This window comes from Ranitomeya imitator, chromosome 5, assembly GCF_032444005.1.
Source record: "Ranitomeya imitator isolate aRanImi1 chromosome 5, aRanImi1.pri, whole genome shotgun sequence".
Taxonomy (NCBI): Eukaryota; Metazoa; Chordata; class Amphibia; order Anura; family Dendrobatidae; genus Ranitomeya; species Ranitomeya imitator.
The window spans coordinates 71,960,450-72,032,538 of NC_091286.1; the positions used below are offsets into that span (position 1 = coordinate 71,960,450).

A 72,089-nucleotide genomic window follows, 5' to 3' on the forward strand; every position below is an offset into this window, starting at 1 on the left:
TAAGGGATCCTAACCCTAACCCTACCCCTAACCCTACCCCTAAGGGATCCTAACCCTAACCCTACCCCTAACCCTAATCCCTTTAGGTTTAGGGGTAGGGTTAGGGTTAGGATCCCTTAGGGTTAGAGGTAGGGTTAGGGTTAGGATCCCTTAGGGTTAGCGGTAGGGTTAGGATCCCTTTAGGGTTAGGGGTAGGGTTAGGGGTAGGGTTAGGGGTAGGGTTAGGATCCCTTAGGGTTAGAGGTAGGGTTAGGGTTAGGGGTAGGGTTAGGATCCCTTAGGGTTAGGGTTAGCGGTAGGGTTAGGGTTAGGATCCCTTTAGGGTTAGGGTTATGATCCCTACCCCTAACCCTAACTATTTCTGTTTATAGTGGGTTTTTACTTTACTTTGATGATTGGCAGCTGTCACACATTTCTCAGCATGCGTTTAAAAAACGCAAACGCATGAAAAAACGCATGTAAACGCGTCAAAACGCCGCGTTTTTTTCACCACATGCAAAAATGCATGCGTCAAAAAAACGCAGCGTTTACATGCGTTTTTTCACCATGCGTTTTTTTGCGTTTTTTACCGCAAAAACGCACCCAAAAAAAGCAAATGTGAAACCAGCCTTAAAGGGAATCTGTCAGTAGGATCAGCCCCCCTCTGCCGTCTATATAGACATGAAGGTTATAGGAAGCTGAATAAAATGATACCTTGATATCATAACAGCAATCTGTTGGCAAAAAAAAGTTGTGCAGACACAACTTTTTAGTCTGTTTTTAAAAACCTGATCTCTGCTGGATCCGCTTTTTTTTCATTGAAGTCTATGGACAACGGATCCGTTAGCTTCTATTTGAAACAGATTCTGTAAGCAAAAAAAGGTTCCTTCTCAAATGGAAGAACAATGGATGGCTAATTAATAGATCCGTTGTCCATAGACTTCAATGTTAAAAAAAAACGGATGCAGCAGAGATCGCATTTTTAAAAACGGACTAAAAGGTTGCGTCTGCACAACTTTTTTGCTAACGGATTTTGTTGCTGGATCCTTTGTAACGGATCATTACTGCACATGTGAACATAGCCAAATCATCTATTTAAAACTGATCCAATAAGCAGAAAACGGATCCTTTTCAAATGGGAGAAAAACGGATGGCAAATGGATCCGTTTTCCATATAACATCATGTTAAAAAATGGATCCAGTTGAAATCAGTTTTCTTCAGGAGGACAAAAAAAATGTGACTGCAAAACTTTTTTGTCAACGGATTGTTGCTGGATGAGTTCTAAAGCATGATCACTGGACATATGAACATAGCCTAAGCTGTTAACAGTAGCGGAAAAACATGAATGAGCGTTCTCAAAACCATCGTTTCACAATTATCTTGTAGTGGCAGCTAGTGCGCACTAAGCGATCTATTTTAATAAATGACCATCAATGGGTAAATCTTTACCAATCGTCGGGCGTTTAATAACCTGTTTACACAAGCAGTCTATAGTAAACTACGTGCACTGAATGTGTAACAGGTCACTGTCACATAGACTGACATTGCTGTCGATATTGAGTCACCTCTTTACAAAGGATGACGTACTGCCAAGAATGATGATTTTCGCGCGGTGCAAAAGATCATTTCCTCTGATGAATGAGCGTTTTGCTTGTTCAGTGGAAGATCGTCAGCCAGTTTACACTGAAAGAATCTCATGAAATGAGCAGTTTTAAGAACACTCGTGTATAATAATCTTCCTACGGTACCCAAGACATGTAGGTGCAGTCCTACAAGTAATGGCTGAGGGGTAGGCCATGGTAAGTGGTAGCTTCCCAAATACTCAAAGTGGCACAGAATGTGGGCAGGAATGTGGGGTCAGCCTTACAATCTGGCACGTGAATACTTATTTTAGAGACAACAGGGGGTAGCATATGTTTGCATGAGATCTAGTATGTTTGCATATAAAACCCTATTTTTACCATCAAGATCACCAGAAATATCACTGATCCCATTAAAGCTGAATACAGTTGTGGCCAAAAGTATTGACACCCCTGCAATTCTGTCAGATAATACTCAGTTTCTTCCTGAAAATGATTGCAATCACAAATTCATTGGTATTATTATCTTCATTTACTTTGTTTTAAATGAAAAAACACAAAAGAGAATGAAGCAAAAAGCAAAACATTGATCATTTCACACAAAACTCCAAAAATGGGCCGGACAAAAGTATTGGCACCCTCAGCCTAATACTTGGTTGCACAACCTCTAGCCAAAATAACTGCGACCAACCGCTTCCGGTAACCATCAATGAGTTTCTTACAATGCTCTGCTGGAATTTTAGACCATTCTTCTTTGGCAAACTGTTCCAAGTCCCTGATATTTGAAGGGTGCCTTCTCCAAACTGCCATTTTTAGATCTCTCCACAGGTCTTCTATGGGATTCAGGTCTGAACTCATTGCTGGCCACCTTAGAAGTCTCCAGTGCTTTCTCTCAAACCATTTTCTAGTGTTTTGGGTCATTGTCTTGCTGGAAGACCATGACCTCTGAGGGAGACCCAGCTTTCTCACACTGGGCCCTACATTATGCTGCAAAATTTGTTGGTAGTCTTCAGACTTCATAATGCCATGCACACGGTCAAGCAGTCCAGTGCCAGAGACAGCAAAGCAACCCCAAAACATCAGAGAACCTCCGCCATGTTTGACTGTAGGGACCGTGTTTTTTTCTTTGAATGCCTCTTTTTTTCTCCTGTAAACTCTATGTTGATGCCTTTGCCAAAAAGCTCTACTTTTGTCTCATCTGACCAGAGAACATTCTTTCAAAACATTTTAGACTTTTTCAGATAAGTTTTGGCAAACTCCAGCCTGGCTTTCTATGTCTCGGGGTAAGAAGTGGGGTCTTCCTGGGTCTCCTATCATACAGTCCCTTTTCATTCAGATGCCGACGGATAGTATGGGTTGACACTGTTGTACCCTCGGACTGCAGGGCAGCTTGAACTTGCTTGGATGTTAGTCGAGGTTCTTTATCCAACATCCACACAATCTTGTGTTGAAATCTCTTGTCAATTTTTATTTTCCGTCCACATCTAGGGAGGTTAGCCACAGTGCCATGGGCTTTAAACTTCTTGATGACACTGCGCACGGTAGACACAGGAACATTCAGGTCTTTCTAGATGGACTTGTAGCCTTGAGATTGCTCATGCTTCCTCACAATTTGGTTTCTCAAGTCCTCAGACAGTTCTTTGGTCTTTCTTTTCTCCATGCTCAATGTGGTACACACAAGGACACAAGACAGAGGTTGAGTCAACTTTAATCCATGTCAACAGGCTGCAAGTGTGATTTAGTTATTGCCAACACCTGTTAGGTGCCAAAGGTAAGTTACAGGTGCTGTTAATTACACAAATTAGAGAAGCATCACATGATTTTTCGAACAGTGCCAATACTTTTGTCCACCCCCTTTTTTATGTTTGGTGTGGAATTATATCCAATTTGGCTTTAGGACAATTCTTTTTGTGTTTTCATTTAAGACAAATTAAATGAAGATAATAATAACAAAGAATTTGTGTTTGCAATCATTTTCAGGAAGAAGCTGAGTATTATCTGACAGAATTGCTAAGGTGTCAATACTTTTGGCCACAACTGTATGTCCAATAACTCCTTAAAGACCTGTCAACATGGAGGTTATCATCCTCATTCCATGAGCCATACTATTTTACATCACACCTTTGTGGTATATCCCATTCATTGATTAACGCACCTTACATTATTTTTTAGAATGAAAGCATTGTTTTTCCATCTTTTTTTCATTGTTTACAATTAAATAAAAATAAGTTATGGAAACCAGGGCTGTGGAGTCAGTAAGCCAAACCTCCGACTCCTCAATTTCCATGACACCGACACCAAAATGGGCTCTGACTCCGACTCCACGACTCCGACTCCACAGCCTTGATGGAAACTTTAATTTAAAGATCAGTACAAACTTTAAACTGGTTTCACCAGAAGTTTAGCACCAGTAAGTACTTTAGTGATACTAATCTCATAGGTGCACTGACAGTAAAGGCCCCTTCACATTAAGCGACGCTGCAGCGATACCGACAACGATCCGGATCGCTGCAGCGTCGCTGTTTGGTCGCTGGAGAGCTGTCACAAAGACCGCTCTCCAGCGACCAACGATGCCGGTAACCAGGGTAAACATCGGGTAACTAAGCGCAGGGCCGCGCTTAGTAACCCAATGTTTACCCTGGTTACCATGCTAAAAGTAAAAAAAAACAAACACTAGATACTTACCTACCGCTGTCTGTCCTCCAGCGCTGCGCTCTGCTTCTCTGCTCTCCTCCTGTACTGGCTGTGAGCCGGAAAGCAGAGCGGTGACGTCACTGCTCTGCTTTCCGGCTGACCGACGCTCACAGCCAGTACAGGAGGAGTGCAGAGCACAGCGCTGGAGGACAGACAGCGGTAGGTAAGTATGTAGCGTTTGTTTATTTTTACTTTTAGCATGGTAACCAGGGTAAACATCGGGTTACTAAGCGCGGCCCTGCGCTTAGTTACCCGATGTTTACCCTGGTTACCAGTGAAGACATCGCTGGATCGGTGTCACACACGCCGATCCAGCGATGTCTCCAGGGAGTCCAGCGACGAAATAAAGTTCTGGACTTTATTCAGCGACCAACGATCTCCCAGCAGGGGCCTGATCGTTGGTCGCTGTCACACATAACGATTTCATTAACGATATCGTTGCTACGTCACAAAAAGCAACGATATCGTTAACAATATCGTTATGTGTGAAGGTACCTTAAGACATGCAGCCACGGTGCCTTGAACATAGTATTCGAGCACGCCGAAGATACTCACACACAAGCGTGCTCAGATAATACCTTATGTGAGCGCGCTCGCTCATCACTAGCATAACTACTGTCAAATTCATGTGAACTTGCTGCAATGAATTCCTCAAGAATTAGGCTACTTTCACACAAACGTCGGCCCGTCGCAGTGCGTCGGGCCGACATACCGACGCATCCTGTGACAACGCAGCACAATGGGGGCAGCGGATGCATTATTACAACGCATCCGCTGCCCCATTGTGAGTTGCGGGGAGCAGGGGGCGGAGTTCTGGCCGCGCGGTCGGAAATGGCGGACACGACGCACAAAAAAACGTTACATCTAACGTTTTTTTGTTCCGACGGTCCGCCACAACACGACGCAACTGTCGCACGATGGTTGCGATGTGTGGCAATGCGTCGCTAATGTTAGTCTATAGGGAAAAAACGCATCCTGCAGCCAACTTTGCAGGATGCGTTTTTTCACCAAAACGACGCATTGCGACGTGCATCGTACGACGCTAGTGTGAAAGTAGCCTTAGATGCAAAAGCAGGGTGGAATAAAGGCAGTTTTCAATCCATCATCTGACACAAATTAGATGCAAAAGTGCAAGATCTGTGCTAGAATTAACCAGAATTCTCATTTAATTATGCTAGTTCTGGGGTTTGTATGTTTTCTGTACCAACTCTAACATTTTTCTTATCGCTTTCAGGGGCTGCGTACTGTCATAAGTATTGATGCTGCTGTGACACATGTGAACGTAGTTTAAAGGGACACTGTCACCTGAATTTGGAGGGAACAATCTTCAGCCATAGAGGCGGGGTTTTTGATTCACCCTTTCCTTACCCGCTGGCTGCATGCTGGCTGCAATATTGGATTGAAGTTCATTCTCTGTCCTCCGTAGTACATGCCTGCACAAGGTGCAATCTTGCCTTGTACTATGGAGGACAGAGAATGAACTTCAATCCAATATTGCAGCCAGCATGCAGCTAGCGAGTAAGGAAAGGGTGAATCAAACACCCCAAAACCCCGCCTCCATGGCTGAAGATTGTTCCCTCCAAATTCAGGTGACAGTGTCCCTTTAAGGCTATGTTCCCATGATGACAATTTGGTGAGTTTATGATGTTCCAGATTTTCTGCACCATTTCTGCACCTATTATGTAAATTTGAAGATGAAGGTATATTTTACTCAGCAGGAAGGGGTCCAAACCACGACAGATGTATGAGGTCTCAATGGTATGCAGTGGAAATTGTGAAAATTCTAATTCATGCAATCCAAAAAACCATAAACTACATAAACGTTTAGGCCCTGATCCCGCACCCTTATCAGAACGGTGTGGATTGCTGTAGGAACTACATGTGAAAGCAAAGAGCTATGGAAAAAGTGACTGCCGTAGATATATGTAAATTTGGGCACTTATGTTATTTCATTGCTTTTTCAGTGCATTGTTTTTACATTATTTATTATATGAGTTTCTTATATCATATTCTACCGCACTTTACATACATTATCATCGCTGTCCCCATTGGGGCTCACCATCTAATTTCTCTAACAGTATGTCTTTGGCGTGTGGGCGGAAAAGGCAAAACCTGGAGGAAACCCACGCAAAATCGGGGAGAAAAACCCCATGTATCTGCAAGGAGTTTGTATATCACATTTTTATGCTGTGGTTCTTGTCTCTTTTTTATATGTTTTAATTAAAGCTGCTTTGTTTTTATACTTCCTGGTATTTGGCTTTGATTAAACGTTATTGATGCAGTCATGTGCCTGAATATATGTGGAAATGTACTAAAAAAAAAACCCAACTTTTTACCTGCAGATTTTCCGCACCTATTGGAAGTCTATGGGGAAAATCTGCACATAAAATACGTACAGGAAGAGAAATTGTTGTGGATTTCAAACCCGCACCGCAGGTTGGTTTATGCTGTGTTAAAAAAAAAAGCAAGGTGGGCGCAAGATTTCCATAAATCCCATCCACTTTGCTGGAACTGTAAAAGACGCTGCGTTTTTGGCCTAGGGACAATACACAGTGTCAAAAACTCATCTTTAGGGTACGTGCCCACGAGCGTTTTGGACACAACTCACCTGCGCTGCGTCCAAAATGGTGACTTCTACATTAGAAGCACAGTGGATGAGTTCTAGAAACCCCATGCCCACTGTGCTTCTATTTAATGCTGCGTAAACTCACCCGCGGTGCAGATTTATCAGCCTTGGCATGTCAATTATCTGCAGCATAGTCTCACCCATAGCCAATTAGTGCATGTGGTGAATGCGCAGGGTTCACTGAACACATGGGGATTTACCTGCGCGATCAGAGTCCAGTGATGATACGCTGCGTCCAAAACACGGCTATACCCTGATCGTGAGCACATAGCCTTAGGGCACGTTCACGATCTGCCGCGGTTTTGACGCTGTGTATTTATGCAGCGTCAAATACCTCAGCGGCCGGATGCTACAGCCTAGTGCAGTGTTCCTCAACTCCAGTCCTCAAGAGCCACAAACAGGTCGTGTTTTTAGGATTTCCTTAGTGTGGCCTAGGTGATGGAATTGATGCCTGTCTAGATTATGGAGTTCTCACCTGGGCATTACTAAGGAAATCCTGAAAACATGACCCGTTGGTGGCTCTTGAGGACCGAACTTGGGGAACACTGGCCTAGTGGATGGGATTTCTAGAACTGCCATGCCCACTGTGCGTCTATGTGCCCCTGCGGACACTGACTTGCGGCGCAGCATGTGGCGGATTTTCCCCATAGACCTGCATGACTGAGGAAAATCCGCGTGTAAAAAAAAATGTAAATTCGTGTCCACTAATTTACACGGAAATAGTGCGGACATTGTGCGGCGTCCAAACCGCAGCAGATCCTGAAGGTGGGAACGTCCCCTCGGGGGCCAGGAACAGGTTATGATTTTGTGGGACTTTTCTAGGGACAGTCTAGGAACTGCGCACTACAGGATGATAATACACAAGTCACCACTACTTCATCCCATTGTAGAACTTTCCACACAACTCCTGCTGTGCATCTTCCCCACATCTGTCACGAAGTGCTGCCTTCTCAGTCCATGTTCACAAGAATGATTAATTCCCTGAGGAAGAGTGTGGCTGTAGTGAGCAGTGGTGCAGAGAGTTCCCAGCAGCAGCAGCAGCCATCATCAGCCCCTCCTGCCTCACAAGTCTGCACTGGCTCCCTGCTATTTCCCGGCCTTGTTGTGACTGGCACCTGGCTTGTCTGCTGCCAGCTAATCCCAACTTCCTACCTGTCTCCCTCACCTACAGCCCGGCGGCTTCCCTAGCTACAGTGTGTGAGGAGGAGGAGGAGGAGGAGCAGGGAGTGGGGCGGAGGGGGCTGGCTGCAGCCTGTGGCCACCCAGCATCATGAATATTAACCGCTCCATCCTCCTGCTCCTCCCGCCGCCTCCCATAGAGGAGCAGTCTCTCAGGCAGCCTGCACTCGGCGCAGCTCATTGTCTCATCCGACAGAGAAAAGGAGCAGAATCAATAATATTAATAATAGAGGATCCAGTGATAAAGGAGGCTGCTGCTGCTGCTGCCGCCATTCAGGACAATAGAGGAGTGTGCTGCCCTCCACTCGTGCATGAGCACATCAGCGCGCTATATCAGAGCTGTGGAGCGGTCCCAGCCATCAGTGGCTTCAGGGCAGCACTTGCAGAACAGAGGCGATGCTGTTACGGAGGAGACCCCTGATCTCTGACACGTCCATCAGGCTCATCATTGCTGCACTATGCCTCCCCCTGAAGGTACGGAGCCCCGTGCACCCCCGCGCAGGAGGACCAGCTCATCGGCATTACTTTTTATTATTATTATTATTATTATTTTGCATGCACCTTGTTGCAAACAGTGCACTTGTACTACTTTTTTTTTGTTGCATGCATTTAAAGGGACACTACACCTCCAGTCCATCGCGACTGCTGCTGCCATGCTTGATCAAAGTGTTTCTGGAAGTGATCAAAACTGGAGATCTGTTATAAAGTAGTGATCAAGGGGGGCAGACCCTTTTTTTTTTTTTTTTTCTGGACTCATCCCATGGAAAAATCACTACATGCACAGAAGATATATGTATTTTTTTTCTTGGTGTATTGTCCCTTTAAGATGCACCTTGTTGCAATTAGTGGCTAATTGATTGCATTTTTTTTTTGTTTAGCGTGCTGTAACACTCATCATAGGTGTTTTTTTTTTTTGTTCCCCCCCCCCTTTTCTTTGTAACAGGTGTCTGTAGCGTCAGGGTACTTCGAATTGGAAATCTTATCTATGCAAAACCCCAATGGAGAATTGCAGAATAGCAATTGCTGTGATGGAACCAGGAACCCTGTTGATAGAAAGTGCACCAGGGACGAGTGTGACACTTATTTTAAAGTTTGCCTAAAGGAGTACCAGTCCCGGGTGTCTGTGGGGGGCCCTTGCAGTTTCGGCTCTGGATCTACCCCTGTTCTAGGAGGGAATTCTTTCAACCACAAATTCAGCAGGAATAGCGAGAGGAACAGGATTGTGCTCCCATTCAGTTTTGCATGGCCGGTGAGTCACTTGTGAAATAAAGTTTTAGATATATATATTTTTTTACTTTATCCGTCACATTTTCTCTTGTTTTTGCAATCGCTTTTATTCCCACTATGGTGCCACCATTGTACATTGGGACTCCAGTATTGCGTAATGGGAAGATGCTATTATCCCAAGATTAAATGCAGCGCAGAGGCTTTACAGCAGCGAGCAAGGGATCAAGACGTCAGCTGTCAGTGGGCAAGGGGTTAATTCAGCTACTCCAGCCTGAGATGCAGAAGGGGATACAACTGGAAGAGGAGGGAGGTTGGGGAGTAGGGAAGTGGACTGCGATCTCCAGGATTTGGCCCAGGAGAGAGGGAGGAGTGCCTGGGAATACATGAGCTGCTCCTAGAAACATGTGTCCTCTAGTCCCAGTATGGGAACGCTGTGTAAAGTGGCCCACGACCCCAGGCCATCATCAGATCTGATCGGTGGGTAGTAGAGGTCCCGTATAGCAATGTTGGCCGTGAACCATGGGTCCCATTGGGGCAGAGTATATGTTATTATTTATTGTTATAGCGCCATTTATTCCATGGCGCTTTACATGTGAGGAGGGGTATACATAATAAAAACGAGTACAATAATCTTAAACAATACAAGTCATAACTGGTACAGGAGGAGAGAGGACCCTGCCCGCGAAAGCTCACAATCTACAAGGGATGGGTGAGGATACAGTAGGTGAGGATAGAGCTGGTCGTGCAGCGGTTTGGTGGATCGGTGGTTACTGCAGGTTGTAGGCTTGTCAGAAGAGTTGAGTCTTCAGGCTCTTTTTGAAGGTTTCGATGGTAGGCGAGAGTCAGATATGTTGTGGTAGAGAGTTCCAGAGTAGGGGTGGTGCGCGAGAGAAATCTTGTATGTGATCGTGGGAAGAGGAGATAAGAGGGGAGTAGAGAAGGAGATCTTGTGAGGATCGGAGGTTGCGCAGTTATGCGTATTGCCACTTGGTTCGTGGGAGTTATTGTTATTCTGAACCTCAAAAAAAACATATACATAAACCTATATATTCTGTCCCGTCTACCGGTGGGTTAATACCATGACTGTGAGTGTATTAGGAGGTCAGAAGTTCGGTCTGCTGTTCAAGTGGCATTGAGGAGCTAGAAGTGGACTAATCTCCTCTAAACCGTGCTAGCAGTGTCCGGCTAGGCTAAGATTTCCAAGTCACCCCTCCCTTTTTGTGGTTTAATATGTTTGTATGTCCACAGCTGTAGTAAAGTTATTGGCAGATGTAGAGTTCTGCGATTTTTGAATGCCCACCGGGAGTATTGTTTGTTTGTTTTTGGACTGTCGGATGTGTCGCTACACCTGTCCGTCACGGTATTTCTTGCATCCAGCAATGCTATTTGCCATGTGCCTATTGAATGCTTCATTTGCGCCACTTCCCCCTGACTGACACATGGGCTTGCATGTGGTTTACATTGGTAAGCTCCAGCCAGACAGGGTGGTAATTGCACTTTGCTATCCCAGAGAGACTTGTTATTGGCGGTGTAAGCTATCAGTTTCTTCTGCATGCTTTTTAGAAGAAGGTTTGGCATGGATCCAGAAGGCACAGGACTTTATATTGTACCTATGGTATCTCCGAACGCCCTGCCTGTTCCAGTGGTTGCCCTACCCTTCCCCTCCAGCTGTGTCCTTCGATCCCAGCCAGGTGTTGCAGGGTGGGTGTGCAAACTCCACTGAATCAAGGCGTGCCATTCCTATTAATCATGGCTTTGGTGCCTTAGACTTTTTTTTTTTTTTTTTTCTTTTCGGCAAAGTGTCCATAATAACGTTGAATTTTTCAGAAAAATAAAAATTAAAACTCTCCTAGTACGTTTCTTCACTTTGTGATCAAGTTGGTGTCCGCGTTTCGCTGGCTATTCGGAGGCTAGCTCGTTATCCGAGGCCACGTGTAGAGAGCGTGATCAGGTGAAGCCTCGCTGAGGATCATATGTCTTTGCTTATCATTTGCAAACTCAACAAGGGGGAACTGTCTATTTTTCTGTTGTATTTTACTGTTGACAAATATCATCTTCTGTGTTTAGTGTTTGGAGAAACCATGTTTTAAGATTCTTTTAGGAAATATTTACTACTTTTTTTATCTTTTCTCAGGGTAACAATTTCATGTTTGTCAGCTCTAGAAGTTTACAATAATTAAAGAAAAATCCGCATCATAACTACCGATCTAACTTAGAATTTTTTTTTTCTTCTAATGACAAGCCTTGGTGGCCACATTAGCCGGCTATCACTCTTCCTGGTGTGTGGGCATCCACTTCTTAACCTTGAGGGGGGTTTAATTGGCTCAAAGGCCAGTTCTCTTTTGTCTACTGGTGGTTTTCAATCTCAGGCTTTCAACCTTGTTGTTGCCCAATGGGACCACCAGATATTTTTTGTAATGAGGCCACCCCTGTTGTAACAGACTAGTATGGAACCAATCGCATGTTCGGCTCTTTCTACATTGTCAGTCTCCCTGGACGTTTACATTCGGCAATCTGATTTACAAGTATATCGTATAACATCCATAAAAAGAATGCAGAAAGGACCTTTTTTTTTTTTTTTTTCCCTCCTAGTAGAGAGTACTGTGCCTCGTAGTCTTCAGGCTTCTTGAGCAGAGCTGGAAGTAAAGTTTGGCCAGATACTGGTACAGTACCCAGGTTCACACAAGTGGCCTCTGTTGGTGGACAAAAAGAGCCAGGTTCTTCTCGCAGTGAGATAAAACTATTATCAAAAACTACCATCAAAGGGATAAAAGGTTTTATAAAAAATCTGTGGTATTTGAAGTTCTGCCAACGCAGGTAGTGCCTCCATTGTTGTGGCATTTGACTTTCTCTCCCGTTCTTGCTTTGAAGGACGGGCTCATTCGGATGTTTGCCTACTAACCCCAGGAAATAAATTCAGGTGTTTGATCCTGAACAGCTTATTATGTTCAGTGGTATGGAGTAATGAACAGCTACTGTCCTCTCATCTGTGTGGGGGAAGACAAGTGATGTGTCCTAAAAGGAAGTTTGGATGAACCATTCATTTTGTAATATATGCATTTAGCATTTATCTAATTTTTTTTTTTTATTATTTGGGGTGGGGGGGTTGTATCCTTATGTTTGATACGGTGTATTGTGGTTCATTTTATTTAGTTTTTACGTGATTTTAGTTTTTCTGTTGTGTTGGCCACTAGGAGGCAGTGCTTCATGCAGCTGGATGCGAGAACACTATATGGCCATTTCAGCTGCTATTTATTTATTTTGTTTTTTTTTTTTTGCTTTTGGATATATATATATATATATATATATATATATATATATATATATATATATATATACACACACACACACACACACACACACACACACACACACACACACACACACACACACACACACACACACACACACACACACACACACACACACACACACACACACACACCTTCTCATGGGTTGTTTTTTTTTTTTTTTTTTCTTTCTTTCATTTCACTCAGTTTCCTGGCCTGATGTCTGTGAGATTCCTACTTGTCCCGTCGTCCTTTCTGGGTATTTGTGAACTCTTATTCATGGGATGGATAACAGACTTTTTCTCTGTTGTGAAGTCTTGAGTAATGGGCCCGGAGAATAGGGGGCTGTAAATAAACGTAAAGTTGCTAGGTTACAGGCTGACATGGGACAAAACAAGTCCACTAAACTTTCTTGCACCTGCGACTGGGAATGGCCGTCCATGCTGCAGAGTGTGCAACCTATTCGCACTGTCCCTACTTTGCCTTTTTTTTTTTTATCCTTCGTAATCACATTAGGTCACTTAGGCGGCTGTGTTATATTTGTATTGGTTTTGCGTGTAAGTGATTTTTGTTTAGGCCTATAATTAATAGCGGCCTCCAGTATTCTAATTCTGGACGTCCTGGGGCTGCAGAATCGGGAGCTTTATCAGACTGCTTTGACAAGGAGGAAGAATAGATCTATAGCTTGTTTACTAGCTCATTCATTAGGTTGCGATTAACATTTTCTCACAGCCTTTCTGACCACTGTGTTCACATCATTGTGCATCTTTCATGGTTTATTTGAGCTCTTTAAAAAAAAAAAAATAAAAAAAAAATATTTGAAATTGCAGTGTGTGGACCTCATCTTACACTTTGTTTAATTGTTTTTCTTTTTTAAATGGCTTCCTATCAAATTTACGTGTCATATTACTGCCCCATCTCCCACTAAGAGCAGGACATGCTTGGTCTGTTCTATACCTCCTATTAGGGACGTAATTAAAGAGGTTGTACGCTACTTTTTACTACTTTATCCTTGTGATAGGTCATCAATGTCTGATTATGTGGGGTTCGACACCAGGCACCCCCTGCAAATCAGCTAGTATCGGTGTCGGCTACCGGCAGGAAGTACTCACTTGCCAATCTGCTTTGGCTTCTTGTAGTGGCCACCGCAGGGCAGTACACATCCACCGCTCATCGATTTTTGCATAGGAGGTGGATTTGTAGTACCAAACTACAAGTAGATTGAGCAGCTCGGTGAGTGAGTACTTCCTGCCGGCAGCCGCCGACACCGATAACAGCTGATCGGCAGGGGTGCCAGGTGTCGGACCCTGTCCGATTAAAGCATTGATAACTTAACTTATCCTTAGGATAGGTTATCAATGTAAAAGTAGTGAGCAACCTCATTAATGAGGTTTTAATATTAGAATCAGGGTTGTGGAGTTGTATAAAATGGACAGACTTCGACAATATATAATAAATTGGGTACAGTAGGACAATGCAGGATATGCTGTTAAAAAAAAAAAAAAAAAAAAATCATAAAAATTTGGGAAAATTATAAATGTTCTGTTCCTGATCTAAGGATCTCGGCTTTTTAGATGAGATGAATCTGTGCTGCACTTTATGTACATGCTCAGTAGTGAGGCAGTGCTGGGGAGTCTGAGAAATTGAGGATTTGGAGTCTGAGTTTTGGCTTACAGACTCCACAGCCCAGATTCTAATGCTCCAAAGTCCTTGGATGGTGATCTTCAGGACCATAGGGGCTTCTGAAATAAGTTGTATCTGAAGAGAAACTTCTATATGTACGGTATGTACGGTAATTTGTCCTAAATGTGTAGCCACTGCAGCCATTCCTGCAAATGACTTCTGCTGATCCCTAAGCTCTTGAGGAGAATGATGGTGACTTCTCAACCAGATAAGAAGCAAGATGACTGGTATTTGATTACTAAAGAAAGACAACTACTCCAGTTTTTTCCATTTACACCAGATTTGATAAATCTAGCCTCTGGTTTCCTTGCCATAGTTCTGATGTCACATAGAACAGACCTGCGAATCTCTAGAGTAGGCCTCATATGTCAAAACCAACCTAGGCCCTGTTGCCCACGGTAACATGTAGAATCCCTTATTTTACTTTCTTACCTGAGCTATAGTAGGATTACTTACTAAAGGGATCGGTTGCTATGAACGAGGAGAACTGCTTTGACTTTTGTCTCAAATTTTAAAATCAAATTTACACTAAAATTCATCTTTATTATGTCTGGTTTAAGCTGCTATTTTCTGCAATATAGAGGATAAGGATGCCCATTTCTTTTTTTCCCATTTCAGCCAGTATTTTATCACTTAAAGAAACTATCTAACAAGGAAGCGGCTTCTTTTCATGTTTTCCTCAGACCTTATCAGACTGAGCATTTGCTTTCATGAGATAGTGGCCACTTAATGGCTGAATCATCATGTTCTTGGACCAAAGTTGTCTTTGTTAATCCAGATATGTATAAACTATATAACTCCCAATCTGCAGGATGCTGGTAGCTGTAGTTTCCATTGTTGTATTTCTCCCTACACAATCTAGATGTGGATAAAAAAGAAATCTATATATTTTTTAATCTTTTACGATGTTTATATCTGTGCTTTTTAGGACCTGATTAATTAAAACTTATCATTTTCTACACTGGTCTTAATGAAGGCACGGCCAGAGTAAATAGCGCACGTGACTTAATACATAAGGCGCATCTTACAAATGGCGTGCACCCTGGAGTTCATTTCTGGCATAATTTACATTAATTTTGCTGAATTTAACAGGTATGCTTCGCAATGCCACAGATTTGCCCATTTTGGCAAAGCTGTCCTGGACTGTTGTAAAAAGACAAAAAAAAAAAAAAAAAAAAACACCCCAAGTTGCAAAATCAAAAATGCTGTGATATTTCAAAGTGTTCTATGCCAGAAACCCCCTTGATGGATCGGGCTTTGTTTCGTTCAGCCATTTGTGCTGTTCGTGGTTGTATGTAATACATCACCTATGAAATACTGCTGAATTGTACAAGCATTCCTCCATCTCCTCCAGTTTACATTGGGAATTGATGTGCTAAACCTCTGTGACCTTTCCCAGTTAGGCAGATAAGAGAGGACTGGACGTGTAAATGATGCAGAGCTAAACTGCTTTGCAAGGCCTCCAGTTTTTGGACTACAGCCCTTATCATTTGATGGAGTCAAAGATCTTCATTTAAAGGGTTGTGTAGGATCAGGCCAGTTTCACACGTCCAGCATTCTCTGTACAAGCACCAACCATGATGTCTGGACTAGCTGTGGGTCTTCTGAGCCGAATGCAACAGCCTCATAAAGATATGCAGTATGAGGACGTTTATTTCAGGTCAATACTCCGAACATGAATGATGGATGTGTAAAACCTGGCTCTAGAAAAATATAGGGCCACCCCTGTCCATGCATTGCATCTCCTATGGCAGCACAGTTTTGTTGAAGTGGATAAGGCTGATCTTTGCAATACCGCATACAACGTATGTGATGGTTTCTGAAGGAAGGCAGCCATCAGAATCATTGGTTCAACCTTTTGTAGCCTTTAGCCCAGACTTGAAGTAACCTGTTCCCCCCCCTGACTTTGGAAAGTGACTATTAATTAGTCATGTATAATCACAGCACTTGGTGACCTCAGTTACACCTTACTGTCACCGACATAAAGGCCAAGTTCACACATTTAAGTATTTGGTCAGTATTTTACATTAGTATTCATAAGTCAAAACCAGGAATGGGTGAAAAATGCAGAAGTGGTGATGTGTTTCTATTATACTTTTTTCCTTTGACCAAAACCTGAACTTGTGAATGTGGCCGAAGACTGGCTTTGACATTTTCCTGCCTTCAACATGGCTACCGCAGTGGTGTAGGGGGGCAATGATGGGTCTGAACCTCACCTCCCATGGTACAGGCCACGTACACACATTGAGTATTTGCGTTTTTTTTACATCAGTATTTGTAAGCCAAAACCAAGAATGGGTAAAAAAAAAATGCAGAAGTAGTGACGTGTTTCTATGATAGTTTTCCTATCATAGAAACGTGCATCACTTCTGCAGTTTTTTTACCCACTCCTTGGTTTTGGTTTACAAATATTGAGTTAGAAAACTTGCCAAATAATCAACATGTGCACGTGGCCTTAGGGTAGGAGTGGTAAAGGTCAAACTTGCCTCTGTATACCGCATGTTACTGCGGTGGCCATCTTGTACGCAGGAGGACCTTAATGGTCAACGGAGTAGGCAGCCGGAGGCCACTGGGCAGAGTTACCGGTAGATCAGTAAGGCCTGTCCCACACGTCCAGATAATTCCGTTATCGGAGTTATCCGTGTCCGTGTGCTCACGTGGCACACGTGCGGCAGCCGTGTGCCGACTGGGTACCACACACACCGTGCAGGAGACAGCGCTAGAGTTAAGCGCTGTCCCCTGCTTCGGGTGTTGAATCCAGAATTCATTCCTTCTTCCCAGCAGCGTTCGCTGGAGAGAAGGAATGAAAAATCATTTTTTTATTTTTTTTTTATTTATTTATTTTGTTGTTGTTGTTATTAAAATAAAGTTCCCGGTAATCTCTTTCCTCCCTCCCCCCTGTGCGGCCGCCCGCTGGCGTTAAAATACATACCCAGCTCCCTTGGCGCTTCCTCTCAGCGTCGCAGCTTTTCCTGTATGAGCGGTCACGTGGTGCCGCTTATTACAGTGATGAATATGCGGCTCCACCTCCCATAGGGGTGGAGCCGCATATTCATCACTGTAATAAGCGGCACCACGTGACCGCTCATACAGGAAGAGCTGAAAGGAAGCGCCGAGGGAGCTGGGTAAGTATTTTAATGCCAGCGGGCGGGCGCACAGGGGGAGGGAGGGGGGAGATTACCGGGAACTTTATTTTAACAACAAAAAAATTTAAAAAAAAATGATTTTTCATTCCTTCTCTCCAGCGAACGCTGCTGGAGAGAAGAAATGAATAGGGCTTCAGCACCACAAGCTGGGGGGACAGCGCTTACTGTAGCGCTGTCTCCTGCACGGCACACGGACTGCACAAGGACAACATTCGTGTGCGGTACGTGTTTTACACGGACCCATTGACTTTAATGGGTCCGTGTGATCCGTGCGTTCCCACAGACACTGACATGTCTCCGTGTTTTTCAAACGAACACACGGTCCGTGAAAACACGCTGACATGTGCAGAGACACATTCATTTTAATGTGTCTACGTGAGTCAGTGTCTCCGGTACGTGAGGAAACTGACACCTCGCGTACCGGAGCCACTGACGTGTGAAACCGGCCTAATGTAGAGTTACATTTCAGTCCCTGGGTGGAGGGTCACCTTAATGTGATCATTGATATTGAGCAGATACGCTCCATAAAACGACAAAAAAAAAATGCGCCTAGAATAATTTTGAAAAGAATTAACAAATTTCTATGTAACACAATTCTGTTTAGGATTTTGAGATTTTCAAAAATGCCTAGAGAATAAAAGTGATTATTCTTTAATCGTTTTGTTTTTTGTTTGTTTCGTGAGCTTTTTTTTTGCTTGAGAAAGACATCGGTGGTTCCCCACCTGGAGAAATGTCATGTGCACATAATTTTAATGTTTTTTTTTAGGAAGAGTCAAACAAAAATAAAAAGGACAGCCAAGTGAACAAAACATGTAGATAAAGGTAATGGGTCTGCAGTCTCGTAGAGTTGGTGCACTACATATCCACAGTGTGAAATCAATCCTAAAAATGGGGGCTCTGTGACGTTCTTCTACCAGCTCAACCCAGTTTCTGCACTTCAGGTAAATCAGTAGAAAGGGCTCTTGTTCCTGCCTGCTGTGTGTGAACCTGACTGTTGTGCTTGGCTGGCCGGCTGGTATTCTATCTATTAACCTTGCCACCCTTTTGTAACTAGTGCATTTAATTATCAGTGGGATTCTTTAAGATGGCAGGTTAATGTCAAAATAATGTGGAAGGAATTTGTGGCCACAATAAAGTCTACTTTGATATGATGTTACGTTTATCCGAACTATGGCACATTTGAGAGAACTTTTCCAGCATTTTCCTCCTTGCTTAATGGAATTGGAAAGAATGCCCAAAAGTTGTTTGGATAAAAAAAAGACCCTTCTGGGTTTACGAAGCTCTAGAGGGGGGACTTGAGGGTGCTATGTGCACACTACCTTATTATTATTTTGTTGGGTTTTTTTTTTTTACGCGTCCAATTCTTGGAAGATTCTTCCTGTTCATTGCTATGGGAAATTCTTGCTCAAATGAAATTATTTTTTTCCCCCCTCCTTCTGACGTTCTTATGCCTTGGTCGAGGAAAGTTAAAGAAGAAAAGTGAATGTAATTACTTTGAAGCCAATCTTTAATGTAATCTACTCCTAACAACTAGTTACTGGCCAATTAAAAGGCTGCAAAAAAAACCTCTTCAGGAAAAACCTTTTCCAAAACACTCCAAAAGTGACTGTGTGCAGAGTTTCTGCCCCAAAACCACCCTCTCACAAAAAGTTTTGGGGAGAAGTTTTCGAGATCTGGGCGAGGATTTGTAGTGTTTCCCTCTCTGTTTTTGCCTACTTTCTGACCCCAAAAGACTCCTACATAAAACACACCCAAAGGGAACCCTTCCAGAAGTAGTTTTCCACCTTTTTTATAGGGTATGTTCTCATAAATATATATATTATATTATTTTTTTTTCTCCAGAGATTTTATTTCTGGCAGTGATGTGTAGATACACCTTCCAAGTTTACAAATCATACCCCTTGATATTGATAAAGCACAACACTAAGTAATCTAGTGGGAAACAGGCTATATCTAAGAAAAGATGAAGCATATGCACAAATTCTAAGACCATTAGAAAACACACCCCAATGAACTCCTAAATTAACTGCTAAATTAACTGCTATACAGATGAGGAATAACTGGTAAATGTTATGATCTTTAACCAAAAAAATCATTTTAATACATGTTAGTTTTTGTGATTAGGATACATTGTAGTCTGGCCACCCAGACAGGCGATGACTGCTAATATTAACCACGAACAATAGCGTGGCCATTCTGACTGCACCGAGGATTACAGAACATAATGGGGGCCCATCCAAAAATAATGCAAATACAGGACAAGCAACAGGAAGCAGCAGTAGACTCAGCACAGCTCGGCTCCCAGACAAACCGTGGACTTAGTTCACACAATGGTAACTTTAGCACATTATGTATTCACAGGATACTCATTATTCCAGAGGGCTTGCCAGATCGGAGCTCAGCCCAGTGTATTGGACACATGCATAGTCTGGATCGTGGCATTTGTGTGCCCTCCGTCCCTTGGCAAGACATTTGCTACTGTATCGTTCATGAATTCGGTTACTGGTTTGTGGCTTTGGCTACTCAGACACACACCACTTTGGTTAATTAATTAATTTATTTGCAGTTGTTGCTTGATGTGGTTTTAGCACTGTTACTAGTGATGGCGTTGGATTTCTCACTGTGCCGCTCCGATGGCGTCTATCACATGTTGCTTATTACAGTTGCCCCATCTTGGTGTTGTTTGTCGGTGGAAGCTCATGTGTTATCCGATGCGTAAGCGGCTGTAGTTTGCTGCCCTGTCGGTAAATATGGTGTTGCTCATCACTTTTTGTTTTTGGTTCTCCAGGAATTATGTGAAAGCAGGACTTTCCTTCCAGTCAGCAATTTACAGACAAGGCCTGACAAGAGCTTTGTTGCCTTCTTTGTAACGAGCCGGGCTCCCTAGCTGTGACATGATTAGGTGCTTTCTCATATCTGGTGAAAGCTCTGCTCTTGGCAAAGTATGTGGAAATTGCAACTGCATGATGCATATACAGACGACGTAGTGTGTTAGTGTCTGCCTTGTAGGCAAAGCGGCAGCCAGCGCGTGAAACTGCGTGTCTGTCATTATTATCTGTGTGCAGGGAATGCTGGATAAATGTGTGATTTCAATTTGTGACAATCTGTTCTCTTAACAGCCATTTCTCTCTCACGTCCCAAGTGTTTTCCTCTTCTTTCCCATCGTTTTAAAATTCTTTAGGCGTATCTGTTTATAAGAAAGCAGGAGAAAAACCAACAGGGGCTTGGCTATTGTGGATGTAGGTAGCAGTCGCACCTGGTGCCTAAAGGGGACTCAAAGCTCACTTTACCACAAGCCTCTAGTGTTATAAATGCCCCACGGTCGCCCCACGACAGTAATTTGTATTGAGGCCTTTCAACTTGTACCTATGACAACCAAATTGGCCTCCATTACACTTTCCACAGGGTCAGCTTTTGCTATTAAGGTGTCCAACAAAGCTTTGTGGCTACTGTAATGGCTTCTTCCTTTGGGTCTTGTACTAATCTTACTATGTTGGTATAGGTGGCACTATATACAGTTTTAAGCCCTTTCTCTCTGAAGAGACAATTTGCATATTACATTTCCCAGAGGAGCATTGCAGGGCGAATAAGCCTCCTTACCTTGGCATGCCAGAGCCGGTATGTCACTCTCCACAAGGAGAAACGTTAGACCTTAGTCCGTAGCCTCTCATCTAGTCAAATCTGTTCTCAGACTTTGCACTGACGAGGGGGAAATGCCCCAAAACAATGTCTAAAAATTGAGATTCCGATTTGGCTTTTTGTCCTAAAGGTACCGTCACACTAAGCGACGCTGCAGCGATATAGGCAACGATGCCGATCGCTGCAACGATGCCGAAGTCCCCTGGTAACCAGCATAAACATCGGGTTACTAAGGGCCTCGCTTAGTAACCCGATGTTTACCCTGGTTACCATTGTAAATGTAAAAAAAAACAAACAGTACATACTTACATCCGGTGTCTGTCCCCTCGCCGTCAGCTTCCCGCACTGACTGTGAGCGCCGGCCGGCCGTAAAGCACAGCGGCCGATTCAGCGATGTCTGCGGGAGATCCAGCGACGAAATAAAGTTCTGGCTTTTCTGCTCCGACCAACAATGTCACAGCAGAATCCAGATCGCTGCTGCGTGTCAAACACAACGATATCGCTATCCAGGACGCTGCAACGTCACGGATCGCTAGCGATATCGTTAAGTTGTTCAGTGCGAAGGTACCTTTAGTCCCATTTGAAGGCTTGTTAAAGGGTCGATTGTGACTTGTAAGATTGTGGTTTCCAACAGGTGGTACTATAGAGTTCAAGTCCTCTTCATTTATGAGAGGCGATCTGCATATTTTGCTATAGGCAAGTCACACTGTGGCCGATTTCACTGAGATTGGCACTTTACATACTGGTGTTGATGAAGAGCTTTCTGTAGTATCGTGTATGATGTGTAGTGCATCGGTAGCCAGTGATGAGGCAGTGACCCACAAAGTTCAAACATAAAAGTCTCTTTAATATATTATCTTCACACAGAAAAGGTTCCAATCCACACAAATGCATATAACTTCAGTGCATATAACTTCAGTGTTCAATTCACACCAGTTCATAACAGCCTCCTTTAGATTGCAGTCACTACACAAGCTAGTCCTCCTCTGACTAGTTCCGTGAGTATCCTGCACCTCTGTATCACAGTCTCTACTCACAGCCGTACATAGACCTTGACATCCTCCTGTCTGCAGCTGTGGCACACGCCAGTCCTTCCTTTGGGCACAGGACAGTCTACCTCCGGGCATAAGATCTGTCCACATCCGTGAGCAGTCATCGTGGACAGCAGCAGCACCACTGTTTGCTGTAGGTTGTCAGGCCTCACTCTGGCCCTAGTTAAATAAATAGGGCAGCACACTGCAGCGCCAAAACATGCAAACTTGAAAAAACGAAATTTGAACTGCATTACTGCACTAGAAATATGAAAAATGAGCGCTTTTAGCGCACAAAAATGGCCAATTTTATGTGTACCTCGTAGCCACGTTAAGGCATCTCTCTTATACGAGGTCCTACGTTTGACCTACCTCACTGAGAATAAACGTCTCCATCTGAATGGGTACATGTAAAAACCTCTTCTTGGACTCAAATTCTCTCTCTATGTGGAGGGGTATTGGACCTACTATAATTAAAACACCTGAAGCTAGGAGGCGGGGAGTGCACGATCAGAAGGCTAGAGAATACATTTCAAAAACCTGACCTGCACATCCAAACATAGACTGAGTGTGAACAGGTGCTGAACCCAGAGTCGCCAACTCGTATATAGTTAAATAAATAGGGCAGCACACTGCAGCGCCAAAACATGCAAACTTGAAAAAACGAAATTTGAACTGCATTACTGCACTAGAAATATGAAAAATGAGAGCTTTTAGCGCACAAAAATGGCCAATTTTATGTGTACCTCGTAGCCACGTTAAGGCATCTCTCTTATACGAGGTCCTACGTTTGACCTACCTCACTGAGAATAAACGTCTCCATTTGAAATTTGAAGTGTCACTCTGGCCCTGACACACATGAGTCTCAGACTCCACTCTAAAACCTCTGTATACTACAGGGCTTTTAACAATTGTAATCACAGCTACACATGTGACTACAACGCCTCTCATGGCCTCACTACGCCTCTGTGCACATCCCGGGGAGAACAAACAGCCCCCCTCTAGCTATAACAGGGGTCACTGCCTCACAGATGCTTCAAATTCAATGAGGTTTATGCATCTTGGTGAATTTGGCACATAAGGCCATGTTCAGTATTTCGCTTCTCACACTTCTTGAAAAGTTGTTGAATTTTAGCCCTATAGTTGTCTAAAAGTTCTGCAACGTGTCAAGCAGTTTATATTCTAGATTTATGGCGCAAACTGTATGATGCATTGGCCTCTCAGGGTTTGTGCACACGCCGTCTTGTAGATGTTGGTGTGCCAGATGAGTTTTTGAAGCTAAAAAAACCCTGGAATATGGCTGTGTTTTTATTGAAGTCCAAATATATAGAGAGATTGCGGGTGGCACAGCTTGTCAACGGTAAAATTTCCACCGATGTAGGCTACGTGCTGATCTGGCACTGAATAACGCAGCTGCCGAAATCCTGACTAGGGTACACCTCTCAACCAGGAATCAATATAGTCCACATACAAGAAAAAATGAGGGCAGTCACCAATCTTCAGGGACCCGTACAGGCGTAAGCACAGCGCGAAACGGCCGTCGTCCCAGCTCTCCCCTGCTCACACGAGCTGCGGCGCTGCCAGCTCCGGCCATGATTTTTATGTGAAGATTTCATCAATAAAGTTTCGAATCCTGTGAAGATTGGTGAGTGCCCTCATTTTTTCTTGTATGTGGTTTTTATTGAAGTGTTCTTTGACGCTCTAGGGTACATGCCCACGATCCGGAATAACGGCATTTTGGACACAACTCACCTGTGCTGCGTTCTACATTACAAGCACAGTGGAATGTGCTTTATAGAAATGCATGCCCACTGTACTTCTATTTGCCGCTGTCTAAACTCACCGCGGCGCGGGTTTATGAGCTGCAGCATGTGAATTATTGCTAATCTCCGCTGTGTAGTCTCTAACCCATAGCCATTCATTCTGCGCTGATAATCCGCACGGTTCACTGAGCACATGGAGGATTTGCCTGTGTGATCAGAATGCAGCGTTTTGGATGCAGCGGAAAATAGGCTTTGTCCAAAACGCTGCTATATCCTGATCGATGGCACATAGCCAAATGGTTTTTGAAAATAAATATATATATATATATATATATATATATATATATATATATATATATATATATATATATATATATATATATATATATATATATATATATATATATATATATATATATATATATGTGTGTGTGTGTTATTATGGAAATCCTACAAATATAACTGCCTTCTTCCAAAAAAACAGCACCACACCTGTCCACAGGTGGTGTGTGGTATTGCAGCTCAGTTCTATTCTCTTCATTAGGGCTGAGCTGCAGGTGCAGAAATTACGTGGACAGAGATGTGGCGAATCTGGAAGAAACTCAACATGGTTTTTCTAACCCTCAGCAAACCATTTACATCACCCGCATGTTTATCAGGGCCTCTTGACTTTCACCCAACAGATGAAGTGGGAGAAGGATCCTTTCTGTCAAATATTATGGACTAATCCTTTTGTTTGGAGCAGATATAATTAGTTATTGGAAGCCTTTTATTTCTGATGTCTAGCTGCCGTGTATAGTTGGTTGAAATGAAGCGTCCTCTACATTCACTGCATGACTTGGAAGGCCTCAGCACTCTGCATATTCCTGGAGGGGCATTTTTTTGGCTCAGGGGTCAGACTAATTAATCAGGGGTGGCTAATTAAGTGTGACATTATCAGTACACAGCTGATCTTTGACACCATGGCGGAGCTCTCATTTGAATACGATGACTCTGTGCAGTTTTATTATTTGGGTTGGATGTATATTTATCAGAGGTCATCTATGGTCATGGGAACATTAAAACCTGCTGGTTGCCTTCATTCCAGAGATGTTCAGTAAACCTTAATGCAGCCGGATGGATGTGAGCGTTCAGTCACGCATTATTAAACCAACAGTTCCCATTATAATTGTGAATGAGCTTTTCTCCCCCTCCGGTTTCCATTCGGTAGGTATTCTATCTCGGACAGCATACAGTTGCCATGTAAAAGCCGTGATCAATGATGTACTGGAGCAGGGTATATGATTATCTGCCATTAGCAATCCTCAAATGATCATTATGTCTTGTTTTGCTTGCTCGTGTGTATATATGTGTGTATGTATATATATATATATATTATATTATATTTTTTATTTTTTGTAAATGGTGTGTGGCATCGCTAATTCAAAAACTTATGGCACATGGCAGATTTATACAGATTTATTAGCCGTATGGTGTGTGTGTGTGTGTGTGTGTGTGTGTGTGTGTTTTTCTTTTTTCTTCCCCCTACACCATTCGACCAGTTTAAGATTACTCAAAAAGATTGACTGCCTGTGGTTCTGAAATGGTCTACGTTGCTTCAGATTGGCTGACAAGAGTTTAACTGTCCTGACCTGCTGGACTACCAATTGCTTGGGCCTCATACAGATGGTGATTATTGATTAAAACAAAAATGTCTGGAGGGGAAGAGTTCGATATAAACTTATCACTCTCACCCACAAAGTGCTCCACGGTTCAGCACCGCCCTACATCTCCTCCCTCGTCTGTCTACCACCCTACCCGTGCCCTCCGTTCTGCTAATGACCTGAGGTTAGCATCCTCAATAATCAGAACCTCCCACTCCCGTCTCCAAGACTTTTCACGTGCTGCTCCAGTTCTTTGGAATACACTACCCAGGACAATTCGATTCATCCCCAATACTCAGTTTTAAGTGTGCCCTAAAAACTCATTTCTTCAGACTGGCCTACCGTCTCAACGCATTTATCTAACTATCCCTGTGTTGCCTATTCAAAATTTTCTTCATAACCAGGATCCTTGTATCATGATCTCACCCACTTTATGCATTTAATAGTGCTCTGTGTCTATACTTTTACACATACTAGTTGGTTACCGGTTCTTGCAGCTGCAGCACCCCAGAGTCCTGGTCGTTGCAGTAATGTTATTCTTCCACCAGGGGGAGTGATGTTACGTCTGAAGGCAATGAAGGAGATCTTCTGTCCAGGTATCACAACCACAAAACACACTTCACACTCCAGTCTGCCAGGGGGAGCTAAGCTTCTATATACTAGGGCACTCCTCACACTTGGGTAAAACTGGTGGGTTGGTTAGGAAGTGAGACAGAAGCTGACTGGAGGGAGTAGGAGACAGTCAGTCAGTCCCAACCAAGTTTGGCAGAGGCTGGTTGGAGTGGGTTCCAGCCAGCCCCAGACTGCGGCCTGCTGAAGGCAAGGGTACACGGAGGTGCGCCTGCATCCCATGCAGCAGCATCCCAAGAAAGAGACATTGAAAGTAATTGTGTTGCAGTGAGTAAGAAACGAAGTCATAGCAAAAGGAGACTAACATCAGCGGGAGACCAGCTAGAAGCAAGCTGCCTCCTTCTGAAGCGCAGTACCGGTAGCCAGAACACCGAGGGAGTAAGGATCTCTATGCTTTACTTCAGAGACTGGCAGCACATTTGATTCCACGTTGACTGCCCGACCATATACCCAGGAGGCACGGTGGCAACTTGTGGAGGCCGGGGCGTCTCTAGGGTCCCTATAAAGAGCCTCAGGCCACCAGTCATACGGGTTTGTCCTATCCCTCAGGGGGACAGAGAGAAAGAGACTTAACATCTGCAATAGTTGTGAGGACCTTACCGAGTTGCTCAGCAGGGAGGTACTACAACACCCAGGCGCTAGAGGAAGGCTATTGAATTCCACCTGGATAAGGGGACTCTGGATTTGCCTTCAGACCGGCCGGACTCTGCCTACCCTGTGGTCCCTACCCTGGACTGTGGATGCTGAAGCCTTCAGTAAAGGTAAAGAGACTACAACCTTGTGTCCTCGTTATTCACTGTGCCTTACATCAACCACCATCTACACTCTGGGAAGCCCTGGGGACATACTTCACCTGTAACATCACCCCAGCGGACCCCTAAGCAGTGTCGGTCATCCTGACCGAATACCACAGGTGGCGTCATGAACATTATCCCTTTTAAAGACCTTTTCCCCCCATCTTATCAACGGATGTTCCCCTAGGGCCACGAACCGGGTCAGCCACCGTGGCATCGCTGACGAGAACCGAAGGGCTCGACTCCGAGTAAACCCATAGCCCTGACATGGGGGCGATCCACCGCATTATATGAACACCTGATTTCTTACATTATGGCTCGTCAGAACAATGAAAGCGATTACTATCCACCTTTTGTGTCTCTCTCCCCCCCCCCCCCCTATTTGCTCATAGATTGTAAGTTTGCGAGCAGGGCCCTCATTCCTCTTGGTATCTGTTTTTTATGTGGTTATTGTTAATCTGTAATGTATTTTATTGTCTTTACAAATCCCCTCTAAAATATAAAGTGCTGCTGTACATATTGTCGCTATTGAAATATTATAATTTTGTTTGTCAAAATGTTATATATCTCTGGATAGAGATGAATCTCTGGATGGATATAATTAGCCACGAATGATGGAATAAATGAAAGTTGTAATGAGCAACATCCTTAGCAATAGGTGTCTACAGGTTTTGGAATTTTTTTTTTTTTTGTTCAGTAGCTATTTCCTTTTTGGAAGGTAGAGGGGGCAATTTTTTGCTCTAAAAGATCAACCGTGATATCTCCAAAAAAACAAAAAAACAAAACTATACACCAGAGTGCGATGGAATTTTCCAAGGTGGAAAAAAACTGAAGTTGACCTAGAGCTTCACACAACCAGGCTGGCAGATGTGGAGTGAGTGTGGCGCCCGATTGGATCTTCAGTTAGTAATTAGTTATACCTTTTGGCACTAACATCAGGTCGGCATTCCAGGCTTGGCAGATATAATTTATTGGCCAAGTGCTTAGCTCATTGTTAGAAGATAAATGGTGACACTCAGGGGGTTGCACGATGAGCGGGTACACATGGTGTGATACGTTTCTAAAGATTGTTTAATTCAGTTACAACCTAGTTGTCATTTGTTTTAGGTTTTTATAAACTTTTGACACTTGACAATATTTGTACACATTTTGGACTTTAGGGTTTGGTATTTTGCATTTGTGACGCTTGTGTTGTGGAAAAAATGTCTCGTGGGACCAAATGTTGCATTATTTCATTGGTGAATAATGTACCCTTACTGCTTAATTCTTGCAATTGTAGAGTGTTGCTGTGGTTTTTATTTTTGCTTTTTATATATACAGAGGACTGAGCCACGGTTCTGGGACCAGCACCAAAGCTACTGACGCGGTTCTGCTTCTCCTTTACTTTGACTGGAATACAAGTTGGCTGCTGACTTTGATCTCTAATAGTTTTGGAAATCTCTACATTGCACCTCTCTTTTCTTTTTCACTATCAGCAGGGTTTGTTATATGTAAAAATACTTTAGGTTTTCTTTCCCGCGCAATGCCCATCACCCATTGTAAATTAACTTCGGTCTTTAAAGCAACAATCCCAGCGCAGTTACATTCTCAAGAATGAAGGTGTGGTAATAACGCAGCAACTATTTGGTGGATTGTTGTGAACACTTTGCAGATTCCCTTTCCTGGGACTGTACAAGTTGAATAAAAGCCCATAAAAATATAATATGTGCTGTAAATAGTTGAAAAACAGCTTCATAACCCGGTAAATGGCCCTGGCGGTGGCCTTTGTATCGAAGACTGTGAACATGTCTGGGCTCGTGAAGATTTGCTTACTCGTCTCTGAATTTTCCCACAGTTATCTGTGAACAAAATGGAATCCTGTTCTTTGACTATGAAACATATTTAGGCTGTATTCCAAGTGGAGCCTCACAAAGAAGGGCTTTCCTTCAAAGACTGCATGCTCGGTCAAGTTATTAGAAGTAGCTTTATGCTGACTTTTGAAGTTATCTTTATGCCTACACCTTCAAGGTGTTTACCTTTCTCCATAAACGCTATATGTGCTTCTGGTTTGTCTTCTATGTAATTACCACATTCCATTCGTTTCCAAATGGTTATGGATCTTCAGCTACTACCATGACTGAGCCAAGTTGGGTTTTTTTTTTTAAACTTTGTTCCTTTCTCGTTGTCTAGCAGCTCTAACTTGCTCACATGAGAATACAACAGAGGATTTAGCCACTTCTAGTCTTCCTAGACGTGTTTTTTTAAAGTGGTCCTATTGTATCTCAACCTCGTCAAAAAATTGTAAGCCTGTTCTGACCGGAGAGGGAGCGAGCGAGAGCTTCTGCCTCCCCGGCTTGGGGAGTAGAACTAAAAGGTGGCTGTATACAATGGCTGGCAACCATCCAGAGCTAAGGAGTCAGTTTAAGCAGTAGATGCTTATGATTATTACAGGAATGTATGAGATCCCCTGGTCAGATTAGTGCGCCTATAAATGTGACACATAGCTGTGCCCTAAAGGTTTTGCATGCTTAGGTCCTAGGCTTTGTATTAAAGAAGCTTTCCTCTCCAACCTCACTAAAAGTCATCAGTTATTTTTCTCGTTACCTGATACTTGTGGGAGCATTGATGGTCTATTGCAGACAAAGCTTTCAAAGAGGTGCTGAAAAGCAAAAACTCCCAGGAGACTTCACTTCAGATGCTCAGTGAATTGGTGTTTGCAGAAAACTATATGAATATGCACATGTTTATCATCTTTTATTGACTTTTTATTTATGTAGTTTTGCCTTTTTTTTTTTTTTTTCTCCCCTTATTTTCTGTTCTACTTTTTAGAACGTGTTTAGTTTTTTTGTTTTTTTTCATACACTAAATAATAAGTGTTTATTGGTTCTTCTTTAGTAAAATACATGAAACTCATTAGGGTTGACAATGATGAGTAATTTAAGGTGAAAGGTCTCTGCTGAATCAGTCTGGATAAGTTAGCTTAGAAGGTGAAAGAGGATCATGTTTGGTTTACATGTAATCTGTTGCCTATTTTGGTTTCAATTGGCACAGACCTACTCGCTAAATCCGAATTCTTCAGGAAAATATGTGTATATGTGTGTATATATATATATATATATATATATATATATATATATATATATATATATATATATATATATATATATATATATATATATATATATATTCATTTGTTTTTAACTTTTATTTTTGTTTTGTTTTTACATGTACGTTTTATATAATATTTTTTTTATTTTTTTATTTCTTTTGTTCAGAGATCTTACACCTTGGTGGTTGAAGCATGGGATCACAATAATGAGACGAATGGTTAGTATTGATGAGATACCTAACTGTATTTGCTTTACTGATTATCAACACATCACTTTTCTTGAAAGAAGACTACATGCAAGATCTCAGAATTTCGGAATATGCACGAAAAAGAATGGCCGCACATAGAATACATCTTCAAGTTTTTACTCCTCATGTACGAAACCGAGCCCTGGCAGGGAATCATGGAGGCCTACCCAGCGCTGCTGCTTGCTTTTAGGGGAATGATAGTTGTCTTATTATTGCAACCTCTGAAATATGTCAAAATCCTCTACACTTTTTTTTTTTTTTCTGTTGAATCAGATGTGGACTTCTTTAGATTGCCATGGAGTCCACGGATCCCTAAAAATCATAAAGAGCAAGCGGGTGGCATGTACGTGCAAACTGCTTGCTGGTCATGATTACCATTGCAGTGGGTGTCAGATGCTTTGTAACGTGTTTAATTTTTCATACGTGAAAATTTACTTCTGGTACAAACTGTAACACAGAAAATTGGATCTCCAACACTGAAACTCGGACCTTTTTTACATACCATAAAAGTTATTGTCTGAATAAGGCCTTAAGCTGGGTTAAACATGTAATGCTCATTGGCTGAACTCCTCACCTAATATATATGGAGGGCAACCCAACTTTCCCCCAATGTCAGGGGAAATTAAGGTGTTAACGGCCCGATCATCTTGTTCTTGCCACCACCAAAGAGGTTTTACACATGGATCAGCCAAGTTCCATTGGGCAAGCTGTCGGCTTTCCAATGTGCATGGCTAGCTTATCTTAGTATTCTTAAATAAGTAGACAGTATATATTCTACTTCTTACATCAGGCCTCTCTAGATTTTTTTTTTCTAGAGGGAAGCTCTTTTGATTACAGCTTTTTGAGGTTTTAAAGTTGCTCCTCCAAAGCCTGAAGGTCATCCCTTCTTAAAGTACTGGTTAAACCACTAGGTTTTTTTTTTTTCTGGCTCAATTTCTTCCCTCTCCACATTTTTGACGGCACAAAAAAAATAAACACGAGAACAGCAACAGTTCATTCCCATCAAGAGACCACAGTGGAGACTCCTTTTTGACCTTCAAGTCAAGCGGCTAGGATTTTAGCTATAGAAGTTTGTTTTTATTTCTCTTCCTGCAAGCTAATGGTATTCCCATAGCTCGCGGCTGAAGTGCTGATAGGTTGATTTGGAAAATGACGGCCCCCTCTGCAGAAGAACATTATTGGTTATGAAAATGTTATGAAATGTAGGATGACGAGGGCAGGTGCAAGCCAAGGTTACGCAACTCTTGTAGAACTGTCCCCCTGGAAGGATTACTTGAAACTTTTTGAGTCTCCCTTTATATTTTGTGATGGAAAAAAAATTGCGGTATAGCAAATTTGGCATCTAAGGGTTTTAGTAGTTATTTCTATAATTAAAATGGTGTTATACCTATATTGAATAGTAAAATCTTAGAGTCCCAAAAAATATTGTTTTGAGTCACAAATAAGAAAAATTGTCGTCCGTACCAAACACACCTCCCTAAACATTTTTCCCTTCTCTTGTTTGTTATACAAGTCACTTACCATTTCTTGTTTGCTTTGCTAAATGGTCTGCCCTTCTGCTTTTCTTTCCACTGTGTGTGCAAAGTTAATTTAAACGTTTTATGATAATTCTTCACTTTGCAGTCAAAGCAGAGCTTGCTGCAGGTCGTAAGACGGTGTCAGATCGTTTAAGTCATAAGGCCCAGGGTACATAGTGAAATACCACAGATGTATACAATATTCCGGACTACTGTGAAATAGTATTTCAGGTTATAATGTTAAGAAGATGCACTTTTTAGGACATGTCGTGTGTCTTGGTTTGTCCCTAGTATGCTTGGAAGGTGAAGTCCTCCAAATCCTAGATTTATTTCATTTATTTATTTATTTTTTTTTTTAAAGATCTTTTTATTTAATACATAATGTGATCGTTTCATTTTAAAGAGTAGTTATTCATGACCCTTTTTTTTTTCTTTCTTAACTTTTCTAAAGAGCGTGACGACATCATAGACAAGGCTACCCACTCTGGTATGATCAACCCTAGCCGACAATGGCAAACCCTCAAACAAAACGCCGGAATGGCCCATTTCGAGTACCAGATCCGAGTAACTTGTGGTGAACATTACTATGGATTTGGCTGCAATAAATTTTGCCGGCCCAGAGATGACTTCTTTGGACATTATATTTGTGACCAAAATGGCAACAAGACCTGTCTGGAAGGCTGGAATGGAGCTGAATGCAACAGAGGCAAGTTAGATTTGTTTGTTTTTTTTGTTTTTTGTTTTATAAAGAATTGGTCAAATTTCAAGTACCAAATTGGTCATGTGTCTAGAAATTGACTCTTGGGGTTGTATTCCATTAATGTCTATGAATATTGTCTTTGCTGGACCATGTAATGAGTCGTCGTTGTTCTGCTTGGATTTTTATCCATTCTTCCATTCTTGGTGAGAGAGTGTATTGATGTATAGGTAATTCATAATTACAATTTATACTACTACATATTTATTGGATAAAATGATTGACCTTTACTCCCCCCCCCGCTATTTTTTGTTTTTCTTATAGCCATATGCAGTCAAGGCTGTAGCTCAAAGCATGGGACGTGCAAGGTTCCAGGAGAATGCAGGTACCGTATAATACTACCTTTTTGGAATTTAGCAAAACTTGTATGAAGTCCCGTCCTAAATTCCTGTGCATGTTTCTGACACACATCCGTGTGTAGGAGTTATAATGGGCTTCTTGCCAGTGGACATCTTAGCTCTGTGTCATTACAGGGGTTAACACTTTGTACTGTCCATCCCCCCACACCAGGTCTATCAATAGGCAAAAAGTGAGGCATTCTTTAGACTAGGATTAGTAAAATCTCTGGGTCCCTTGGCTCTTGTGAGCCAGTATCTGAGTGCTGAGAGGTTAATGGCTGAGATGGAATCTTGTCAGTAGACACTGTTTGTTGCGGAGCTTTGAAGTTGTCTGTCTTCTGGCTTTGATACAATGGAAAGCAGGTTTTATACATACTCGGACAATTTAATAATTAAAATATTGGGATGGCTTGGAATTACAGATTATCTTTCATCTTTATGGCAAGGCTGAGTTCTAGCAAAATCGGGGGAAGCGTAAACCTTGACTGTAAATTACAGTTGTGTAGTTAGGGTTACGTATACACGTTCACAGTCCATGTCCATTAATCTGGCATGACTGGGACGGGGTAGATTCTAGATGACTATTATAGGTTCGTGATGGTCATAGAAAAATGTTTTAAAATTTATGCTAACCATTGGCAACTAAAAACTTTAGTTGCCAATGGTTTCAATTATAAACCACATATATTCCCTATTTTAAGGAAAAAACCTTATATGTTAACAGAAGTATGAAAAAGGTGACCCATCCTTTCCATATTGATCATGTTCTTCTGCAATTTGAGTTCTAAGGTGGCAGAGCTGCCAGTGTAATTTTTCAGGCTATTATATAGTGAACATGTGAAATGAGTGCTCTGGGCATTGTATATAGTGACTCCATGAGGCGAGGGCTAATGATTTGTGCACTTGTCACTTAAATAAACATGGCTTGCTGTGCCACTACAAGAACAGGCTTTGTTTCCAGATTTTAGGCCTTTCTCTTTCTACGTCTCGCCTCCCACTCGATGCTCAGACATGCACTGTTGCTCATATAGTATTTGTTTAAGGTGCAACTTTCCCACATGTTATTTGCATACGTACACTTGTCGGAAAGAAGCTTGAACAATATATTCATGTCTTCGGCTGGGATAGGACAGACAAAGCTACAGGCTCCTACTTGACATGGAGAAAAACCAAGGTGGGCGATATTGCCAAGGAACCAAGGATAGTGTTGAGAGCAAGGGGGATGGGGATCATCGCCGGTGCTCCTGCCAGACTTTTTCCCATAGGACCGCCAAATTTTGTCTTTTTCTTGGCATAATAATATGCACCCATTTTACGAATTTTGGTAGTGTTACAAAAAAAAAATTGCATGCTCATTCCAGAGCATAGCCACAATCTCAGTGGCATTATGGCAGTACTTGCTACATATAGCCCCTGATTGGGTAAAAAGGCAGGCAATCAGTGTCGAATTGCATCAATGCTTACTATGAGGTCAGACGGCCATGTTTTTGGTCCTAGTGCATGCATGATTTGCGTCCTCAGTCCAATTTTTACGGAATGAGGGGTGGAGAAGATGGAGAACTTTTTTTTTTTTGTTTGGTTTTTTTAATATTTTTCATCTTCTCCACATCCCTGAAAATCCGATCACACTCTGATCAGCAAAATGTGACCGATTTTTCTCGGATGAGCGAAGACGCTTGTGTGACCACCCTAGCCTTAAAAGAACAGTTAAAGCGGAGGGTTAAACTGACTCCCTTTCCCTATTTCTCCCCCTGCCTCCGAATTCTTTAGCTTTCCCATGATACGGATTTGCTCTGGCAGACTTGTATTTGAAGTCTGGGTGACCTCTATCTAATGGTTTATTTTTACAAATTTAAAGACCGCTTTGGGGGAAGTTTTTGGTCTTGGTCATTGAAGGAGTGTTTAGCTTAGGAATCCTTGATGTAATATTGAAGACCCCACTAGCCTTTTGTAACTCAGCACGTCTGTTTCCTATCTTCATTGCTTCATGTGGTTATGATTTCCAAATGGCGGTCTTTCCCCTTTTAGTTTTAGCGGATATAATTAATTTTTCTAAACATGGATCACAGAAAACGAGAGTGGCTGTTTATACAGCGTGCACATTTGTAAAGACACATAATACAGAAATGTAGCAGGAAAAGTCGGCAGGCAGGAAAGCGGCTTTTCCATTGTTCTCTGGGATCTTTTTTTCTTTTCCACGCAATTGATTGTCCATCCTGACATTGCCTAGAGATTGATTTGTAGGGAGCACCCACCCTCCCCGTCTCATTTGAATGACCTGAGAATAGAGTATTATTGTGCTCAATGGCACCATGCAGGGTCTCCCAGAACAGTTATTCTTTTGTAAAAAGATTGGCTTACAGACCTTGGCAAAACTACTGGTAGGTTTGTTTACGAGAGAGAACCAAAAACTCCCTCGAGGAATGCAATACATTTTTTCGCAAGCGGGAAGGATTCCGTTGCTCTGAAGGCAAATTGTATAAACCTTTGTCCTTTTTTTTTTTTTATTATTTTTTCCTCCAACCTAGATGCCAATATGGATGGCAGGGGCAGTACTGTGACAAGTGCATTCCTCACCCAGGATGTGTCCATGGCACTTGCATTGAACCATGGCAGTGTCTGTGTGAAACGAATTGGGGTGGTCAGCTCTGTAACAAAGGTATGCTAATCATACAGCAAACGCCACTTTCCCCAAGTAAAGCCTTTTTTGCTTTTTATGCAAGTTGTGTGTGTGTTTTCCGTTCAATTACATTCCGACCTTGAAGAACAGCTGCAGAGCCTGTATACATTAATATACGTCCTTCGAGTGCTTGAATAAATCTTTGTCTGTCGTCAGTATACCTCTACGATGGCGCTCTCGCACGATATTCATCCATGACCCATGCGTGCCATTTTTTTTTATCGGCAGATTTAAACTCCTGTGGGACGTACCAGCCCTGCCTAAATGGAGGCACGTGCAGTAATACCGGCCCGGATAAGTACGAGTGTTCCTGTACGGAGGGGTATTCGGGACGGAATTGTGAAATCGGTAACTTAGAAAAACTTTTTATTTTATTTTTTAAACTTCTGAATCTCTGTAACTTTATTATAATCTTTATTGGGTATTTGTGCACCATTATAATTATAGACTAAAGGAGGATTCTAAAGCTGTTTTTTAGTGTTTGGTTTTTCTGCCCAAAGCGACAGCGGCATTTTTGACAATGTTTGACATTGCAGTTTATTGTTATGTAAGTACGGTAAATGGGACTGAGATGCAATACTGTGGACAGGAGCTGAGCTGTCTAAATGAGGGGGAGAAGATGCAGACCTTTTGAACAACCCCTTTAAGCATCTTCTTCTTTTTTTTTTTTTTTTCCCCTCCCCATTTCCTCCTAATTCTATGGGAATCCGTGTTCCTCCTGGCTCAGATTCCACTGATCTAAGCTATGGCACATTGATCAGGTCAACATAGCATGAAAGATTATTTCCCTGGTGTTTGAAGTTGTGTTAAACCAAGCACTGTTAATGAGAATAAGATATTGCGGTATTGGTGCTGGTCACTTCTCGCAGAGCAAGGTGGTCTGCGAACAAGGCAGAATTTACTTCTTTTTCTTTTTTTCCCCCCTGTGTGTATGTACCTTATATTTTTCTCTATATAAATTTATTTATATTATGATTTTCTTCTTCCAGCCGAACATGCCTGCCTCTCTGATCCTTGCCACAATGGTGGCAGTTGTTTGGAGACCATTGGGGGATTTGAATGTAACTGCGCTCCAGGGTGGACGGGTCCCACGTGCTCCATCAGTATGTATTGCTTATTTTAATCTAGTAACGATATGAATAATCCAGGTCTTCAATAACTCCAGGATCGTAGTTTCATATAATTTATATATATATATATTTTTTTTGTTCTATTTGTTTCATTCTAGACATAGATGATTGTGCCCCGAATCCTTGTGGACATGGTGGGACTTGCCAAGATTTAGTAGATGGGTTTAAGTGTGTTTGCCCTTCCCAGTGGACTGGAAAAACCTGTCAAATAGGTAATAACTGTTTTATTTAATTATAAATTATTTTTTTTAATGTTTCTAGCCTTTTATGTTTTAGTTTTTGTTACACTTTGTACCGGAGCCAGTGTTTTGCATAATATATTGCTGGGTAATACACAAAAGTTTTCTAAAGAGGTCTTCCCATCTTGGTTTGTGATGGAATAAAACTAGGATATGTAATCTCTTAATGATGTCTAGACCCCCCCCCCCCCCCCCCAACCATAAGAATGAATGGGGCCTTAGTACTGATTTAGTGCAAGTCATTTTTTTTTTCCTGTAAAGGATACGTGGTGCTGGAGCCTCCTTAAAGGGAACCTGTCACCTGAATTTGGCGGGACCGGTTTTGGGTCATATGGGCGGAGTTTTCGGGTGTTTGATTCACCCTTTCCTTACCCGCTGGCCGCAATATTGGATTGAAGTTCATTCTCTGTCCTCCGTAGTACACGCCTGTGCAAGGCAATGCCTTGCGCAGGCGTGTACTACGGAGGACAGAGAATGAACTTCAATCCAATATTGTGGCCAGCATGCAGCCAGCGGGTAAGGAAAGGGTGAATCAAACATCCGAAAACTCCTCTCATATGACCCAAAACCGGTGCCGCCAAATTCAGGTGACAGGTTCCCTTTAATTCTTAGGACCCTTATTGGGGCACAGAGGTTCAACCTGCAAAAGTCAATAAGCCATGGCTTATTTGAGTGATCTGCCATGATTTACTAACATGGGAATGCCACAGTGGTGAGAAGTGATGGAATTCAGTCCCTTGGCTTGGAAGGGCACTATATAAGGGTTTTTCTTGGAAGTTTCTTTGTCGAAATGACCTGTTTTGTCCAGGATCTCCTTTCCTATTCCATGTGGGTATGTGCAGGAATGTATCCCCCTTAATTTAGTCTGTAGAGCCACAGATGAAGAATTTCCCTTTCTACACGATCAACCCTCAGGTTCCCCAAATTGTGATGGTGTCTCCATTTTTAGATCTACTTTTTTATGACTCCATTAGAGCAATGGTAGCGCAGATCTATTTATTGGCAGGCTCGCTGCGCAGGAATTCTCCACGTTCTAGTTTAGTGAACAGCGCTGGCGCTGTACGGCTCGGTTACAGCATTAACCATAAATAAATGAGTATGCCTTAACTAAGTGGTGTACTTTGGGAAAGCATTTAACATGAGCCTACGTTCTCCCCTGCTTGGTCCTGTGGGAAAGTTGCTGTATCTTTTCAGCCGTGTCAACTCCCACAGACCCAGGACTTTACAGCTGGTCTCCAAAATGTGGATGATCTCATGAAGAATGAGTTGTCTACGTTCTCTTTATGAAAGTCTCTAATCTGGCTGACAATAGTGAAGGAAGACCCCCTCCTCCTCCTCCCTCCTGAAATGGTCAATTGCTTCTTACTGTTCATAATGAGCAATTGGGCAAATACCATTAAATTAAAGCAGTTTTTTTTTTTTTTTTTTTTGTCGACAAATTTCACCTTACAGGCAAATGTGCTGAACCGTTTTATCCGGGGTTCAGGGAGTAATGGCAGAAAGACAGTTCAAAGGTTATTCGTGTATATATTTATGGGAAATTAGGAGAGAGGAACTTTAATAAGCTGGTAGGATTACTAGAGCCTTTACATATATATGCACGAGTCTGGGAAAATAAACTGCCAAAGCTTTTCCCTTCCTAAGATATATTGTATGGACTAATAGAAACAATCTGGATTGTTTGTCAGTACTTTACCATAGTATAACCCTGTTCCCGGCTCATGGTTATCCGTGTAGGCATTGCTCTAGGGAGCTTGATGAGCATCGGACTTTCCGATAGTGTTTTAAACAATAAGGCCAGGAACGGATGACCGTATTTTTGGTCTGTGTGTGATCTGACAAAACATTGGATTGCACTCGGACCCATGTCAATTTTTTTTATTTTTTTTTTTTTTCCCTTTCCTTGGACCATCTCATAAAAATTCACAACATGCCTGAGTTTGATTTCATTATTTGATCGCAGTCAGCCATGCAAGTCAATGAGTGCATGCAAATCATCAGACTGCACTCGGATTACGTTTTCATGAATTGGCACAATAGAGAAGATGGAGAAATGTTGTTCTCCTTCTTCTCTTTAGTGTGCTCCGTTTCTCTTATCCAAGGGAATCTGATTACACAATGCTGACAATCTGATAAGAGCTTGATCAATTACATAATCGTCCCCATCCTCTCTCATGAGAGAATCTGTGGCTGTCTGACCCCAGCCTAAAGGTACCGTCACACTAAGCGACGCTGCAGCGATACCGACAACGATGTCGATCGCTGCAGCGTCGCTGGAGAGCTGTCACACAGACAGCTCTCCAGCGAGCAACTATCCCGAAGTCCCCGGGTAACCAGGGTAAATACCGGGTTACTATGCGCAGGGCCGCGCTTAGTAACCCGATGTTTACCCTGGTTACCGTTGTAAATGTAAAAAAAAAACACTACATACTTACATTCCCGGTGTCTGGTCATGTCCCTCGCCGTCAGCTTCCAGCACTGACTGAGCGCCGGCCGTAAAGTACAGCGGTGACGTCACCGCTGTGCTGTGCTTTACGGCCGGCCGGCGCTCACCAGTCAGTGCGGGAAGGTGACGGCGGGGGACATGACCAGACACCGGAAATGTAAGTATGTAGTGTTTTTTTTTTTTTTTTTTACATTTACAACGGTAACCAGGGTAAACATCGGGTTACTAAGCGCAGCCCTGTGCTTAGTAACCCGATGTTTACCCTGGTTACCAGTGAAGACATCGCTGGATCGGTGTCACACACGCCGATTCAGCGATGTCAGCAGGAGATCCAGCAACAAAATAAAGTCCTGATCATTCCCCAGCGACCAACGATCTCCCAGCAGGGGCCTGATCGTTGGTCGCTGTCACACATAACGATATCGTTAACAATATCGTTATGTGTGAAGGTACCTTAAGAAATGCAGCAATACCACAAACCTGATTAATGAGCATAGTGGTATAAGTGTCTAGGTAAAGCATGCGGCGCCATGAAGTGCCAACGGTTTCAGCTGACCTATATCAATACCTTTTTTATTTTAAGATGCCAACGAGTGTGAAGTTAAGCCATGTGTGAATGCAAATTCCTGCAAAAACCTCATCGGTAGTTACTACTGCGACTGCATCCCCGGCTGGACGGGTCAGAACTGCGACATCAGTAAGTACACCATTCACATGTCCCCCTCTTCCTGTCTCTACCTATTTTTGAACCCTAGATGAAAATATACGGCCAATATATAATTTAAGGAAAAAGGGAGTTGTCCGCCTGGAAAGAAAATATACAATTTTATCAAAACGTATTAGTCTGTAGTATGGGCATATTCTGATAACATGGCTAAAACAATGATGTGAAGTTGAGAAAGCTTGTGAAAGAATTGCTTCAAGGTCCCACCCTTAAGAATAACCTTATCTAAAGGAAAGGATGCAGGAAACGTCGCTATCTCGCTTCTGTACTACAGATTTGCATTCTGTCGCCGGCAGTCGGTGTGTGCATAGTCATGGGCACAAGCACAATGTGTAATATTTCTTTCCCTTTTTTTTCCCCTCTTTAGATATTAATGATTGTATTGACCAGTGTCAAAATGGAGGATCGTGCAGGGTACGTCTCTTTACGCTATTAATTGCATTATGACAAACCTTGCTATACAGGATCTTTTTTTTTTTTTTTGTTAAGGTCGGTGTTCACATTTGCATTATTTATTTCCACTGTTTGGCTCCGTTAAAGAAGCGGAAAAACAAAAATAAGTTAACTGTTAGGTGACACTAGTGGAGCCTGATGGACCCCGTTTTCTATAACGATATCCGTCAGGTTTGTCCATTATTTACCTCTCATAATAGTACAGCAGGCTACACTTTTTTTTTTTTTTTTTTTACTGCATCTGTAGTAGCAGCCCTTATCAAAACCTCCAATGCATGTGTAAAGGGAACATGTTATATTAAAGATGGTCTCTGATCTGCAGGCAGAATAAGCTGATCAGACTGATGGACATTGTTGTGGGAAAAGGTTAAGTAAAACATGCTTTTTTTTCATTGAAATCCCTGGTGTTTGAATACATGAGTCCAGCGGGAGGTCCTGCTAGTGATTGTGCGCACAGAGATGGCTGTCAGTCGTCCGGGGAAGACTGTCAATCACTAGTAGGTCCGCCCACTGGACTCCTGCAGACAAACACCGGTGATATCCAAGAATAAAGTACAATAAAAGTTGTGCTCCATCTTTTCCATAAAAAACTCTATGTATTATTCTGTTCAGCTTCTCCTTCTCTATACTATTCTGTCCACATATCGAACTGCATGTATATCGTGACCTGTTCCCTTTACAGACTAATGAGTTAATAATTGTGATGCACAAAAGTGCTCGCTCTTCGGGTGCTCGCGGACGCACTGAGTATCGCGGGTGCTCGAAAGACTTGCTCGAGGCCCTACATTCTTTGCGGATGTTAGTCAAACATGCGGGGATTACCCATCTATGGCAGGCAATCCCCGCATGTTTGTTTGTTTTTTTACTGACTTGTCACTCGAGCACCCGTGATACTGCGTGCGTACCAGAGCACACGATACAAACCCTAGTAGAGCACACTTTCACTCATCACTAGTTAGTAGCTGTCCATCACGTTGGACTTCTTTGTAAGGCCGCCTCTGCTGTACATTATAACGTTTCAGCACTTTGGTCCGTGATGATTTATGTATATATTTGTTATTCTGTGGCCATTATTCTTCGCATACACACAATCAATTTTGTGCTTTGCAAATCGAACAAATACTCATCGACGTAAAATAAAATGCGTGCACGTATGACGAGCGTAATGGCCCATTGTGTATATATGCCCGTATTTGTTTTTATGGTGGGATGCTGAAAAATACACTACGTTCATTTGAGGATATTTTTTTCCTTTCTAACAAGTTATTGTTGGATCTGAGTGAACGGCCTTCCTTTTGTGTCAATTGCAGGACTTGGTTAATGGATTTCGCTGTATCTGTCCGCCCGGCTATGCAGGGGAGCGCTGTGAGAAAGACATCAATGAATGTGCCAGCAACCCTTGCCTGAATGGGGGTCACTGCCAGGATGAAATCAATGGATTTCAATGTCTGTGTCCTGCTGGTTTCTCTGGAAACCTCTGTCAGGTGAGCGCTGGTGAAATGCAAACCTTAAGGAATGGTCGTAGGCCAATTTTTTTTCCTCCTAATGATTTGTACACTACATACCTTCTGTTCAGCCAGGCTTGCTATATAGTCATACTCCTTACAGCTGTCTGCCAATAAAGTCGGGGGTGGAATGAGTACGAGAAATCGGATCCATTCAGTTAAACAGATCGCAAATGTTTTGCGTGTTAGAAGTTTTGTTGCTCGCTCGCTGCTGGCCTTTGGTGACTGTTTTATATCCTGAATCTGTCGGCTCGGATCTAGGGAAAGCAGGGCTGTACATTCTGCTTTACGTAAAATTAATGGAGGCAGAGAGATGAAAAGGTCAGATTCCAGAGCGTCTGCTCCCTTTAGCATTGAATGGGGTAATAATAAAACCTTTGTTTTTTGCTTCCCATTTACAGTTGGACATAGATTACTGCGAGCCCAACCCTTGCCAGAATGGAGCCAAGTGCTTTAATCTGGCCACAGATTACTTCTGTAACTGCTCCGAGGACTACGAGGGAAAGAACTGCTCCCAGCTAAAAGATCACTGTCGCACTACTCCCTGTGAAGGTATGCGTGCCGCCCGTCACTGTGCCGGCCCATCATTGCCACATCATGGGCTCCCACCAACAGCTCCATCACTTATGTGTGCAACAACCGTGTAAATGGTCATGACCCTCACAGCAAGGGGATGGAATCCAGCTGTGTCTAGGGGGTTAAATCCATAGTCTTGCTCCATGGGTCAATTAAGTGCTTTGACCCATTGTATTATGGAATTCTAAATTGGTATTTTTAAAATTATTTAAAAAAAAAAGGAAAGATCTACAAGACAAAGTCGCACTTTAATACTTCGCTTCTGGACTCTAGAGGTGATAATTGTCGGTAATATCTGCACCAGATTCCTCATACTGGGATTAAATCCTATGAAAATTGGGCAAAAAACGCATCCATGGTGGAATCTGAGAAGTCCAGTTAGAAATGCTGCATTTCCTTACTTGTTGGCGAGAAATGTAAAGCTGCTTTTAGTAATTTCCACCCAAAATGCTTAAAAAACAAAACAAAACGTGGTTTGTCCTCCGATCTTGCAGTGATTGACAGCTGCACGGTTGCGGTGGCTTCCAACAGCACCCCGGAAGGAGTGAGGTATATTTCTTCTAATGTGTGTGGACCACATGGGAAGTGCAAGAGCCAGGCTGGTGGCAAATTCACCTGCGAATGCAACAAGGGCTTCACCGGCACATATTGTCATGAAAGTAAGTGCACCCTTGTGGTTATAAATATTTATTGAGATGTCATTGCCATGAATAATATGATATATTACAATATATGTTTTTCATTGCAGATATCAATGACTGTGAAAGCAACCCTTGTAAAAACAGTGGGACCTGCATTGATGGGGTGAACTCCTACCAGTGCATATGTAGCGAAGGATGGGAAGGAACGTACTGTGAAATAAGTGAGTGGCAGGAAGAATTCGTGATCTGATCTGCCAAGGAAAAGCTTATTGTCCTGGAGCAAGCAGTGACACTGTAAATGGCTATGTTGAGGGTTAAACATTAGTGTTGGAGATGTAGGTCAGTCTTTAGCGGTTGTTGAGGGATTGTCGGTTTTTCATTTCTGTCGAAATCATTAATTGTATTCAAGGGTTTGTGGTGACAGTCTGCAGTTAATCTATATGACTGCAGACTACTAAAGCCTTACAGCGGGCGCACTGTACGCGGTCAGGATTCTCCCGTATTGAGAGCGTGACCACAAGTAGGTGATTTCCATACATGAGGTCACTTGCCGACTAGACGTTCCTTGGCCTCGCTCATTGAAAGTGAATTTTGCGATGCCGAGCACGTCCAGTGGGAACATGGCTGGAAGTCTGCAAATCACATACTCTCTGGCCTGCTCTCATTTGCAGTGCCAGAGAATCCTGACAGCATGCGGTGTAAGGCTATAAGGATTGGAAAGTGTGCAGTAGTGATGAGCGAAAGTGCTTGGATAAGGTGCTAACCGAGTCTTCAGCGTGCTCCAAAAAATATGTCCGAGTCCCCGCGGCTGCATGTCTCAGGGCTGTTTGACACCCGCAACACATGTGGAGATTGCCTAACAAGCATGCAATCCCTCCAAGTGTTGCGGCTCTCGAACAGCCGTGAGACATGCAGCTGTGTGGACTCGGACAGATTTTTCGAGCACGCTGAAGACTCGGTTAGCACTCAAGCATGCTCAGATAACCCCTTAGCCGAGCACATTCACTCATCACTAGGCTGCAGACTCGCCACATAATCAGAATACCCCTTTTAATGTCTCTTTTTAGAGATTGGTGAGGTTGATTCTCTGATCCTTACGTCCTATACATTTGTTTTTAACCATGTGCTATATATGTTGCTCTTGTTTATAGACATAAATAACTGCAGTAAAAATTCTTGCCACAATGGAGGTACTTGTCGAGACTTGGTTAATGATTTCTACTGTGAATGTAAGAATGGGTGGAAAGGAAAGACGTGCCACTCCCGTAAGTGTGTTTCTAATTGAGGATAAATGTTGATCTCTTTGAGTGCTGAACCTATAACCATGTTTTTTTGTTTTGTTTTTTTCCCCTCTTATACAGAAGACAGCCAGTGTGACGAGTCCACCTGCAACAATGGTGGGACGTGCTACGACGAGGGCGATACATTTAAATGCATATGTTCTCCTGGATGGGAGGGAACCACTTGTAATATTGGTAAGTTCACCAGAGGGATGAATCCTGTAGTAGAACTGTAACACTTCTTAGAAAGGGACAGTATTTATCAAAACAGTCAATTGGTTCCCCAAAAATAACATTTAGGGAAGCCCCATGTAGGTTCTGCCATGGTAACCGCTAAAGTGCTGTAGGTGCATCTAAAGAAGTACTGAAAAACCACTGCCAGTAGCATAACTGTTTGTCTTAAAAGATCTGTAATGGTCTTTTTTTTTAGTGGTGGTTTTTTTCCGTAATTTTCTTCGATTAAATAAAAAAAAAATTTGCTCAAAATGATCATTCGGTACCTGCTGAATTCCCTGTCGCTCCTGCGTTGCCATTACAAGACTCCCCACTGGTCTCTGTTCACCTTTCTGCGATGGTCACACGCCATCTATCCACACGACCTCTGCAGCCAATCACTGGCCTAAATGGGGTCTTGTTTAGTCCACCTTGGCATCATTATTGGGGTCTGATTGGCGTCCGCAGTACCCATGTCTTGAATGTAGAGAAGTAAATGGAGAGATCGCGGGCGTGTTGGCTCTGGAGTAACCAAAGAATCGTCATGTAAGTAATGGTAGTTTTTTTTTTTTTTTTTAAATTATGCCTTTTGGCCAAATGTTGGTTGATCCTGCCAATCCCATTTAATAACTGGAAGGAAACTGGGAGTACTAGCCACTAAACTATTAGTAAATCTCAGATCCTCACACTATGGCTTGTGATCTTCTAGGTTTAGGTTTTGTAGGACCTCAGCAGATGGAGGGCGTTTGTTGCTTGCAATGTGCGGAGAATAACTCGCAGGGAACATCTTGTTTGCTCTTAAGACCTCCGCTCCATGCTCGGCTTCATGCTTACATTGCACTGTTCTCCTCATAGCAAGAAACAGCAGCTGTTTGCCAAATCCTTGCTTCAGCGGTGGAACTTGCGTGGTCCGCGGGGACTCTTTCACTTGTGTTTGCAAAGAAGGCTGGGAAGGTCCGACATGCTCTCAAAGTAAGTTTAAGTGCTAGTGCTGCCCTGGATGGGGGAGGGGGTATCCACGCGGAGACCTTCTAGCTCATCCCGTCACCCCCGTGTACCCTAAATTGAAACCAGAAGAGCGAAGCATTTGATGTGGACGTCAGCATCACCTGGGCTTGAGAAAGTTGTGCTTGAGATAACCAGAGACAGATGTTGCCCAGTGTTTTCCTACACGACTTGTCTGCTTCCCCTCGCTCACTTTTATCCTGTGCCTTTTCGCCTATAAGGGTCTCTTCCTGTGTTTGCGTGATTTTATTATAATGCATAAAATTACCCCATGATTGATTTTGTTTAGAGTGATTCCCGGTTTGTGGCCTGTGTTTAATTTTCTATTTTTTGTTTGTTTTGTTTTTAGATACTAATGACTGCAGCCCACATCCATGGTAAGCACAACTGCAAACAAATATGTATTACTGCAAAACATGGAAAATCCACCCCTGTAGGGAAATGCCAAATATGCACGGTCTCAAGGACTCCTCCCTTTTTTTTTTTTTTTTTAAGAGAAATTTTTAAAATGTGCTGACCACCCAGAGTATTGAGGTGGGGAGATGCCTGCTGCCTGCCTGCCTCCCTCTCTGCCTGCTGCCCTTTTGAACTATGACACCTATGAGGGCAAGCAACATATTTTGCAAAAGGGAGTGCATGTCCTAAATGGCATCCATGCCCCCTCTATACGGGGATCCTTACTACTACATGGGGAATATATCAAAAAGGCTGATTGTTACCAGAACTGCGCTTTCCCGTCTGGTCGCCTGCATCTTTGCTAGGAAGTCTATGATAATGATTGTGTAAAGGGAACCAGCTCGTGTCGTAAAGAGAATTTTTATGAACCTGTAAAAGTCTTTTCGATTACACAAAAGGCTGAAGTGTTTCTCTATATTCATCTGATACTCGGGAATTTCTATAAATTCTCCTCTGCCATGATGCAAATAAACGTTGATGCTTTATTGTTGCGGAGAATTAATGTCTGTGTTGTGTTCTTTCAGCTACAATAGTGGGACTTGTGTGGACGGAGACAACTGGTACCGGTGTGAATGTGCGCCTGGATTTGCTGGTCCTGACTGTAGAATTAGTAAGTATTGGGGTTTTTTTCTGGGTGACCGTATCTGAGGAAACAATCAGCATTTCTGTTATGTAATGGGCACATTTGAAACTTGGAATTGTTACTGGGGCATACGGCTCCTCTGGCCTCCAACCCCACTGATATCCTTTATTTCTAAGTGCAAACTTTACTTATGCTTAGTGTGACATTTAGGACTTGTCCCAGGGGTAGATAGTATCAGATTGGTGAGGATTCGACACCCCGCACTGGCGACTGGATGTAAGCGGTAGCGGAGCTGAACAGCACCGTTCCATCAACTATTCACTGGCCACTGCCGAGAATTACAGCTTGTAGTATATGCAAACAAAAAAGGAGCGTTCCCTGTGTGAGACCATGGGGTGTTTGGGGAGGAGCTGGTGGGATGTGGATCACTCACCTGGATTAACTGTGCGCGGGACAATTCCAATATTCACCAAATAATGAAGGGCCGCTGTGCGCGCACCCTACAGCGCCCAGACACCACCGCCTTTTCCTCCCCACTTTTTCCAGAATTAGAACTTGGCCTATAGTCAAATGGATAGGATCGGATCTGTATTACTTGTCACCAGCCACTAAACTGTTATTGGAGCTGTGCTGGTCAGCTCCACATTTGCTGACATTCAGCCGGAGCGGAGCACAGCTGATCGGTGGGGTGTCTGGTATTGTGCACCGCTGACTTGACATTGATGAGCCATCCTGAAGAGAAGTCCTCAATATCATAGTAGTGAAGTGCCTCTATAAAGGGGTTTGACATAATAAATCCTCTGCCGCTGTGGCACTTTTTTCCATCCTCCCATTGGACACATGAATAAACCTGTATCACGTGACTGCTGCAGCCAATCACTGGCTGCAGCAGTGGATGGCACTTAAGCACAGTGCTCAAGTAAATGGACCAGAGTGGTGGGCAGTTATGTGGTAAAACACTTTTTAGTTTAAGCTATTTACTACCTTTTTTAGACTCTTTATTTTTTTTTTTTTTTTTTGCTGAACCCAGAAGTTCTACAAAATTATACTGTACATGACCCTACATACAAGAAGACTCATTGTGGTCCCCAAAACACGAAAACTGGCCACCACTGATCTGGTTAACTGCATTTAGACTTGTATATCAGAATATGCCCTGCACTGCCCTCCCAACCCGCTACTGGTCAGGCTGTAATAAGTTTTATGTCCTTCAACGCGTTTCACATTTCCTTTTTATTTTGTTTGGAAAAGGAAGCGTTAAGTTGCGGTTTCGCTCCCCGTACTTCTGCCTTGGGATGGCACAGAATGTAATTTCCATCCATCCTGGCGTTCTCCAGCCTTGACTTTTTTCTAAATGGCATGCTGTCCCAAATGTTATCCCTGTAGATTTCACACCAGATTCCTCTTGGAAAGCCATAGCCGTGCTAATACAGCTGGGAACCTTTCACACACCCATTTATGAATAGGCTTGCTCAGATTTGGGTGGCAGCCAAGCGGGGTCTAGTTGGCGTATGGATAACGACATCCCTCCCTCGCTGCCTGCTCGTTAGAAGCTCTGGCCAGCGTGCTGAGTGCAGGTCTTTGCAGGCAGGGAAGATCTTCTGTGTTTATGCATCAGAGGAAGAGATTGGACTTCTAAGGGAAAGATGATGGGGAGGAGGTAGACGGCTCGTCCAACGTCTTTGTAACTTAACCGGCTCCACATTTTATTACAGTGGAAAATAATAAGTCAACCTTTTGGCTTAGGAAAAATTACTGTGCTTTCTGTCTGAAAAGCTGCCCATAATAATGTGTGGACTTAATTTCTGGTGAACTTTATATTTCAGTATCGGCCATGTTTTGTCAAGTTATCACCTATTCGCTTGTTGATCGGTGAGGGTCTAACCACTGGAATCCAGGGCGGGCACTTACTGCCTTACAATGGAGCCGCCATTGCTCTAATCATTGTCTACATGACTGCCGAGCGCAGCGTTTGGCTTTTTTAAGCAACACCAAAAGAGAATAAATGTAGTGGTGTTCTGGCAGGGGCACTGCTGCTCCATCAGAACAAGGATCAATGTGTCCCCTTCTGGTGATCGGTGCAGACACAAGTGGTCAGAGCCCCACCTGTGTAGTAATCATCACCTCTCCCGTGGTTAGAGGACTTCTTTTCACCGAACCATTCCTTAACTAACTCTATTACTTAGGTTTTGTGTGAGTATGTAAAAGGTCTTTACTAGTGATGAGCGAGTATACTCGTTGCTCAGGTTTTCCCGAGCACGTTTGGGTGATCTCCGAGTATTTGTAACTGCTCGGAGCTTTTGTTTTCGTTGCCTCGGCAGTATGATTTACAGCTGATAGACAGCTTGATTACATGTGGGGATTCCCTAGCAACCAGGCAACCCCCACATGTACTCAGGCTGGCTAGCAGCTGTAAATCATGCAGCTGCTTCAACAAAACCTAAATCTCCGAGCGGTCACAAATACTCGGAGACCACCCGAGCGTGCTCGGGAAAACCCGAGCAACGAGTATACTCGCTCATCACTAGTCTTTACCAGAAACAGCGCCACCCTTGTCTACAGGCCATGTCTGGTACTGCAGCCTATTCCTATTTAAGTGAATTAGACTCATCCTACGAGTTGAGCTGTTTTCTGGGAAAATATACAAAAAAATTTTTTCTGATCACAGACAAACCTTTTGTTCTTTCCATTGCTGGAAAACCCTAGAACAGCCCAAGGTGCTAGCAAGTGCCTCCTTATACAGTGGTCCGTTGCATAGTTTTATCTGCTACCTTCTTATTTTCCTCTTGATCTGTAATGTTTAGTTACATCTAACTATAAAAAAAAAAAAAGTGAGTTCTTACATGGAGGCTGCAGTAATGGGCAGCTCGCGCCCATCATCATTATTAGTCTCTACTATAATCACTTCATCTGTGTAGTTCCTGGAAGTTTTGGACAGAACATTTACCTTTGCCCTTAAACTCTTAACTACATCTTGAATTTCATCATGGTTTTTTTTTTCTTCCTTTTGCAGCCAGCGCTCAGTGTTTGCCTACGTTGTTCTGCTTTTATTGCTGTTATAAAGGTTGCGTGATGTAATTAGCAGTAAAACAGCCAAGTAACTCAGGGAGGACATATTAGTTATGTTGCACAATGTGCTTCGGTGAGTTGGTTTAAATTTTTTTTAATTTTCTTTCTAGATATCAATGAGTGTCAGTCGTCTCCTTGCGCCTTTGGAGCTACATGCATAGACGAGATCAACAGCTATCGTTGTATCTGTCCACCTGGCCGCAGCGGCCCAAAGTGTCAAGAAGGTACAAGCCATGTCCTGATCTCTTGTATATTATGCTAAGAAGGTATCTAGAGGACTTCACATAAAGCTTCTGGAATCTGCCGAATGCTGGCGTCCAATCAATATATTCATTAGTGTTGTGGGTGGTAGAAATCTGTACTCACTTGTTTGCATCTGTCCTGTTCATGATATCCCTTTAAAGGGAACCTGTCACCTGAATTTTCATTCCATGTCCTTCGTAGTACATGCCTGCGCAAGGCAAGATTGCCTTGCGCAGGCGTGTACTACGGAGGAAATAGAATGAACTTCAATCCAATATTGCGGCCAGCATGAAGCCAGCGGGTAAGGAAAGGGTGAATCAAACACCCGAAAACTCCGCCCATATGACTGAAAACCGGTCCCGACAAATTCAGGTGACAGGTTCCCTTTAAATTGCCTAAAATGGAAGCTATAGTTGTAGCCTAGGGTGCAGTCAGACGGTCGTATAACACGGCTGACTATCGCATTGCAGTGCTCGGACTGTGACAGTATGTGTTTCTATGCAGCTGTGGGGCGAGCCGCCGGCCAGTCTGTGAGCACTGCGATGCGATCGTCGTCCGTGTTGTGGCCATCTGACTGCACCTTTAATGGAGAGGATGGTTGAGGACCAATTATTCTAAGCCAGACCCTCTTATCTCTGCAGTTACGGGCCGGCCTTGTATAATTGACGAACATGTTATGCCCGATGGTGCCAAGTGGAACGAAGAGTGTAACACGTGCCAATGTCTGAACGGAAGGGTTTCCTGCTCGAAGGTAAGCGGAGCGGTGACCGGATGCTTACACTTCCCAGGGGCACCAGAGAGCTGTTCACACAGACTAATATCACAACGAGTTCCACATTAATGACAAAAAAGTCTTTGAACAAATCATGAACGTCTTGTCTTCGCCATGTAACGATGCACCCACAGTCATCGGGCCGCACAGTTCATGCTGTACACACGGCCGGCTTTTTTGAAGATATGCTGTGCTTCATGTTCATGCACTTGATTCTTTATCCTTGGAGATGATGCGTTACGTCTGAGCTTAGATGTTTCCTCGCTTGACAGAACATAAACCTACGAACTTATGCAAGGTCTAGGCTGTGTGTGTACGAGATATTATACATCACACACTTATTATAATAGCTAAAGTGTAGTATGTGTGCTTGTGTGTGTATAAAATATATATACATACATACATACATACATACATACATACACATACACATACACATACACATATATATATACACACACACACACACACACTTCTACACTTTATAGACATTATATGTGTGACGGATCACGCTGCTGTATAATATGGTATATATGATGTATGGTATATATGATGTCATATCAGCAATAGATTGTCCTGATCATTACATTTTGTGGATTGTTGGACCGTCCATAAACAGAAGAGCCTTTAATGGAATCTGTAGGAAGTTCGGCCCGTACCCCACAAGCACCTAACCCGGTTATATATGCGCATGTGGCACAGTGAGAGATGAACTCGTTGGTTCCTTTTATCGTTTCAACCCACTGCCTGAATCTGGAGAAATCCACGTTTTTAGCTGTAAGCAAATTGGGTGTTAAGTGCATTCCCCCACCCACTGCACTTAACACCTCATTTGCATACCACTAAAACGTGGATTTCTCAAGATTCCGGCAATAAATTGACATTCTAAAGGTACTAGTGAGTTCATCTGTCACTGGGCTACATCCCCGTCTAAACTATTTGGCGGGGTCAAACTTGCTGACAGTTTCCCTTTGTAAGCATTTTGTTTCAAGCCTTGTGCAGTTCCCTATTGCTAGTGCAGTGCTGTAGTAGGAATTAGGATTGTTTGACTTTCTGCATCAGATTAGGATTAAAGGAATTTCAGCCTCCATATAGAAGTGGCGTCACTATTATGTTTTTATTCATTATATATGATATATATTTTTTTCTTTCCGTATGTTAACATTTGCTTTAATATGTAGGTATGGTGTGGCCCTCAGCGCTGTGATTTGCACAGTAAAGGTCATAGCGAGTGTCCCAGTGGCCAAACTTGTGTCCCCATCAAAGACGACCACTGCTTTGTCCCTCCCTGTACTGGAGCCGGGGAATGTTGGCCCTCTGGTCAGCCGCCGGTGAAGACAAAATGTAACGCCAATGCCAGCTATCAGGACAATAACTGTGTGAACATCACTTTCACCTTCAACAAGGAGCTGATGTCCCCGGTGAGTGAGACCATCCTATATACTTGTATACCCCAAAAATCTCCTATAATGGTACTGTCCAGATGGTTAAAGGGGTATTCCTATCTCAATATGTAGTAGGTGTACTAATTGGTTATAAATGTAGTATAGTTCTTCTCATGTGCAGGGCCTTGGGTATCCATGGTTACGACCACTGGTAACTAGCTTATTGTCACTCCAGTTGTAACCATGGATACCTAAGCTACTGCGGCGCCCTACACATGAGGTAAGAAACATTGCAAATCAGAAGAACTATACTACATTTATAACTAATATTATTATTACTCCTACTACATATTGGGATAGGATCTTGGAGATGGGAAAAGTTCACTGTCTGTATCCGATCACATTACTATTTTCATCTCCGCCCAGTTGATCACTGTCGGTAATCGTGTGCTGTAACGTTGAGCCTTTACATGTTGGTTATCAGACTTCGGTGACACAAACTGTCCCTTTCTAGTGTCACTAACCTGTGGTGTTTGTGTTCAGGGCCTCACTACAGAAAGCATTTGCAATGAACTGCGGAATCTTAACATCCTGAAGAATGCTTCAGCGAAATATTCAATCTACGTTACCTGCGAGCCGTCTCCTTCGGCAAACAATGAGATCCACGTTGCTATAGTAAGTCAGATATATGGTGTTTTACACAACCGCGTGTGTGTGTGTGCGTGCGTGCGTGCGTGTGTTATTACACACCAGTAATTTTTCCATAGATGACTTTCTATATAATATAGGAAAATGAATAAAAGATAATTTTCTGACCGAGCTTTGTGTTTCCTTCCAGTCTGCTGATGAAACCAGAAATGGAAGAAGCACCATTCAGAGTATCACGGAGAAGATCATCGACCTCGTAAGCAAAAGAGATGGAAACAACACATTTATCGCATCGGTGGCAGAAGTCCGAGTGCAAACACATACTAAAAGCAGAACAGGTGAGACTATACCCATTACATGCCAGGATTGACAGCGCTTACTTGTGTGTCTAAGCCGTCTTAGGGCATCCATAGCCTTAATTAGGTGGTTTGAAGAAAGGCCAAGCTGAGCGGCTATCGCTCCATTTTTGTCCTAGACCTAAATCTGAGGTAAGAACAAGTCCTTATCCAAAGTGATCCATTTGGTAGACTAGAACAGGGGTCCCCAACTCCAGTCCTCAAGGCCCACCAACATGTCATGTTTTCAGAATTTCCTTAGTCTTGCCCAGGTAATAATTGCATCACCTGTGCAATGCAAAGGAAATCCTGAAAACATGACCTGTTGGTGGGCCTTGAGGACTGGAGTTGGGGACCCCTGGACTAGAAGGCGAAATAACAAGAGACAAAGCTTGGGCCTCAGTGACTTTCATAATACCATGGTTTTACGGTCATATGTAGGTAGTCAGGTTTTTCCCTAAAGTAATTTTTTTTTTTTTTTAATTATTAGTAAATCTCAGCAAGGTCCCATGGCTGATGTTTTGAAATTTTAAAGTTACCCACGAGTTAGTGATTCGTGAACGTGCTGGGATAAGGTGTTATCTAAGCATGCTCGGGTGCTAAGTGACTTTGGCGTGCTTGAAAAATATGTTTGAGTCCCCGCGGCTGCATGTCTCACTCACGGTTCTTAGACAGCTGTACCACATACAGGGATTGCCTAACCAGCCGCAAGACATGCAGCCGCAGGGACTCTAACACCTTATTTGAGCACGCCAAAGACACTTGGCACAAGAGCATGCTCAGATAACACCTTTTTGCTATGTAGATATATTTGCCTCATATAACATAACGATCGATGCTCCAGCCTTCATTCCACGCTACGGCACTGTGTACTAGTTATTATCACTATGGCCTTTTTAGGGTATGCAATTGTGAGTCATACACGCAGAAAATCCCTTATACATGGCTGCGGCCGCATTGTGGAATCTTATCCACAAAGGAAATTGTACTATAACGTGCAACAAATCTGCAGCATTTCTACATCTCCCCATTTCCTTGTTTTCCATCTATCTCTACCTTCTGTTCCTTGATAGACAGCTCTTGCCTTATAGGAGCCAGAGAAGTAATGAAATAGTTGGAAAGCCAGTAGGTGGGAAGATGTACTGACCATTTTGGCTATGATAATGGAGCACTGAGTGCATGTGCTTGGCTTGAACAGTCATTTTGTGCTGATAGTCCTTTTTAGGTCAGGGGGTCACACTGGCGAGTGTGATGCGAGAAACTTGGTCTCTCTTATCAATACCTGGCTCTGCCGCCGGCACTCGGGACCGGAGTGTTCGGCTCCATGTATTTCTATGCATGTATTTCGATTCAGCCGCACACTCCGATCCCGAGCGCTGGCGGCAGTGCATGGTATTGATACGAGAGACTCGTGCGGGTTTCTCTCATCACACTTGTAAGTGTGACCCCGGCCTTAAAGGGATTCAGTCGGCACAGACCGACTGTTCAAACCTAACCTGTTCAAACCAAGTACAGGCACATCACAGCAGGCCAATCATTTCTATACACCTTCCTACATGCTTGGTTTCCATCTATCTCCACCTTTTCCTATGAAGCCAGAGCTGTCAATCAAAGACGCAGTGGAGACTGCAGGGAAACAAGTAGGTGGGAAGGTGTATAGAAATGATTGACCCTGCCGTGAAGCACTGAGCCCCTATACTTGGTTTGAACAGTCATTCTTTACTTACAGTCCCTTTAATTTCTAGAAAACTGCAGTCGTCTCCTTTTTGTGTCTCTTGAAACCATATCCTAACCCCTCTCCATCCTCCCTCTAGACTTCCTTGTGCCTTTGCTGAGCTCCATCCTCACGGTGGCCTGGATTTGCTGCCTGATCACTGCCTTTTACTGGTGCATCTGGAAACGTAGGAAGCCAAGCGGCCAGAGTCACACGGCCACCGACGACAACACCACCAACAATGTCCGAGAGCAGCTGAACCAGATTAAAAACCCCATCGAAAAGCACGCGTCCATCAGCGTTCCCATCAAAGACTACGAAAACAAAAAAATCAACGCCAAAATAAGGACACACAACTCGGAAGTAGAGGAAGACGACATGGATAAACACCAGCAGAAGAGCCGATACGTGAAACAGCCAGCCTACACGCTAGTAGATAGAGATGAAAAGCCGCCTAATGGCACCCCCACAAAACAGCCAAACTGGACAAATAAACAGGACAACAGAGACTTAGAAACAGCACAAAGTCTAAACCGGATGGAGTACATTGTATAGCGGAGCGGCGCTGCCATGCAGAGCTGGTGTCTGCTGTTAAGGGCTCGCGACTCTCTAGTTCTTAAACTGTTGTGTAATATTTGAGTCGAAGGCTATTATTTACTTAGAATCCCTATGTTAATTTAAGTTTTGACAAGCTGGCTTACACTGGCAAAGATAGTTGCTGTGGTTGGCTGGAATACCAAGTGCTGCATTTCACATCTATGCAAAACTAGTGAAAAGTGCCCTAATGTTAATTCAGCCGAAGCTGAAACCTCCCAGAAGATCGTGCATTGCCTTCGCAGTTAGCTAGTTTTTTTTTTTTTTTTCCTTTTTCCTTTTTTTTATTTTATAACACGCCACATTTTTGACTGGTGTCCACAATAATACAGCCTTTAGACATAATACCTTTTTATTATTTATATTTATTATATATCCTTTTTTTTAATTTTGTATATTTGGTTTTTATAGTAACGTACAACTAGTTCTGTATTTGAAAGTGCCTTTGTAGCTCAGAACCACAGCAACTATCGAAATTTAAGTTTATTATTTATTTTTTTTTTATTGTATTTTTGTGTCGGGAATCTGGGAGGGCGGCGGGCGAGACTGTCAGCTGTTGCTGATAAAATGAAGAATTGTCACGTAGAAGTTTTGTATAGACCTGTAAATATTTTTTTATTTTCCTTTTTTTTTTATTTTATTTTTTTTATTAATCACTGTGTATATTTGATTTATTAACTTAATAATCAAGAGCCTTAAATATCATTCCTTTTTTTTTTTTTATTTATATGTACTTGTTTAGAGTTGAAGGTTTTTTTTTATAGCTTTGTAAGCTTGTGGCTTCGGTTTTTTTTTTTTTTTTCTTCACTTCCCAAATTTATTTCTTGTTACATGTTAACTATATGCCAAAATTTAAGGTGTTCTAAAAATAGTTTTATTTTTTATGAATAGGATGGGCGCACATGCCTCAATGCTGTTGTGTTTTTTGTTTTTTCTTTTTGTACATTTTGTCAGATGTTAAATACTTTATAAAGCATCGCATAAAAGAAATGTTTTTGTAAGTTGAGAATTAAACCGTTTTCAGAGGTAGAGTTTAGGGAAAAGGAAAAAAAAAACTTGCTGCTTTTGGCTTTGATATTAAAAATAAAAAAAAGAAAACAAGGAAAAAAGTGCGACTGGCAGATATTCTGCTACAAGGCAGTGTGAGGAGCCATGTAGAGCTATTCATGTACAAGGAATGTCGGCGTTCATGTTTAAAAAAAGGAAAAAAAAATACAAAAAAATAATTAAAATCAAATTGTCTGAAGTTCGAAGCTCCGCAATCTTGTATTTTTGTAAATTTTTGATTTTCTTCTATCTTGAAATTGTAACTAAAGAACCACTTGTAGATATTTTTTTTAATTTTATTTTTCTTTTGTAATCTGCTGATAATCCAGAGTATTCTATTAAGCTAGATTTTGAATACTTGAACAGTACAAAACCAGTGATCGCTGTTGCTTTTCCACATAACATATTGTCTTCCATTCCAATAAGGCACATGGGTGTTTTTTTTTTTTTTTTTTTTTTAGTTTTATAGTTTAAAGAGAAAACCCTTGATGTAATGGCACGCTGGCCAGGCCAAAACTGAAAAGGCAAAAACTTGACCCTGATGTCTAATGTCCATTTGTTCTTTGTCAAATACACATTTTTTTTATTTTTTCTCCATGCAAAAATAATTCCTGGTTTGACAGGTTAATCTGTACTTTGCCCTCCCACCCGCAAAAAAAATCTTTTTGTTATCCGTATGCCATTTTGTTGCCACTCATCACAAAAAGTTGCCTGTGTGTCCGGACCAAAAAAAAAGCATTCCATACTTGGACCCCTGTGTTACTAATGGGACGTGTAACGCCTTTACACTACAAACTTTGTATACATCTACACCAAAACTCTGTGACCTGATCATTGGCCGCAGAGATCCAGAAGATTCCCTGTATTGTGATATTAGTGTTATATAAACCCTGCCTCTTTTGATGTGTTGTTCAAGGCTACAAATTTTGGAAAGTAATATTTATTAAATTTTTTTTGTATGAAAACCTGTGATATTGGAATTCATGTTTGTTCTCACCTGTCAATTATATTCCAGTTATGTATTAAATGCACCAGCACCTACCACCTCCACACCACCGTGGCATCCATTGTGTGAGGCGCCACATGAATATTTACTACCAATTAGAAATCCAGATTATCATTTAGGCCTCTTGATTTCTGGTCGGCTCTTTCTTGTTTTCTTGTCTCGTCTGGTTTAAGGTACCGTCACACTGAACGATATCGCTAGCGATCCGTGATGTTGCAGCGTCCTGGCTAGCGATATCGTTCAGTTTGACAGGCAGCAGCGATCAGGATCCTGCTGTGATGTCGTTGGTCGGAGCAGAAAGTCCACAACTTTATTTCGTCGCTGGATCTCCCGCAGACATCGCTGAATCGGCATGTGTGACGCCGATCCAGCGATGTCTTCACTGGTAACCAGGGTAAACATCGGGTTACTAAGCGCAGGGCCACGCTTAGTAACCCGATGTTTACCCTGGTTACCAGCGTAAACGTAAAAAAAACAAACTACATACTTACCTTCCGCTGTCTGTCCCCGGCGCTCTGCTTCTCTGCACTGTCAGCGCCGGTCAGCCGGAAAGCGGAGCACAGCGGTGACGTCACAGCTACGCTTTCCGGCTGGCGCTCAGTCAGTGCAGAGAAGCAGAGCGCCGGAGGACAGACACCGGAAGGTAAGTATGTAGTGTTTGGGGTTTTTTTTACGTTTACTCTGGTAACCAGGGTAAACATCGGGTTACTAAGTGCGGCCCTGCGCTTAGTAACCCGATGTTTACCCTGGTTACCAGGGGACCGGCATCGTTGGTCGCTGGAGAGCTGTCTGTGTGACAGCTCTCCAGGGACCAAACAGCAACGCTGCAGGGATCGCTGCAGCGTCGCTTAATGTGACGGTACCTTTAGTCTTTAGACTGAGTTCATTGTGTTCTTTACCAACAATGACCACACAGAAGAGAACGTCAATAGTGTCAGCATGCCGGTACGAGACTGGTTCGATTTCCTTCTTGTATAAGGAGTTTCATGTTACTTGGCCTTTAGGGGTCATCTAGCGGTTCTTGCATTGGGAGCTGAAAAATGCCAAGTGGGTGGTGACGTCTGCTTGCCAGGCATCGGCAGATATTGTACATGCATCTTATTGATGAAAAAAGTAGGACGGGTGTCTAAATGCTGGGCATACACAAGACCAGCAATGGCACCATGGCCTCTCTCCTATTTCAATATGGAAGGAAGAGGCCATCTTGACCACCTCTAATGTAAAAAATAAAGCAATACTTTTTCAGATTGATGTCATTTGCAAAAACACGATGGTGGAGAGGAAATTGTGAGGTACAATAGCAATAAATCTGCCCAAGACCTCATTCACACATCCCGTTTTTCGAGTGTGATCTGTTTTTCAGAGACTTTCATCATGGATACAAGAGCTAAGGCTAGAGTTAAGGTGATTCCCAACTTTTTTTTTTTTTTTTTTACCTGAAGAGCCACCTTCAGCTCTTAAAGCTGGCCATAAGCCACGCCAAAAGCCCCCTCTAACTACCAGTATCAACCTATTTCCAGCTTAAAATATTACCCGATTACTCTCAGGGCCGGTAAATGGGCATCCTGACCTGCTCTTCTATTTTTGGCTGCTTACAAAAGTCCACCATCTGGAGACCTTCTATTAATTGCTGGCTGCATCAAGCTGGCCCACAGCCGTGAGCCACCCATTATAGGACAATGAGCCATAGGTTGGGGGGACCTCCTGGTCTATGGTTTTTCACATGTCTGAAATTTTGTTTTTTTTTCTTCTTCAGATCTCAATCTGAAGGAGGGCAAAAAATAAAAACCCTCGCTCAACAGCACGGAGACTTGTACAATATTCATCCCAGTTCCAGATCAAACTCTCTAATGAAAGTCTGCAAATCTGTGGGGGAAAAAAAGTTGATGGCACCGCAGTGCCATCTGTTTTTCACAGACTGTTCGACAAAAGCTGTAGAAACATCCATTCATTTTATATATTTTTTTTACACGAGAAAAATTCATGAAACTGACCAAATGCTGATTGTAAAAACTGACACATTGACCAAACTACAAAAGATCAGATTTCTCCAGCAATGAAGGAGGAGGTAACTATAAAACTTCCTTTATTTACACTTGTTAAAATTCAGTAACCAAAATTTTGGGAACCGTGGTACATCCACTTAACCAATGCTTGTCATGGTCTGACGCTGAATAAGGCTTGACACCAAAATGCATTGGTTTAGTGGATGTTCCGTAGTTGCCGAAAATACTCATTTTAACAAGTGTAAATTTATGTGAAGTTTTAGATTTACCTCCTTCATTGCTGGAGAAATCTGTTCTATTTTTCATATGTGGAAAAAATCACTGATTTCTGAATGAGCAAGGTGCATCGATACCATCCGATTTAGTGGTTTTTAAGAACCACAGATCGGTAAATATTTGTTGGGTGACCTGCAGTCTGTTCACACCGCACAATTATTATTATGGCACCATTTATTCCATAGCGCAAATATCTTCAGTCGTTCTTGGGAATACTTGTTCACGATAATCGATCAGCATAAATGGACCATGGTCAAAGTAGAATTGCCTAAATTTGAGTGGGATCGATGACGTCACACCAAGAAATATCTGCTGTTCCTGCAGTCTTGTCTTCCACCATCTCTAAATTATCACAAACCATGTCTCGTCGAAATACCCCAAAACTGGCATATTAACCAGATCTTGCTTGATGGTAACTTGGTATTGCTGGAACTACTTGTCCTGAAGACTATCAATGACTCCTGGACATTTCTACAAGATCAGATACCCTTTGAATGAAGCGCATCTGTTTGTGAGAAAGAAGAAACTGATAAAGAGAACTTTATTTTCTAGATTTTAAAGAAGGTTCTCTACTACTCGGGACATCCCCTTCTTAAACACTGTACTCCCCAATGTAAAAAAGTAATGGATACTTGCCTTCTACACTGGTTGTGTTCCAACAATGTCAGTGCCTTGTCTTCAAAGAGAAGTTATCATTGAAGCGGCCTACGAGCGGCCACCATTTGGCTGCAGTGCTCACATGGCATAACCACGTCAGGCGAGATTCGGTGCGGACATTACAGTGAGCGTCTTACTTTTATATCACACTGAAGAATACAGTATAAAGGTTTTACAAGTGGTTGACAACCCCTTTCAGTGGAAAATTGAAAAGTCTGACTTTTTTAAGAGGCCTCCAATGCAGGAAAGAGTTAAATTTCCTAGTGATCATAAGGAAGTGTTTGGTTATTTGATCGTATTACTTTTACACAGGGTTGGGTGACATTGGAAATGTCAACATCATAAGGGCACTACAATGCTTGAGAGTGTTGTATAGGAGCATGTGCTTCATGTATGGTAGCCACCAGCGAGAGCTAAAGAATGGAAAATAAAAATTGATATGTAAAGAGATCCTTAACGTCGGGTAATGTGGATGAGTTAGTTTAGGCACTGTCTGGTAAAGGATGAAAAACCTAGCAGCGTTTCTCATATTTGTACAAGAATACAGTACAGACCAAAGGTTTGGACACACCTCATTTTAAGATTTTTCTGTATTTTCATTACTATGAAAATTGTACATTCACACTGAAGGCATCAAAACTATGAATTAACACATGTGGAATTATATACTTAACAAAAAAGTGTGAAACAACTCAAATTACGGTATGTCCTATATTCTAGGTTCTTCAAGGTAGCCACCTTTTGCTTTGATGACTGCTTTGCACACTCTTGGCATTCTCTTGATGAGCTTCAAGAGGTAGTCACCGGGAATGGTTTTCACTTCACAGGTGTGCCCTGTCAGGTTTAATAAGTGGGATTTCTTGCCTTATAAATGGGGTTGGGACAATCAGTTGTGTTGTGCAAAAGTCTGGTGGATACACAGCTGATAGTCCTACTGAATAGACTGTTAGCTGCTTTTTTTCTTGTCATAATACAAATTCTACAGTAAAGAAAAACGAATGGCCATCATTACTTTAAGAAATGAAGGTCAGTCAGTCCGAAAAATTGGGAAAACTCTAAAAGTGTCCCCAAGTGCAGTGGCAAAAACCATCAAGCGCTACAAAGAAACTGGCTCACATGAGGACTGCCCCCGGAAAGGAAGACCAAGAGTCACCTCTGCTTCTGAGGATAAGTTTATCCAAGTCTCCAGCCTCAGAAATCGCAGGTTAACAGCAGCTCAGATTAGAGACCAGGTCAATGCTACACAGAGTTCTAGCAGCAGACACATCTCTACAACAACTGTTAAGAGGAGACTTTGTGCAGCAGGCCTTCATGGTAAAATAGCTGCTAGGAAACCACTGCTAAGGACAGACAACAAGAGACTTGTTTGGGCTAAAGAACACAAGGAATGGACATTAGACCAGTGGAAATCTGTGCTTTGGACTGATGAGTCCAAATTTGAGATCTTTGGTTCCAACCACTGTGTCTTTGTGCGACGCAGAAAAGGTGAACGGATGGACTCTACATGCCTGGTTCCCACCGTGAAGCATGGAGGAGGAGGTTTGATGGTGTTGGGGTGCGCTGCTGGTGACACTGTTGGGGATTTATTCAAAATTGAAGGCATACTGAACCAGCATGGCTACCACAGCATCTTGCATGCTATTCCATCTGGTATGTGTTTAGTTGGACCATCATTTATTTTTCAAGAGGACAATGACCCCAAACACACCTCCAGGCTGTGTAAGGGCTATTTGATCAAGAAGGAGAGTGATGGGGTGCAATCCCAGATGACCTGGCCTCCACAGTCACCAGACCTGAACCCAATCGAGATGGTTTGGGGTGAGCTGGACCAGAGTGAAGGCAAAAGGGCCAACAAGTGCTTAGCATCTCCGGGAACTCCTTCAAGATTACCTCTTGAAGCTCATCAAGAGAATGCCAAGAGTGTGCAAAGCAGTCATCAAAGCAAAAGGTGGCTACTTTGAAGAACCTAGAATATAAGACATAATTTCAGTTGTTTCACTTTTTTGTTAAGTATATAATTCCACATGTGTTAATTCATAGTTTTGATGTCTTCAAAAATCTTTACATGAGAAGGTGTGTCCAAACTTTGGTCTGTACTGTATGGATTTTTATGCCTTGTGCTGTTTGTCTTCTCATCATTTTCCTATATTAGACACATTGGGGGCCAATTAACCTTTCTGTGTGGTTCCGAAGTGTAGGAAGAAATGAGTATCTGGAAGAGAAGCCATGTAATTAGGGAGAGAAGATACAAACTCAATGCAGATGATTGTCAATAGGGAGGAGCTGATCTGTGGCTGTTTGGGTTCAACCGATCTTTTGTCCAAAGTTCGAACTGGGTTCCAGAACTCTACCCGATCCCAGTAGATTTTAAAGGGAAGCCGAACTTTGGTGCCATAAAATGGTCGTAGTAATGGTTAGGTGTTTCTCTCTGTATCTCTCCTCTCCCGAATCTTCGAACACTAAAATGGACTTCCGGGAGAAGTCCGTGTTCGGAGTTCAACACCGGACGGTACAAACCCCTAACGTCACAGTTCGTGTTCGGTAATCTCTAATCATCAACCCTCTGAAGAACCTGCCACTTGAACAACAAGTAAGTACATGGAATAATATTTTTGATAAAATGCAACACATAGGAAAAAAGAGAAAGATGCTAATAAGGCCCCCCCATATATTTAAAGGGAATCTGTCATCAGATATTTACTACCTCATTTCAGAGCAACATGATGTAGGTGCAGAAACCCTGATTCCAGGGATGAATCACTTACTCGGCTGATTACTACCAGTTCTCTGAACGCTGAGCCCAATATACCCCGCCCGCACCACTAATTGGCAGCTTCCTGCCCGTATATATTATACAGAAAGCTGCCAATCAGTAATGGAGGAAGGGTCACTCATAAACATGGCGGACTACATGGCAGTCGGTTTACTAGTCCTCTAGTGATAATTTGCTTATAAAATAGTGATTTTATCTAAACTACAGTAAGCAGCCCAGTAAGTGACACATCGCTGCAATAAGGGTCTCTGTCTCTACTTTATATTGAGGAGATGGAAAGATAGATGTATATGGCGTATTTATTATCTAATTAAGATTTAAAATAATTAAGGTAATGTGAGATAGCTGGATGTATCAACTCTGACCCAACCGTGAGACAATGTATATATACTTCCTTATGCTTCAGAGTTGAAATATAATTTTTCTTAAGTATGTCAAGATGAATTCCTTAATGCAGTCACCTGAGCTCAAGTCACATCATATATAATCCACTGAACTTTTGAAACAAACGAATAAAAACAAAATTGTATTCTCAAGAATAAAAAAATTAGTAGTGAACAAATTATCATGAATTTTTCCCATGTGTTTAAAATGATACCATAGTTACACACGGCAGGATATTGTCCTATAAGTATCATTCAGGCTACGGCTCACTTTTACCATTCTTATCAACCACAAATGTACAGAATGAAATCGGACATTAAATATAGGTGTTCTCATCACTGAGCTTTATAATTGCTCAGTATTTTCATCCCTAGTGTATATACAAACAAGGAGCCATAAAATAGATAACAAAAATATTAAATATGAATCTGTATTATGGTTTTGGCGTTGATATGACATTATGTATGGAGTTCATATGGAAGTATGGCCATTATTACATGCAGATGTGTCAGCTGCGTTATTGACTAAAACTGGTTATTTAAAGGGAACCTGTCACATCCAAAAACTCGATTTACCAGACGCTATAGGGGTAATCTGCAGGTTAATAGTCCTTAAATCCTGCTTAGCCAGCTTACTGAAGCAGCAGCTACAGGGAGAAAATGAAGCTTTATTCTCCCTGCAGCTGCTCCCTTCCAGTCATCTGGGCAGAAACCATTACAGTCACCACTAACTACTCAGTGAGCGCGCCTGTAATAATTCCCCCACACATGGATTGACAGCTTATTGTGAACACACACACACACTGCAGAGCGGGCTATCAAAAAAAGTGACGGGAAGTGATTACATCGTGCTCATTGTGTAGTGAGTGGTGACTGTAATCGTTCTCTGTCCTGCCCATATAAAACTTCATTTTCTCCCTGTGGCCACTGCTCCAGTATGCTGGTAAGACAGTATTGAAACACTTTTTGCGGACTATCCCTATTGGTGTAGGTAAAGAGAGTTTATAGATATGCCAGGTTCCCTTTAATAAATACAAAACAAAAATGATGAGCCAACAATGAATATTCTAACATACAATTGTATTGTAGCATCCATGTTTTGGTTCAATATTAAGCCTTTATCCAGTCTTTATTGGCATTGGCCACACAGAATAGTCAATTTTAGTAAATTTTAGAGTTGAGGAAAGAGAAGTCCTGCGGCCACATCAGCAATCTATGGCCACCCAACTAGAGTCCTGCAAACCTTCTACTATCCATCGACATTCTTGAGGCCTCTTCTGATGAGTAGGTCCTGGGATGGCATTATGGTGCAGCCCAACTCATGCTGAGGATAATTGCAGCTAGTAGGAGGCTTGCAGGGATCTAGTTTGGAAGCCATAGACTACTCATGTGTTCACTAGACCAGGCTCCTCAACTCAACTCAACTCTAGTGAACTTGCATCTATAGTGGGGTTTGGGTGATATGAGCATATTAGCATATTTACATTTCCCATGAAGCATTGCCTTGAAAATAAACCCCCATACTGATTAGGGTATGTTCAAAACGAGCAATTATCCCTCGCTGAGCTGCATCAACGGGCTTTCATTCAGTCAACCAGTACCTTGATCTGTACTGATGAGGAGTAAGAATGCCGAAACAATGCTGCGGACAGATAGGTTTTTGGTTTGGGTGGTATGAACTACTGATAACAAAGTTATAAATATTAGATAATCCTCTGTGATTGTAGAGAAAACCTCTACATATTTGGAGGGGTCATTCACAAGATGGCTGCCCCTAGGTTACACATCAACTGTAGGCTAACCAAGAAGTGGTGTCCATGATTTATTTTTCTTCTGCCTTCGCTGACTTCATGAGAATTGCAGAGTTCAAAGTGTCATGTAGACTTGGAAGGAAATCACTCAAGTAATGGAAGAAAATGCAATAAGTCTCCCCCTGCTGCTTTGTGTTTTTTTCTTTACTCCAAGCATGATTCACCAGGCTTGAGCAGAAATAGACTTGCTTCCCATTAAACTAAGAAGGATCAGTGTTTCACTTAATAATAGCTGCAATAAAAGCATTTATTAAAATATATATTTATATAGCTTTATAGTGGTAAAGGGATAGTCTGGGAATGTTGTTTGAACATCTAATAAAGGCAATTACATTATGTGGGAACAAGTCATAAAAAATTAGGTTCCAAGGCACAATAATAGCAATTGGCCAGCTACTGGAAGTAGACCTGTGTCTATAGGTGCACTCCATTTACCATGGTCAGAAGGTTTGATGACTCTTGAAATTAACCAATATAATTAAAACTCAGTTTTGTACTCTGGTGCCCAACTTGATCATAAGCTCTTGAGTCTTAGTCCCAACTCAAGCTAATTAAAAACAACCTGTCGAGAACCCCTTTAGTTGGACAACATCACTACTAATGGACCACTGGGGTATCAATAGCTTCCATGATCCTAACAGCAGCTCTGGTCACTGCTGTTAACAGCAGGTGCCGGCTGAGTAACACAGTTTGCATCTACTGTATGTAGAGTGGGCTTCATTCCTAAGGCTGCTGCCCGCACCTGTATCTGACATAATAGTAAGTCCTATGTCAAGAAGAGGTTAAACCAACCTTTCTGCTTGTTCCTTTCTTGTTTTTCTCCAAAAATAAGATACAGCTGGTCTTGCTACTAGGACCCCCAGAGATCAGCTAAAATCTGTGAGTGAATCATAGAATGTTAGAGTTGGAAGGGACCTCCAGAGTCATCATGTCCAACCTTCAATGCAGGATTCACTAAACCATCTCAGACAGATGTCTGTCCAGCCTCTGTTTGAAGACTTCCATTGAAGGAGAACTCACCAATTCCCATGTCAGCCTGTTCTATTTATTGATCACCCTCATTGTCAAAAAGTATTTTCTAATATCTAATCTCTAGATGATCCCTCTACACTGTGATATCTCTTCACATATTTGTAGACAATATTAAGTCTCTTCGTATTCTTCTTGTTTTGCAAGCTAAACATTCCCAGATCCTTTAACCGTTCCTCGTAGGACATACTCTGCAGTCACCTCCGAACTTGCTCCAGTTTTTCAATGTCTTTTTTAAAATGTGGTGCCCAGAACTGGAAACAGCATTTCAGATGAGGCCTGACCAAAGAGGAGTAGAGGGGGATAATTACTTTACGTGATCTAGACTCTATGCATCTTTTAATACATCCTAGAACTGTGTTTGCCTTTTTTTGCTGCTGCATCACACTGTTGACTCATGTGCAGTCTGTGATCTATTAGTATACCCAAGTCTTATTCACGTGCTATTGCTTAGTTCTATTCCTCCCATTCCTTAGATGCACACTTTGCTGCAAGTATTTCATTTTGCTGCAGCGCCACCATAGGGAAAATAAATAATTGTAGATGGGCTACCTTGCTACAATTTAATTTTTCTGCAGTGCCACTGTAGGGAAAATAAATTATTGCACCATGCTCATTGGTGACAATGGTATGTTTCTGTAATTTGTGATAGTGTTGGGTCCTACAGAGAGAGTCACTCTTCTTAGCCAATCTCTTTAGCCCCCAAAAAGTACCCCCACCCCAATTCAGAATAACCAATCAGGTATTGGAGACTTTTTACACAGGACATTCCCATTTGGGGGGGGGGTAATAATTGCTGTGGCTGAATGGTCTTCTGTAATTCAAATGGCAGTTACACAGCGCAGAATTATTAGATGATCTCCCAGGCCAAGAGACACTGTCTAATCATCAGCACAGATCCACCACTGTCTGTTTCATGTTGCTGACGTTCTCACTTCAGCTGTTACTCGAGACAGTATGAAAACAAACTCGCTTCCTTCCTAGAGCATCAAAGGGAAAGTCAGCTGTAATCCACAGATAGAGCCATGCTCCGAGCCAAAAAGCAGCCCCTGTTCTCGGTTTGTTACACTGAACTGTTATTATTGGTGTGAATTATTCTTGAGCTTTGCAGTGAAGTCCGCGGAGAGTGTATGTGTGTCGGCACTACATGTAACAGGCATAGATCCGACCAAGCACTGGCTGGCAAACAGGACGAGTTACGTTCATATGTCTGGATTATTTTTACTGGACTGCTGGCTCTTAGCACCACTCTGCAAGCCACCCAACAGTGAAGAACGGAGCGCTCTCCATATAGAAAACTCCAGCTTTATTGTATTCCAACATGCAGAGCAATTGAGGAAAAGACCCAAAGACTTGCATTGCCAATTTTGATCGGACCCTCGTATCGAAAACTCCGATTTTATTCCTCGGATCAAAACTGGACATGTGCACAGCCCCATAGAATATCATAGGTATGAAAACCACGGATAGTACTCGTCCGAGAAAATCAGCCATGTTCACGAGCTTTAACGACAAGTATGATATGGGGTTCTGGGCTAAAAAGAAAAGTCTCCTTTTGACTGAAGTACCAAATATTACTCATCCGGAATTATTTAAGAGGGTTATGTCAACCCCAAAAAAAGCACGCCGATCATAGGCAGAGGTCCCTGCTCGAGTGCCCGGCCCAATGTAATCTGACATTAGGGGATGCAGGTAGACTTTGTAGTCTCAGTTTTTTCATGTATGCAGCACTGACATTTTCAATAAATGATACAACCACAATAGTGTGGGAAAAATAAGTTGCAGCATAAAAAAAAAGCACAGAGAAGTAATACATTGTCATAGTGAAAGCAGAGACGCATGTGAAGCTTAAAGTCAGCTGCTTCTGTTTGTCTTGGTGCAGTCACGGGATATCAGTCTGTTTCTAGCAACGCTGAATGTTTACAAGATCCACCATATTGTTAATCTATAAATTACAGGTTAATCCACAGACCTGGGCTGAGCAAACCCATTTCCATTCTCCGCTTCCCTCTCTGAAATACCGCTACATTTGTGTTAGACTATCAGTCAGCGTGGGAGCGTGCACGATCATGTGAATGCGGAGGCAGCGCTGCACACGCCAGATGTAATGAGCTGTATGCCCAGGATAAAAGACCACTTTAAAGTGGAGCCTATACAGGCACGCGATTTCAGTAATTATGGAACAAAACTGTAGAATTACCTAAAAATATCCATTGAGAAATGAAGATGTTCACCATTTTATGAGACGAGAAAAGCAAATTATATTAAAGGCAACCTGTCACTTGATTCATGCTGACCAAACCACTGGAGATGTTAAAGGGCTTGTTCACTACAAGGACAGCCCCTTCTTAAACTAAATGTTCGGCCCCGATAAAAGAATAAAGCCTATGCTCACCTCCCGTGTTGGCTCCGTTCCAGTGGTGTCGGCACTCGCGGTCCCGGTATTCATATTGTTTGCCCAAAGGTGGGGACAGTGACACCAGCGCTGATTGGGCGCCGGGCATCACATGTCACAACACCGCATCACAGCCCAGGTGAGATCGAGTGCCGACACTACTGAAACGGAGCCAATACGGGAGGTGAGTATAGGCTTTTTTCTTTTATCGGGGCCGAACATTTAGTTTAAGAAGGGATTGTCTTAGTAATGGACAACCCGTTTAATGAGAGCCTGGCTGCATGATATAGGTGGAGGATCCTAGTGTTTCTCCAGATGATTGACAGGTCAATCTACTCTACCGGCAGCAGTAAAAGCTGGCTAGAGGCAACTCCATACTAGTCTAATTTTTTCATACAATCCAAAGACGGTCTTTAACTATATTTTCTCTCTTCGAGAGAAAAACATACCTGGCTACAGACTCCATGTTTATAGAGATATACCTCGGCAGATGCAGAGCCCAATAGAACATGATACATGCAAATACACATACAGTGGGGCAAAAAAGTATTTAGTCAGTCAGCAATAGTGCAAGTTCCACCACTTAAAAAGATGAGAGGCGTCTGTAATTTACATCATAGGTAGACCTCAACTATGGGAGACAAACTGAGAAAAAAAAATCCAGAAAATCACATTGTCTGTTTTTTTAACATTTTATTTGCATATTATGGTGGAAAATAAGTATTTGGTCAGAAACAAACAATCAAGATTTCTGGCTCTCACAGACTTGTAACTTCTTCTTTAAGAGTCTCCTCTTTCCTCCACTCATTACCTGTAGTAATGACACCTGTTTAAACTTGTTATCAGTATAAAAAGACACCTGTGCACACCCTCAAACAGTCTGACTCCAAACTCCACTATGGTGAAGACCAAAGAGCTGTCAAAGGACACCAGAAACAAAATTGTAGCCCTGCACCAGGCTGGGAAGACTGAATCTGCAATAGCCAACCAGCTTGGAGTGAAGAAATCAACAGTGGGAGCAATAATTAGAAAATGGAAGACATACAAGACCACTGATAATCTCCCTCGATCTGGGGCTCCACGCAAAATCCCACCCCGTGGGGTCAGAATGATCACAAGAACGGTGAGCAAAAATCCCAGAACCACGCGGGGGGACCTAGTGAATGAACTGCAGAGAGCTGGGACCAATGTAACAAGGCCTACCATAAGTAACACACTACGCCACCATGGACTCAGATCCTGCAGTGCCAGACGTGTCCCACAGCTTAAGCCAGTACATGTCCGGGCCCGTCTGAAGTTTGCTAGAGAGCATTTGGATGATCCAGAGGAGTTTTTGGAGAATGTCCTATGGTCTGATGAAACCAAACTGGAACTGTTTGGTAGAAACACAACTTGTCGTGTTTGGAGGAAAAAGAATACTGAGTTGCATCCATCAAACACCATACCTACTGTAAAGCATGGTGGTGGAAACATCATGCTTTGGGGCTGTTTCTCTGCAAAGGGGCCAGGACGACTGATCCGGGTACATGAAAGAATGAATGGGGCCATGTATCGTGAGATTTTGAGTGCAAACCTCATTCCATCAGCAAGGGCATTGAAGATGAAACGTGGCTGGGTCTTTCAACATGACAATGATCCAAAGCACACCGCCAGGGCAACGAAGGAGTGGCTTCGTAACAAGCATTTCAAGGTCCTGGAGTGGCCTAGCCAGTCTCCAGATCTCAACCCTATAGAAAACCTTTGGAGGGAGTTGAAAGTCCGTGTTGCCAAGCGAAAAGCCAAAAACATCACTGCTCTAGAGGAGATCTGCATGGAGGAATTGGCCAACATACCAACAACAGTGTGTGGCAACCTTGTGAAGACTTACAGAAAACGTTTGACCTCTGTCATTGCCAACAAAGGATATATTACAAAGTATTGAGATGAAATTTTGTTTCTGACCAAATACTTATTTTCCACCATAATATGCAAATAAAATGTTAAAAAAACAGACAATGTGATTTTCTGGATTTTTTTTTCTCAGTTTGTCTCCCATAGTTGAGGTCTACCTATGATGTAAATTACAGACACCTCTCATCTTTTTAAGTGGTGGAACTTGCACTATTGCTGACTGACTAAATACTTTTTTGCCCCACTGTATAACAGCCAAGATTCATAACAGTCCTCCAAAAAATATAATGAATTGATTGGATATAATATATAGGGACTATGTCACCCTAGAATTCCCTATGGGAATCCCTGCCTGTCAGCGGAGGTTGGCACACTAAGTTGTGCGATATGGTGCCCCCGCTCCTTGGTGGCTGTCCCCTAGGACCCTAATATAAAGTGCAGCACAGGTAGTAATAAATGCGAAATCCTGAATGTGTGCAAATATATTATATTCAACAATCAATTGTCTATTTTTTCTTAAGACAAAGACATATATACAGTGGGTACGGAAAGTATTCATACCTCTTTACATTTTTCACTTTCATTGCAGCCATTTGGTAAATTGAAAAAAGTTAATTTTTTTCTCATTAAAGGGAACCTGTCACCCCCAAAATCGATGGTGAGGTAAGCTCACCGTCATCAGGGGCTTATCTGCAGTATTCTGTAATGCTGTAGATAAGCCCCCGATGTTACCTAAGAGAGGAGAAAAAGAGGTTAGAATATACTCACCCAGGGGCGGTCCTGCTGCGGTCCGGGTCCGATGGGTGTCTCAAGTCCGGTTCGTAGCCTCCCATCTTCATTCCATGATATCCTCTTCTGGTCTTCATGCCGCGGTTGCAGGCAGGCGTACTTTGTCTGCCCTGTTGTGGGCAGAGCAAAGTACTGCAGTGCGCAGGCGCCGGGCCTCTTTGGCCTGTCCCGACGCAGGCGCAGCGTGAAGACCAGAAGAGGATGTCATGGAATGAAGATGGGAGGCTCCAGATCGGACCTGAAACACACATCGGACCTGGACCGCAGCAGGACCGCCCCTGGGTGAGTATAATCTAACCTCTTTTTCTCCTCTTTTAGGTAACATTGGGGGCTTAGTTGGTTTAGGTCAGGACTCTGGTTGGACCAGTCAAGAATGATCACAGAGTTGTTCTGAAGCCACTCCTTTGTTATTTTAGCTGTGTGCTTAGGGTCATTGTCTTGTTGGAAGGTGAACCTTTGGCCAAGTCAGAGGCCCAGAGCACT

At 42.6% G+C, this 72,089-nt stretch overlaps 1 protein-coding gene across 1 annotated transcript; it reads left to right on the forward strand.

The window, feature by feature from the left end:
- Positions 1–8,195: 8,195 nt before the first annotated feature.
- JAG1 (jagged canonical Notch ligand 1) lies at positions 8,196–56,739 on the forward strand. Its single transcript, XM_069768787.1, has 26 exons — positions 8,196–8,533; positions 9,003–9,308; positions 30,160–30,211; positions 32,210–32,464; positions 32,780–32,840; positions 35,382–35,512; positions 35,762–35,881; positions 36,523–36,636; positions 36,762–36,875; positions 39,932–40,045; positions 40,440–40,486; positions 41,836–42,009; positions 42,432–42,582; positions 43,101–43,265; positions 43,355–43,468; positions 44,399–44,512; positions 44,609–44,722; positions 45,596–45,712; positions 46,095–46,122; positions 46,726–46,811; positions 49,964–50,077; positions 50,738–50,847; positions 52,050–52,289; positions 52,797–52,928; positions 53,092–53,239; positions 55,051–56,739. Exons 1-26 carry the CDS (start codon positions 8,456–8,458, stop codon positions 55,503–55,505), a joined length of 3,654 nt encoding a protein of 1,217 aa, XP_069624888.1. The 5' UTR covers positions 8,196–8,455; the 3' UTR covers positions 55,506–56,739.
- Positions 56,740–72,089: the final 15,350 nt, after the last annotated feature.

Excerpts from the sequence above, each read along its gene's own strand:
- JAG1 (XM_069768787.1), top strand. The coding sequence starts at position 8,456 with ATGCTGTTACGGAGGAGACCCCTGATCTCTGACACGTCCATCAGGCTC. Across the intron at positions 32,841-35,381 it reads AAGGTTCCAGGAGAATGCAG|ATGCCAATATGGATGGCAGG; the intron begins GTACCGTATAAT and ends CCTCCAACCTAG. Across the intron at positions 46,812-49,963 it reads TGGTCCTGACTGTAGAATTA|ATATCAATGAGTGTCAGTCG; the intron begins GTAAGTATTGGG and ends TTTTCTTTCTAG.